The 72089-nt window shown below is 48.0% G+C and overlaps 1 protein-coding gene across 1 annotated transcript; it reads right to left on the reverse strand.

Annotated features, from left to right (window-relative positions):
- Positions 1 to 6463: 6463 nt before the first annotated feature.
- Positions 6464 to 44708, reverse strand: LOC144763870 (uncharacterized). Its single transcript, XM_078649862.1, has 3 exons — positions 44481 to 44708; positions 8469 to 8739; positions 6464 to 7455 (listed from the first exon to the last, which is right to left on the reverse strand). Exons 1-3 carry the CDS (start codon positions 44706 to 44708, stop codon positions 6464 to 6466), a joined length of 1491 nt encoding a protein of 496 aa, XP_078505988.1.
- Between the last annotated feature and the right edge of the window lie 27381 nt (positions 44709 to 72089).

Raw genomic sequence — 72089 nt, forward strand, 5'->3', positions numbered from 1 at the left:
TTCTGGCGCAAGACCTTACAACGTGACGCATCTCCTAGATGCGTCAAGTTGTAAATACCCCGCACCATGGCGCATCTTTTGCGCCGCCGCTGCGTCACAAAAGTGACTCAACGGCGGCGTAAAAGAGGTGCAAGGAGCTTGTAAATCTGCTCCCAAGTATTTTGTTCAAGCTGTCAAGGGTAGGGCAATGGGCACAAAATATGTGGAAGATTAAACTGACAAAATCCTACATTTTAACAAACTATTTCCTTCAAATTTTGTATTTATTCAACAAGTTGTTAGAGGCCCTGAAAAACTATTTTCACTTTTTGTACTTGTCTTTAAGAAGGTTGAGGATGATTCTTTCATTCTCATGGGGGATGTTTATTATCCGAAATCTTGGCACTATTTCTGGAATTATTTTTTAGGGGTTACAACATTAATTGTCCAGGTTTCCTCTGAGGGAGTACTGTGGTTGGATGCAATTCTCTCACCTGTGGTTTGGTTTGGTTTGCTTTCTTTACCAAGGCTCACTGGAAGACCTTCTAATAGAAGAGTCAGACTATGTGATATCTGAGATCACAGAATGCACTCCATTCCAGAATTCTGTGATGTGTTTTGAAGGGCTGCAGCCCTGTAAGAGCAATCAAGCCCCGTGGCTTAGGGTTGAGGTACTCAACGGCCTGGCCAGAAGATCTTAAATCAATTGAGTAGGTAGAATGCAAGCTTGTGCCACACAAAAGAACTACTTCTCATGAATGATCGGTTCCGCTTTTTATGGCCTTTCTTACGGGTGTCAGAACTAGTGCCTAATTTCTTTTAGGGTGTGTTCCATGGTAGTAATTCTTTGGCAACACATTGGTTAGGATAGGAGATCAAAAGACATGCGCTTGTGTTTTTCTTTTCAGTGTCCTCATTTTTGTACCAGAGGTGGCTTGAGAATTTCTATCTGGGAAACGGCTACATTGGCAGGTGGCCTTGCCGTAGATATCTCAGACATCTACTATGCATTGGTTGAGTTCATGCTAATGTGACCGCTTTAGTGTTTAGATCAATTTTGAGGAACTGATTTTAGAATCAAGGGTGTTTTGAAATGATCCCAGATCTCTTCTTACATTCTGGGCCACTGAGTGTTTTCTGTAACCTCTTTGGCCAGATTGTCTCTTCCTGGTGGGAACAGCCAAATTAGCAACATCATAGACATATTGATGCTGCCTTTATTTTAATTTTCCACTTAGCTTTTTATGAGACTTGTGAGTATCATTGTCAATAGTGACTTTACTGGAGTGGTTTGTTTTTTCACTGGAACGTCCTTCATTGTTTAATGCTGTAGTAAAAACAAGATGCAAGATTGGTGTTGATTTTGTTATCTATTATGAGCAGGTGGGTTGATCGCAACAAAGGCATACTGCTTGGGTATGTAATAGGACGAGGAAGGCGATGAAGAGGTAATATCTACATTACTTACCGGAAGTCTTCATTACCCCAAATCTTCCTTCCTCTTCTCAGTACTCACGAAATGTGAGCTTTTGTTTACGATCTTAGCATTTTGATTTGGTATTAGCAGAAAGTGCTTGCTTAGCCAGTCCCTTTTCAGGGACCACATAAGGCACTTTAAGGGAGAAAAGGTAAACTCCCTTGTTAAGGGATTATGTTACAAGAGAGGTTTTTTATGGGGTGCCAGTCAAGGAGAGACAGGCCTCTACTGATCAAGTAAATAAAGGGACAAGGAAGGAAGAATCAGAATAGTGAAGATTGTCGAAAAGTAATCAACACATTATTTTAACACTTCACTTCAATATGGAAAAAGTAACACTATCGTGTCGATTCCGATCCGGTAAAAAGCGCTCCGAATTGCAGTTCGGAGCGTTTTTCCCCGTACGAATAGCACCCGTAGGCGTCCCCGTACGATTCAGCAAGTACGATCACAAATAAATGCGTGGCTCCGTACGACTCGTACAAAACACCGTACAAATCGAAAATCCGTACGATTTGCAGTCGGCTGACGCACCACGCTGCGTCCGTACGTAAATAGACCGCGCCTTCCGACCCAGGAAGTACGATCCGTGTCGAACACACACCGTACGGCCCTTTTGCTACGAGAGCTCTAAACTACCGTAAACCCACACTCCGTCAAACCCGGCACCCGGTACACGACAAGCAAGACATGAACGCCATCGTCCGTGTCATCCCTATCCTGTACGCCCACCACCTCGTATATAGAAACCGACGACGGCGCAGAAGGTGAGTACAACGAACACCAACATACCTGTACGTGTTGCCATACGAGCACATCTCCATTGCACGACTGTCATGTCTGGGTACGTTGCACCACACAATCCCGCACAACACCAGTGTCATACGGAGACGTACCGCACCTACGTCATCGACTTCGGGGTACGGTACGTCACCGCACTCCACCAGTGTTATACGTGCCGCATGTACGTCATCCAGCTCGGGGTACGGTACGTCACCGCACAACACCAGTGTCATACGGAGACGTACCGCACCTACGTCATCGACTTCGGGGTACGGTACGTCACCGCACTCCACCAGTGTTATACGTGCCGCATGTACGTCATCCAGCTCGGGGTACGGTACGTCACCGCACAACACCAGTGTCATACGGAGACGTACCGCACCGTGCCGCATGTACGTCATCCAGCTCGGGGTACGGTACGTCACCGCACAACACCAGTGTCATACGGAGACGTACCGCACCTACGTCATCGACTTCGGGGTACGGTACGTCACCGCACTCCACCAGTGTTATACGTGCCGCATGTACGTCATCCAGCTCGGGGTACGGTACGTCACCGCACAACACCAGTGTCATACGGAGACATACCGCACCTACGTCATCGACTTCGGGGTACGGTACGTCACCGCACTCCACCAGTGTTATACGTGCCGCATGTACGTCATCCAGCTCGGGGTACGGTACGTCACCGCACAACACCAGTGTCATACGGAGACGTACCGCACCGTGCCGCATGTACGTCATCCAGCTCGGGGTACGGTACGTCACCGCACAACACCAGTGTCATACGGAGACGTACCGCACCTACGTCATCGACTTCGGGGTACGGTACGTCACCGCACTCCACCAGTGTTATAGGTGCCGCATGTACGTCATCCAGCTCGGGGTACGGTACGTCACCGCACAACACCAGTGTCATACGGAGACGTACCGCACCTACGTCATCGACTTCGGGGTACGGTACGTCACCGCACTCCACCAGTGTTATACGTGCTGCATGTACGTCATCCAGCTCGATGTACGTCATCCAGCTCACCGCACAACACCAGTGCAATAGACGTGTGGGACATACGTCTGCTAAGTAATTGTATGTGTAAGTATGAGAGTGTGTGTCTGAGACACCCCCCCCTGGCCACCTGTGCCCAGCATCAGAGTGCCCAGCATCAGAGTGCCCACCACTGCCCAGCATCAGAGTGCCCAGCATCAGAGTGCCCACCACTGCCCAGCATCAGAGTGCCCAGCATCAGAGTGCCCACCACTGCCCAGCATCAGAGTCCCCACCACTGCCCAGCATCAGAGTCCCCACCACTGCCCAGCATCAGAGTGCCCAGCATCAGAGTGCCCACCACTGCCCAGCATCAGAGTGCCCACCACTGCCCAGCATCAGAGTGCCCAGCATCAGAGTGCCCACCACTGCCCAGCATCAGAGTGCCCAGCATCAGAGTGCCCACCACTGCCCAGCATCAGAGTCCCCACCACTGCCCAGCATCAGAGTCCCCACCACTGCCCAGCATCAGAGTGCCCAGCATCAGAGTGCCCACCACTGCCCAGCATCAGAGTGCCCAGCATCAGAGTGCCCACCACTGCCCAGCATCAGAGTCCCCACCACTGCCCAGCATCAGAGTCCCCACCACTGCCCAGCATCAGAGTGCCCAGCATCAGAGTGCCCACCACTGCCCAGCATCAGAGTGCCCACCACTGCCCAGCATCAGAGTGCCCAGCATCAGAGTGCCCACCACTGCCCAGCATCAGAGTGCCCAGCATCAGAGTGCCCACCACTGCCCAGCATCAGAGTGCCCAGCATCAGAGTGCCCACCACTGCCCAGCATCAGAGTGCCCAGCATCAGAGTGCCCACCACTGCCCAGCATCAGAGTGCCCACCACTGCCCAGCATCAGAGTGCCCACCACTGCCCAGCATCAGAGTGCCCAGCATCAGAGTGCCCACCACTGCTCAGCATCAGAGTGCCCACCACTGCCCAGCATCAGAGTGCCCAGCATCAGAGTGCCCACCACTGCCCAGCATCAGAGTGCCCAGCATCAGAGTGCCCACCACTGCCCAGCATCAGAGTCCCAACCACTGCCCAGCATCAGAGTGCCCACCACTGCCCAGCATCAGAGTCCCCACCACTGCCCAGCATCAGAGTGCCCAGCATCAGAGTGCCCACCACTGCCCAGCATCAGAGTGCCCAGCATCAGAGTGCCCACCACTGCCCAGCATCAGAGTGCCCAGCATCAGAGTGCCCACCACTGCCCAGCATCAGAGTGCCCAGCATCAGAGTGCCCACCACTGCCCAGCATCAGAGTGCCCACCACTGCCCAGCATCAGAGTGCCCACCACTGCCCAGCATCAGAGTGCCCAGCATCAGAGTGCCCACCACTGCCCAGCATCAGAGTGCCCAGCATCAGAGTGCCCACCACTGCCCAGCATCAGAGTGCCCACCACTGCCCAGCATCAGAGTCCCCACCACTGCCCAGCATCAGAGTGCCCAGCATCAGAGTGCCCACCACTGCCCAGCATCAGAGTGCCCAGCATCAGAGTGCCCACCACTGCCCAGCATCAGAGTGCCCAGCATCAGAGTGCCCACCACTGCCCAGCATCAGAGTGCCCACCACTGCCCAGCATCAGAGTGCCCAGCATCAGAGTGCCCACCACTGCCCAGCATCAGAGTGCCCACCACTGCCCAGCATCAGAGTGCCCACCACTGCCCAGCATCAGAGTGCCCAGCATCAGAGTGCCCACCACTGCCCAGCATCAGAGTGCCCAGCATCAGAGTGCCCACCACTGCCCAGCATCAGAGTGCCCAGCATCAGAGTGCCCACCACTGCCCAGCATCAGAGTGCCCAGCATCAGAGTGCCCACCACTGCCCAGCATCAGAGTGCCCACCACTGCCCAGCATCAGAGTGCCCAGCATCAGAGTGCCCACCACTGCCCAGCATCAGAGTGCCCACCACTGCCCAGCATCAGAGTGCCCACCACTGCCCAGCATCAGAGTGCCCAGCATCAGAGTGCCCACCACTGCCCAGCATCAGAGTGCCCACCACTGCCCAGCATCAGAGTGCCCACCACTGCCCAGCATCAGAGTGCCCAGCATCAGAGTGCCCACCACTGCCCAGCATCAGAGTGCCCAGCATCAGAGTGCCCACCACTGCCCAGCATCAGAGTGCCCACCACTGCCCAGCATCAGAGTCCCCACCACTGCCCAGCATCAGAGTGCCCAGCATCAGAGTGCCCACCACTGCCCAGCATCAGAGTGCCCACCACTGCCCAGCATCAGAGTGCCCAGCATCAGAGTGCCCACCACTGCCCAGCATCAGAGTGCCCAGCATCAGAGTGCCCACCACTGCCCAGCATCAGAGTGCCCAGCATCAGAGTGCCCACCACTGCCCAGCATCAGAGTGCCCACCACTGCCCAGCATCAGAGTGCCCAGCATCAGAGTGCCCACCACTGCCCAGCATCAGAGTGCCCAGCATCAGAGTGCCCACCACTGCCCAGCATCAGAGTGCCCAGCATCAGAGTGCCCACCACTGCCCAGCATCAGAGTGCCCACCACTGCCCAGCATCAGAGTGCCCAGCATCAGAGTGCCCACCACTGCCCAGCATCAGAGTGCCCAGCATCAGAGTGCCCACCACTGCCCAGCATCAGAGTGCCCAGCATCAGAGTGCCCACCACTGCCCAGCATCAGAGTGCCCAGCATCAGAGTGCCCACCACTGCCCAGCATCAGAGTGCCCACCACTGCCCAGCATCAGAGTGCCCAGCATCAGAGTGCCCACCACTGCCCAGCATCAGAGTGCCCAGCATCAGAGTGCCCACCACTGCCCAGCATCAGAGTGCCCAGCATCAGAGTGCCCACCACTGCCCAGCATCAGAGTGCCCACCACTGCCCAGCATCAGAGTGCCCAGCATCAGAGTGCCCACCACTGCCCAGCTCGTACATCATAAACATACCATTGTCAACCTCATTACCCTCAGGAGATAGACACATTTTAGTAGACCTAAATGTGAACATCACACCAGCTCCCAGGCACCCAGCAGTCACAGACATCATCACACAAACTACAAATCTGAAAATAAAAAATCAGCTTTATTCAGCGGAATCACAAAAGAAAAGCAAATGAGAGTCCTCGCTCATTAAAGGGCAATGGCCAGTCCAATAGAGTCTCAGCAATAGCTTGTGCCTCCATGGGTGTCATCTCACCCAAACATGCCTGCACATGGCGTTTAATCAGCTGTGCTGACTATGGGGGCACCATCTGTGGAATCCTCCGGCACCGCATGGACAGGAGAGGGAAGGACAGGTGGAGTGGGTGCAGGTGTAGTGGATTCATCCACACTGGTTGGGGCATCGCCGAAAGTAGATTCAAAAACCTGGCTGCACACCTCAGCCAGGGCGGAAAAACTACCACCAGAACCCGGGGACACATTGGGGGTGGAGGTACAGGGCTGTGAGTCAGTCCTACTGGGTGTGTGGATGTGTGTGTGAGGTGTCTCCCCTCTCCCTGTGGGTGTGCCTACTTGCCCTTGAGACTGTGTGCGTGGAGCTTTGAGCTTCTTATGCTGTGTGTGTGCGCTGGGTGTGTCTGACCTGTGGCGTGTGCGTGTATGCTGTGTAGGTATGTGAGAGGCAGAGGTGGATGGCTCGGAAGGATGGGGGGGGGACAGATGCTGCTGGGTGTACATAGCTGCCGTCAGCGTTGATTCAATGGCAGCCACACTCCGACGCAGATCAGACATGGCTGATGACATGCCCTCCATGAACGACACCACCTGTGTAATCAGTTGTGTATGTCCATGGAGGACAGACAGCATGGATGCCTGACCTACTGCAATCTGCCGGAGTAGGTCCACTGTCTCAGCACTGAGGGCAGCAGGGGACACAGGGGCAGGGGCTGCGGTGCCGGGAACAAAGGAGACACGGGGGCTAGCACGGACCCTAGGCACACCAAGGAGTGGGAGGTTGGAGATGGGACTGGAGGAGGGGAGGGCAGCCAAAGATGTATGAGTGACCATTGCTGCATATTCCCCCCCCTCCTGAGAGTCTGTCTCGGATTCGTCGGCATGGTACGATGTGTCAGTCACATGTCGTGCGGCCTGTAGACTCTCCTCCCACTCTGTGCCACTGCCTCCCTCTGACACCTCCCAGCAGGTGGCACTGTCGGTGTGTCCCTCCGCCTGGTCCGCGCCTCTGTCTCCTCCAGATTCAGATGATGATGCTGTGAGCAAGGAGAAGAATTAAAACATATCAGTCACCTGTACACATCAGACATATCAGCTGCAAATCATATGGCCTCTTTCGTCAACATGGCATGCATCATGAGTCACATGACACATAACTCTTCATAATGACAATTCTACTTGTGGAGAAATGTCAGAGACACACAGCTCAATGTAAGGTAGGAGACAAGGTATAGGCAAGTAAAATACTTGTATGAGAGACACAATCATGATCCACTGCCTGACAACAGGATAGCTGATGATGCATAACAGTTCATTACCCAACCCTGCCACCCAAATCAAGACCTGGTCATGTTTGATTAGCTTTGACTCTGTGCCACATTAGAAAAGTCCTGGGCAAACTGCCATGTGATGCCATCCTGGGACCTGAAACAAGTCTTCCATCACCTCACACTGCCATCACCGCTTTGTACATCCAAAGTCACATTGTGTGGCAAACCATCAATACCATGTACAAAGAACATGCCACAGATGGAGAGAATATGCACACACGCACTGCCCAGTGTGAGTATGCAGAAGTCCAAAATATAGCACATGTACATTGTGCACCTGCAGCTAACACAAGATAATTAGAAAGTGTACCATGGACAAAGGCCACTGAGGCTGACTTGTGCACAAAACACTTGTTGAGACTCAAGAACAGTGCCACAATATGAAGAAGGGCAGACATAGTGCACATGTGGTGGTACATTTAAGGTACGAACAGGTGTGACATACCCCCCTACAACATGAAGATGTGCAAAGGAAGATGCAACTTGAGACACTGCACCATAGGAGTACATGTCAAAAACAAGCATTAGCCAAAGCAAACCTCTACTGTGGAGTAGGGCAAGGCATGTAAAGAAGCAGCTGCTGACAGAGGGACAATCGAATTCCAATGCATGAACTGCCTGTCTGACTACACCACTCAAACTATGGGAGTGTGACCATGCCGTAGAGCTCTTCAGGTACCATTTCTCACACACATGACTACAAACAGACATGTACCTACCCCCTTCGTGCTGCTGTCCCTCCTGCAACTGCCTATGGAGGTCTGGGAACACCACTTCCAGGACCCGGAGCATGTTGGGGGTGAGTTGCCGGCTGCCGCCATGCCGGCGTGGAGCTTCCAGCTTCAGCTGGACTCGGGCGATGCGGCGGCTCCAGCACCGGATGTCCTGCCACCTCTTCTTTATGTTTCGAAGCCTCCTGCGAGGCCCCCCCTCGCTCCGGACAGCCCTGGCGATGTCCACCCAGATTTCACCCTTCTCATAGGCAGATACCTGTCACAAATGTAAAGTTACAGAACATCAGTATACCTGGTGCATGTTCCCAAGACACCCATATGTCCACAAAATACATGATGACAATAGGGCAACGTATGGCACACACATTAGCATCATTGTCCAGGAGTATGTGGCCTGTGTGCTAACAAAACTGCTTAGCATTACATTGTAAATCTACAGATTACATGAGGGCTGTAAAACACTCTTTGAGCATGACACTCACTGAACAAGACATGCTATATCTGGGTGCAATGCAGCACGTGACATGCTGTCACACACCACACTACAACAAATAACTCTCTTCTAACAACACTGTGCACCCTGGCACTCACTCACAACAACATTGCATCTATCCAGTATTACTACACAGTGGCTATGATGTCACACACACAACAGGTGCACACTCCAAGGTATTGCACACATCACTCACCTGATCCCCTGGTCTCCCATACAGCTTGCTGAAGTTGGGCAGGAGGGCATCCAGAAGGGCCTTGTTCTCACCATCAGTGAATGCAGGTGCCCTCTCCATGTTCAGCTAATCAGGGCCAGAGGATTCAGAGACAGCAGCTGTGGTTAGCACACCAATGTTGTGCAGGCAAGTGCCCTCCCACAGCCACATGCTGCCTTATATCTGTGCTGCAGAGGGTCTGTGAGTCCAAGGAGTAGTGTGTGATAGGCCACCATAATTTGCATCCTATGTTCCATCCAATCACATCACACCTAAGCCCATTACACACATATGCATGGTTTGAAAATAGAGCCAGAGCTGAACAACAACTTTCGCAACATTGTATACTTTTTCCTAACTGAATCTTCCAGGACACCTGTAGGAGTGTAAAAAACTCCGTATCCATGACAACCTGGTTGCATTTGGAACAGTACACTGTTTCCTTAGTTGTTCCCTATGAAATTTAAAAAATCCACACACAAGTACGGTGACATTGCCATTGCTACACATTGAATGGTGTAACGATGCGTACACAGGCCCGTACCATTGGGGTACGCTCAGTAGAGCCTAAAGGCGATAGGGAAACGATGCGTACACAGGCCCGTACCATTGGGGTACGCTCAGTAGAGCCTAAAGGCGATAGGGAAACGATGCGTACACAGGCCCGTACCATTGGGGTACGCTCAGCTCGCGTAGAGCCTAAAGGCGATAGGGAAATGATGCGTACACAGGCCCGTACCATTGGGGTACGCTCAGCTCGCGTAGAGCCTAAAGGCGATAGGGAAACGATGCGTACACAGGCCCGTACCATTGGGGTACGCTCAGTAGAGCCTAAAGGCGATAGGGAAACGATGCGTACACAGGCCCGTACCATTGGGGTACGCTCAGCTCGCGTAGAGCCTAAAGGCGATAGGGAAACGATGCGTACACAGGCCCCTACCATTGGGGTACGCTCAGCTCGCGTAGAGCCTAAAGGCGATAGGGAAACGATGCGTACACAGGCCCGTACCATTGGGGTACGCTCAGCTCGCGTAGAGCCTAAAGGCGATAGGGAAACGATGCGTACACAGGCCCCTACCATTGGGGTACGCTCAGCTCGCGTAGAGCCTAAAGGCGATAGGGAAACGATGCGTACACAGGCCCGTACCATTGGGGTACGCTCAGCTCGCGTAGAGCCTAAAGGCGATAGGGAAACGATGCGTACACAGGCCCCTACCATTGGGGTACGCTCAGCTCGCGTAGAGCCTAAAGGCGATAGGGAAACGATGCGTACACAGGCCCCTACCATTGGGGTACGCTCAGTAGAGCCTAAAGGCGATAGGGAAACGATGCGTACACAGGCCCGTACCATTGGGGTACGCTCAGCTCGCGTAGAGCCTAAAGGCGATAGGGAAACGATGCGTACACAGGCCCCTACCATTGGGGTACGCTCAGCTCGCGTAGAGCCTAAAGGCGATAGGGAAACGATGCGTACACAGGCCCGTACCATTGGGGTACGCTCAGTAGAGCCTAAAGGCGATAGGGAAACGATGCGTACACAGGCCCGTACCATTGGGGTACGCTCAGTAGAGCCTAAAGGCGATAGGGAAACGATGCGTACACAGGCCCGTACCATTGGGGTACGCTCAGCTCGCGTAGAGCCTAAAGGCGATAGGGAAACGATGCGTACACAGGCCCCTACCATTGGGGTACGCTCAGCTCGCGTAGAGCCTAAAGGCGATAGGGAAACGATGCGTACACAGGCCCGTACCATTGGGGTACGCTCAGCTCGCGTAGAGCCTAAAGGCGATAGGGAAACGATGCGTACACAGGCCCCTACCATTGGGGTACGCTCAGCTCGCGTAGAGCCTAAAGGCGATAGGGAAACGATGCGTACACAGGCCCGTACCATTGGGGTACGCTCAGTAGAGCCTAAAGGCGATAGGGAAACGATGCGTACACAGGCCCGTACCATTGGGGTACGCTCAGTAGAGCCTAAAGGCGATAGGGAAACGATGCGTACACAGGCCCGTACCATTGGGGTACGCTCAGTAGAGCCTAAAGGCGATAGGGAAACGATGCGTACACAGGCCCGTACCATTGGGGTACGCTCAGTAGAGCCTAAAGGCGATAGGGAAACGATGCGTACACAGGCCCGTACCATTGGGGTACGCTCAGTAGAGCCTAAAGGCGATAGGGAAACGATGCGTACACAGGCCCCTACCATTGGGGTACATTGAGTCAGACATGGTCAAGTGAACGATTGTGTAGGCTGCGTCCCTGTCCACCTTCATGTCACCATTGGCAGAGTCACACTAGGAAATCACACAGCAGGGATGTAGTCTACACTCATGTCAACCATGTGGATGCATACATCAGCATGGCACACATACATCAGTATGTGCCAGGTTTGGCAGACATTGAAGAAGCACAGGGATTGTGACCGTGTGCCTCAGTTGATGTGTAAATAGCTTGCACAACATGTCATCATTCATGATGCACATGTGCATCACATGCATTCAACAATTTCAACACGATTGACGTCTGCAACATGTAGCGTGGCACATGAACACTCGAATGGGCCACAATTCAGTACAGGGAACTGCCACATGATGACAGGAACATGCCCACTGTCACAGAGGGGTCATAGCCGCACAGCATGACCCTGTGTGACCACGTCATGTGTGTGCCTTGTGCTACATTGTGCATGCTGTTAGCATATGCCATGAAGAGGTCAGTAAAGTATTACTCACCTCAGAATATCCACACATGTCATCCTGGACATGGCAATTTCCGTAATACCGTACACTTGTGTGTTGGTGTGTAATTCCTCTGGCTCTGCAAGTATCCTTGGCGTTGTGTCTGCCCTGATGACGTTATCTGAGTAGTCATATGTCACCTCTGCGTCCACACGTCAGGTCCTCTGTTTGTTTCTCAACACCAACGCAGCTCCGGTCTAAGTTAAAGCTTACACATTTTGTACCCTAAATCATTGTACTAACACTTCAGAACATTTACCTTTTATTGTCATACTCAAGACCGTGCCAATAGGGATGTCACTTACAAAGCCTGTGAGGAATGAAAAGGCCTCATGTTGGTGAGTGACCCTCACCGTCTGTGTCTCCACGGTTTTCACGTCAGGCACAACAACAAGAGCTGCTCCAATTGCGGGGAGCTGACATATGAATCCAGGTGTGATATGTCCCACAAGCCACTTAGACTCCAGCAGTTGGCACAGCAGCACAATAGCTCATGGTTGGGATGTAGGACCAGTGCATGTGTGTGGGTGTGGAGACATGTGAGCCCCTCATTAGTACATCATTCCCCAGGCGACACTTGTCAGGTAAACAACAAAAGTCAGAGATGTGTAATTGCATTGACAAATAACCATGATGCAAGTGCAATGCTGCATGGGATTAGGGTGACGGCGACCACACGGCTCCATCAGAACAGCAGCCATCGTAGCCAGCACCACGACCTACGGTCCCAGCCCTGCATGTGACACAGGAGGAGTAACTGCACTTCCTCATGTCCATGATGTCCTTCACCCCGGCCAGTGACTCTGCATCAGCTTCTGGCCCACCGTACCCATCAGGGGGCAGTTGCGCCTCAGTTGATATGCCCCTGACGCCATCATTCGCTAAGTGACGGACGCAGGCGGTGCATACGTCCCAGAACCGCTGTGACAGACATGATCGGAATGTTCATCCAGGTCCCCGCTGGTGCAACTCACAACCTCACTGCCAGATCTCCCCCAGGTGTCAGCCGTGGCGCCATTCTGGGGTGGTGCTGGCCCCGATAACACACACTGTACGGCTCCGCCGTGGTAACTGTGTGGCAGAACACCGCTCTTAATGCTGCATGGGAATGTAAACATCAATGAGCTGGCCACACCTCATTACAATTGGCGCTAATGAGTATTGGGAGGGTCAAGAAGACCCACTGGCACGTGAGTGTCAGTCCCAACACCACAGGACAGGTGGACTGGGGGATGCGAGTGTTGTGGACACCTAGCCAGACACAGGTGATGTCTCAACTCAAAAGATGTATTTGGATGATTTGGCAACGTTCAGTGTAGTGTTTATGTGGGCGGTTGTAACCATGGCCCTTCATCTCCCTGTTGTTGCGGTGAGGACCAACTTGTCACTCAGGTCCTTCAACTACACTAACGCTACGCTGAGCCTCTGCAGGCTCATCTTGATGAGAGTACTGTATGTATTTTTGCAAGCTTGTACAGCCACGCAGCATGTTTGTCTGTACATAGGCACGTTGTCAGACCCCCACTGCCCTACCCGGACTGACCATGTTCCCTGTCCTACCACCCCATCCCAGGAAGCATCTGCATGCAGCCCTCAAAACCACAGAACACAGTCACGTTACCTACGCTGTAGAGGGTATCCAAGAGGTACAGGCACTACGCAAAGATGTCATCATCCTCCCTGACTCTGGGAGTGATGTTTAGCTACTTGACATGCATCTTTGCCTGCTACCCACACTCTCTGTGGGATATGTTTGTGTAACAGCTGCCAGTGTATGCGTTGTAGGTACAGCCAAAACGTGGCCACGCCCTTGTCGGATGCCAATCAACAACACTACTTTTGTTCCGGTGTGGCCTGGATAGCCACCACTCACTGGTCAGATCAATGACACCCAGGGAGGCTAATTAGTCCTAAGCTATGTATGTATAGAAATGTGACACTTTGCTACTGCCTACTGTTCCTTACAGATATTGGTTCACAAAAGGTAAGTAACTAGTCCTTGAAAGTACTGTGCATCTGCTGTAGGAGCATATATGTTGTGTCCTTGCTGTGATGGCAGGGTGACTAATGTACACACACCATGCCACGTGTGTAAATGACCCGTTCACATGTGTGATGGCATTACAGACCGTCAGTGACAAATGTAATTATCATGATGTATGATGATGGTCATGTAATTCTCACTGAAAGTACACACCGCGACATGACTAAGGCTGAACAGTGCAAATGATTGCACATGTGGTGTGTGTGTGTATTGCAGTCTGCCCTCTGGGTGTGCAACCTCCTACTGACATTGACATGACGTGTCTCACTGACATGATACATTGTCATGGTCACTTAGACCTGTACATCTGAAGGCTTGTATGCATGTCACATCCATTCCACACACTACAGGTATTTACCTTCGCCACGGAGGAGTGTGTGGGAGCTGGCATCTGTGTGTATCCCACACCACACTCCAAATTGTCTACATCATTTGAAGAGGTGTTGCTTGTGCCATGTACATTGTTATAGTCTTAGTCAGACAGTTGTAGACATTTCCTTAAAATTGTGTCTTGCAGGGCACCCCCTCTGGAAAGGCCGTTGCCTGACTTGGAAGCCATGAGGGAGCGCAACTGCATCCGTCGATATCGCTTCGGCCGACAGTTGATCAAGGACCTGACGGGCAGGCTTGAGGCTCACCTACAACCACGCCACAGGTATCCAAGTGCACTGACACCCAAGGTGAAGGTGATGGCAGCCCTCCATTTCTTTGCCACAGGTACCTTCCAATTTACCATAGCTGATGTGGGAGGGATGTCTCAGACCATGTTTAGCCGGGTATTGAGTGATGTTTTGGGAGCAATGTTGCTCCACCTTGATGATTTCATTACATTCCCTACTCCAGAAGAGTTGACAGATGTCAAGGGGCAATTCTATGGCCTGGGCCGTATGCCACATGTAATTGGTGCAATTGATGGTACACATGTTACTCTTGTCCCACCACAGGCTCAGGAGCAAGCGTATCGCAACAGGAAACACTACCACTCGATAAATGCCCTGGTGGTGTGTCTTGCCAACATGATTATCTCACATGTTTGTGCACGTTATCCAGGATCGTGCCACGATGCTTTCATCATGAGGCGTAGCAGGGTACCACAGATGATGCTGCAGCTGCACAACCACCGGGCATGTCTAGTTGGTGAGTATACACTGTGAGCTCTGTATGTCAGTATGTCACAACTTCATGATCTGCATCATATGATTGACTCTTGTACATGTTGTCAAATTGCAGGAGACGCTGGATATCCAAACATGCCATGGCTAATGACTCCGCTACGCAACCCCAGGACAGCTGCAGACCAGCGTTACAACAATGCACATGTGAAGACCAGGCAGGTGATCGAACGGACCTTTGGACTCCTGAAGAGCCGCTTCAGGTGCCTGGACAAGATAGGCGGAGCCCTCCAATACAGCCCACGCAAGGTGTGTGACATCTTCACCGTGTGCTGCATGCTACACAACATGGCAGTGGAGAAGGCTGTGCCACTCTACCTGGATCCTGATGAGCTGGAACATCCGCCCGTTGAGGATGAAGGCCTTGGCCAGGATGCCAGTGATGAGGAGGGTGAAGATGATATCCGCGGTCACCTCATCCGCAACTTCTTTTCATGATGGTGAGTCCTTTCATCTTTTCAGTAAAAGATGGACTATAGAGTAGCATGGGTAGCATGCTATGTATGCAACAGACTGTAAGCAAGATCAATTGGATGTGTGTTGTGCTGTGTCACATGTTCAGTTGGAATGCTACACACATACGTGCTATGAGTGCACTCGGAATGTACAGGTGTCATACTACATCAGGCTATTCAACAGACATTGTCAAAATGACATTATACCGACCGTGACCCCTTGTGTGCCACTCTCATCCACAGCTCGCCCTGCCTGTTGTCCGTTGGGGTACATCGTGGTCATCCTGCTACTGCTCATTATGATTGCACCGTCAGCCACATCAACGGAGCATGCTTGAACATGTGGAGGAGTCAATTTGGGTAAGGACTCATATGAGGCTGTTTAGCATTGGTATGTGTAGAAATGTGTGGTACATGTTCATGTGCATGTGGTGTCATCTTGCATACATGCTACTCCATTATGTACCTCATGACATGTATGGCCACTCCCATGACAGGATAGTCACCCCTTCTGTCATCTGTTGTACTTTGATACTCTGGTGAATGCATCAATGTGTGGAGACATTGCCACAGCAACATTGCACATACCATGGCATGACATTGTGTCAGAGGTCACAACCACGGACTCTGTGGGGGATTGCAGCCTCACTGTGTGCATTAGAATGTGACTGGATCCTCACCTCCAGCTTGTGGGCCAGTCCAGTGTGAGTACCATGAAAGCATGTGGTGTTGGTGTTGCCCAGTGTATGTTCCACATCTTAAGACAACTGTCCCGTGAATCAGTTAACATGGATGCATTGCCCCTTGCAGCAGTATATCATGTCACTGTCATGTCGTTACCTCAGTGCAGGTTGAGAATACTGCAACGCCAGCCTTCACAGTGAGTAGCCGTGATGTTTAGATGCACATGATGCCATGTATGTTTAGCATGACAAAGTACAAAGTGTGAAAGATGCATATGTGAATTTCTGTGTAGCACCAGTGGAGTGCGGTCATTCACATGAATCTCTGGTCGCCGGCACCATGACTGTGCTATGGTAGGGTCTGATTATGTAGCTTGGATGGACATCACTTGCACTTAATATTTGTTGTACATGCATATCATGTTTAGCATTGTGATGCATACTTGCCACACCAAAAGACTGGCTACAGAGTGCCTTCATTGCATGTCGATCATTAACTTCCTCGTCATATGTGATACTAACAGCTGGAGTGGATTTGCTCAAGTTAGCTTACAGGGCCCTTATGGCTTACCAATATCACATACAGACTTTAGAGTTAGCGGTAGTTTGATTTCCATATGTTTCCATTTGTTACTGATGTCTACCTCATCTGTGCCTGGGAATGTGTTTATACTACATAGATCTTTTTGCATGGGTGCTCACTTGTGAGCGTTACACATGACTCTAATGGATGACAGACTGTCCCAGTTTTTATGTGTCTGTGTCACAGCATCGAATCTGATGTGATGGCATGATTAATCATCATTATTTGTCACCAGACAGTACACTTCACAGGTGTGACTGGTAGAGTGTAGCTAATGAGGTTTTTGAAGTGTCTGTGACATGAGAATGTTGTCCTAATGCTTAATTGCCTCTGTTTCAGGTCTCCCTCCCAGCAGTTCCCATCCTCTCCTTCCCTCGCCTGATCACCCTTTTGTGTCTGTTGTTTGTACTCAGACCAATGGGCTATTTGGAGGTGGAACCCTTAGAGCATCACACCAGTCTGATGAAGAAAGGTACGGCCAGTCGTTGACAGCCTTGTAGGTATTCGTAAAGCGGCATTACAGGTGACATCATGATTAGTGTAAATTGGACTTATTGACAATGCACATGTATGATTGTGATAGCTCCATGGGCTCACAATGTAGATTATCATGTTGTGCATGACGTCTGACTCCTACAGAATCTAGTGCCTGCTTGTGTCTCTACACACATGTCCGTCTAATGTGCACATATACTATTTTCAAATTAGTTACCTCATGCTTGTTAGGTGTGTAACTGTGTATTGTCCACACACATGGGGTGGGTGAAGGCTATAATACTATTTTGTGTGTGAGGTAGATGTCTTTGTTGGTGCAGTTTGGATTTGAACACACTAGCTCTTGTATACACCTGCAGACGCTGTGTGTCTTGTGCCCCACTTGACCGTAAGGGCCCTGATCCACTGACTGTGATGTGTGGTGTTTACTGTGCCATTTAGTAGTCAGTGATCCTGAGTGAGGCAGACACTCCTGCCTTCACATCCACATGTCACTTTGCGCATTGCGGCTGCCCTTGTGTTATGTGTTTGTTTAGCAATTAGTCACACCCCTCCTGCCGTCATTTATTCACTCATTGCTGCAGCTGCATACACAGCCAACATGCAGCGCACACTATCCAGGAACACAGACACCTACAGGATGACCCTCCTTCCATCCATTAATAGAGCATGCTCCGGCCACCCTACACACAGACAACACCAGACATTCACCCTCGTGCTATGAAAATGCTGTGTACTCAGTCATAGCTGCTGCTATGCGTGTGTGTGCAACACATACTGGCACAACTATGCAGATTCACATGACATTGGGTCTACGTACCACCAGGTCATGTGGCGTGTCCAACACACACACACCTTACATTGGCACACTATTGTAGAGTGTTAGCTTGTCAACACCACTAGATCCGAAAACTGTTAGCTTACAGTCACGTGCCAGAACACAACATGCTCACACCACTTCAACATTGCTGTCACAGTCAGTCAAGTTGGCACATGGGACACACACCATGACCCTGTCTCTTGGGTGTGGTGTGATTTGGCGGTTCCGGGGTTGGTATTTGTCTGGTGTGTGTTGTTTTTCTGTATGCGTTGTTCCCATTACAGTAGTATAGTACTTGTAGCTCCATAGGGGTAGGTCACCTAATCAGGTGTGCCTGTGTAGAGTGCTCCAGCCCATTGCCCACAGTCTGTCCTGCCACCGTCATCCTGTGCGGCATTAATCACATACACAGTAATGCATCATGCTGATGGTAGCTCACATACCTGAGGACACAGTTGTAGGTACTCCCTACATGGACTACTACTTTTGTGACACTGACATGTACTCCTCAAAGTGACTCTCCTGGGCCTGCCTGTGCTAGCTGTTTGGGATTCATTCCCCCCTCCAGCATTGACTGTCCCACACAGGTGTGTCTTACCATCCATGTATGTAGTTTGTGGAAATTTCTGACCAATGTGTGTCCTCACTCAGATTCTGATCCAAGTGTGTGGATGACTGCTGTTTGTTGTATACCTTGCATTTATGACATTTGCTGACACATATACATGTATGCTGTTTCAAAGATTACTCACCAAATGCGTATGATGTTTAAATTATTTATTGGGTGCTCTAGTGCATGAAACGTGAATAGGTGCTGTACAGAAAGGGGGGGGAATCCAAAATTCACTGCTGGAGATGAGATGGCTTACTGTTTCAGTCAACAGAGTCCAGCCCACAGTGCCTGACATCATTGGGCAGACTGTGACCAGCAAGTCCTTGTGGGAGAGTCTCGTAGGGGATGCTGTTGCACCCAGGGGCTATATGCCAGGTCCAGTGTCCTGGGAGAAGTCCATGGGCCACAGGCCCTCAACGCCTTCGGCGTGGACGACCCGCCTTCCTTGGGGGACCCTCATGTGCAGGCATGGACGGTGCATGGGACGCTACGTCAGAGGGTTCAACCTCCTCCCTCTCCTCCCTCCCTGTGGCTGGTGTTGCACTTTGCCGTGATGTTGCTGGCCTTGTGACACAGGGAGGGGGCTGCATGTTGGCAGCCATCTGACGTAGCACATGGACAATGTCCCTATGCACCATCAAGAGCTGAGCCTGGTGTGCCTCCACCCGTCCATAATGCAGGTCTTGCCTGGCTATTTGCTCTGCCTGCTGTTCTTTGAGCTGGTTGAGGGTCTCCGCAAGCTGGTTTACCTCACTGGTGTCCCGCCGGTATGCCTCAAGGATGTTATCGAGTTCAGCCATACCGGTCCCTGCAGCTGACTGGCCAGATTCTCGCCTCCGCCTTGCGCCACTCCCACCACCCTGACCCACATGAGCACGGCCTGCGCTTGTGGGCACATCCGATCGACGGGCCCCCCGAGTGCTGGGAGGGTGGAGGTTGTCACCAACCTCAGGGGCGCCCGACAAAGGGTGTCCCTCATTTTCAGACTGGCTCTCTTGTGAATCATGGGCAGGGCTCTGACCTGTCTGCTGGGATGTGGTGGGAATAGGTCCGGTGGTTGGCAGAGATGTAGCTGGTATAGTTGCTGCAGGGGTTTGGGATCCAGAGGAGCCAGGTTGGTTGGGGTCATCCACAGTGCGTTGAGGGACGGCGCTGGCGGTGGGGTCTGGGTCCTGCTGAGCCTGGGACTGGGATCCTTGGCCCCCCTGGCTGGGGGGGCGATCCGCACGTTGCCCTGTGTGTGGGAGAGAGAGAGACACTGTTAGGGCTATATCAAGTGACATGTGGTTTTGTTATCCATTATCAGCATCACTGTTCCACAAGCTATACATAGTTGACATTGTACAGTTGTGTATTTAGTGGTAGAAAAACACAATAGTACGATGGGGTATATACATTCTTCCAATCTCTTGACAATGACTGACACAGCCATTGCTGTGTCTTGTGTTGCCGGCACCACACGTGTAAAGAATTTGTAAGTTTCACGCAACATCCTGGATGTGGTGAAAAATCTTATGTGTGCGGCAAGCATGCACAGAGTTTAGATGCAGCATGTTGATGTAAGAGACAGAGCATCATTATTTAGCATGTCAGCTACTACTTTGGATGTCTTTTGCTGTTCCATACTGGCCAAACAATGGCAACACCGCTGGACCTGTACACCCACTTGGAGATCATGGCTTTAGAACTTGGCACTTCTCTGAGACGCATCACCTTGTCAATACCCATGTCCATGTTGGTGCTTATGTACATCCACAAAGGTAATGAGATGGGGCACTAGCTTTTTTAGAGGGCCACAATGGACTGGAGCTTCTGTTATGTGCATGTAAGAGTTGTATGCATATTCTTATGAGTACGTGTTTTGTTGTGGTACATGGCAATTGGAACAGTGTTGCAATACAACGCCTGTCTCCCGGGGATGAGTTTATGTAAGGGGTGTGTACAACACGCCATGCTATTACTTTGTTTGCAAATTGCAAGCGTCCATTGTTCATGTTTTGGCTGTCCCCTCATGTGGCATGCTGCCATTATGTTGGATTTGTGTTTATGCACAGCATGTGTGACCTTGTCCTGATGTTTGTGTTGGCAATGAGCACAGGAGGGACTTGTGCTGCCTACACCTGTGCCCATTGTGTACTATTGAGCTTTCTGAGATGTGTGTCCTGACACAGTACAGTGTTGACAGGAAATGGTGGCTGTCTTACAGGCACATGGCAGATGCTTGCTGGTACTTGTGAGACATCCCTTAACATTCAGCTCTATGGAGTTTGTGAGGCCTGTGCAGTGCTTGTGTGCAACTGTGTGTGTGCCTCAGGGATGTGCATTGAGGTGACCGAGGGACAAACACTGACTGATGGAGACAGAGGGAGAGGGCAACAGAGGGAGAGGGCCACAGAGGGAGACAGAGGGAGAGGGCGACAGAGGGAGAGGGCCACAGAGGGAGAGGGCCACAGAGGGAGACAGAGGGAGAGGGAGACAGAGGGAGAGGGCGACAGAGGGAGACAGAGGGAGAGGGCGACAGAGGGAGAGGGCGACAGAGGGAGAGGGAGGGAGAGGGCCACAGAGGGAGACAGAGGGAGACAGAGGGAGAGGGCGACAGAGGGAGAGGGAGGGAGAGGGAGACAGAGGGAGAGGGCGACAGAGGGAGACAGAGGGAGAGGGCGACAGAGGGAGAGGGCGACAGAGGGAGAGGGAGACAGAGGGAGAGGGCGACAGAGGGAGAGGGAGGGAGAGGGCCACAGAGGGAGAGGGCCACAGAGGGAGAGGGCCACAGAGGGAGACAGAGGGAGAGGGAGACAGAGGGAGAGGGCGACAGAGGGAGACAGAGGGAGAGGGCGACAGAGGGAGACAGAGGGAGAGGGCGACAGAGGGAGAGGGCCACAGAGGGAGACAGAGGGAGAGGGCGACAGAGGGAGAGGGAGGGAGAGGGCCACAGAGGGAGAGGGCCACAGAGGGAGAGGGCCACAGAGGGAGACAGAGGGAGAGGGAGACAGAGGGAGAGGGCGACAGAGGGAGACAGAGGGAGAGGGCGACAGAGGGAGACAGAGGGAGAGGGCGACAGAGGGAGAGGGCCACAGAGGGAGACAGAGGGAGAGGGCGACAGAGGGAGAGGGCCACAGAGGGAGAGGGCCACAGAGGGAGACAGAGGGAGAGGGAGACAGAGGGAGAGGGCGACAGAGGGAGACAGAGGGAGAGGGCGACAGAGGGAGAGGGCGACAGAGGGAGACAGAGGGAGACAGAGGGAGAGGGAGGGAGAGGGCCACAGAGGGAGACAGAGGGAGACAGAGGGAGAGGGAGGGAGAGGGCCACAGAGGGAGACAGAGGGCGACAGAGGGAGAGGGAGGGAGAGGGCCACAGAGGGAGACAGAGGGAGACAGAGGGCGACAGAGGGCGACAGAGGGAGAGGGAGGGAGAGGGCCACAGAGGGAGACAGAGGGAGACAGAGGGAGAGGGAGACAGAGGGAGAGGGCGACAGAGGGAGACAGAGGGAGAGGGAGACAGAGGGAGAGGGCCACAGAGGGAGAGGGCCACAGAGGGAGACAGAGGGAGAGGGAGACAGAGGGAGAGGGTGACAGAGGGAGACAGAGGGAGAGGGCGACAGAGGGAGAGGGCGACAGAGGGAGACAGAGGGAGACAGAGGGAGAGGGAGGGAGAGGGCCACAGAGGGAGACAGAGGGAGACAGAGGGAGAGGGAGGGAGAGGGCCACAGAGGGAGACAGAGGGCGACAGAGGGAGAGGGAGGGAGAGGGCCACAGAGGGAGACAGAGGGAGACAGAGGGAGACAGAGGGAGAGGGAGACAGAGGGAGAGGGCCACAGAGGGAGACAGAGGGAGAGGGAGACAGAGGGAGAGGGCCACAGAGGGAGAGGGCCACAGAGGGAGACAGAGGGAGAGGGAGACAGAGGGAGAGGGCGACAGAGGGAGACAGAGGGAGAGGGCGACAGAGGGAGAGGGCGACAGAGGGAGACAGAGGGAGACAGAGGGAGAGGGAGGGAGAGGGCCACAGAGGGAGACAGAGGGAGACAGAGGGAGAGGGAGGGAGAGGGCCACAGAGGGAGACAGAGGGCGACAGAGGGAGAGGGAGGGAGAGGGCCACAGAGGGAGACAGAGGGAGACAGAGGGCGACAGAGGGCGACAGAGGGAGAGGGAGGGAGAGGGCCACAGAGGGAGACAGAGGGAGACAGAGGGAGAGGGAGACAGAGGGAGAGGGCGACAGAGGGAGACAGAGGGAGAGGGAGACAGAGGGAGAGGGCCACAGAGGGAGAGGGCCACAGAGGGAGACAGAGGGAGAGGGAGACAGAGGGAGAGGGCGACAGAGGGAGACAGAGGGAGAGGGCGACAGAGGGAGAGGGCGACAGAGGGAGACAGAGGGAGACAGAGGGAGAGGGCGACAGAGGGAGACAGAGGGCGACAGAGGGAGAGGGAGGGAGAGGGCCACAGAGGGAGAGGGCCACAGAGGGAGAGGGCCACAGAGGGAGACAGAGGGCGACAGAGGGAGAGGGAGGGAGAGGGCCACAGAGGGAGACAGAGGGAGACAGAGGGAGAGGGAGGGAGAGGGCCACAGAGGGAGACAGAGGGCGACAGAGGGAGAGGGAGGGAGAGGGCCACAGAGGGAGACAGAGGGAGACAGAGGGCGACAGAGGGCGACAGAGGGAGAGGGAGGGAGAGGGCCACAGAGGGAGACAGAGGGAGACAGAGGGAGAGGGAGACAGAGGGAGAGGGCGACAGAGGGAGACAGAGGGAGAGGGAGACAGAGGGAGAGGGCGACAGAGACAGAGGGCGAGACAGGGATGGAGACAGGTAGATTGTGCTTGCTCTCTTGCTACACTGCCTTACTTTGTCACAAAATGATGCATCTCTGAAAGGTGTGTCAGCAAAATGTTAATATTTAGCAGCTGTGGTCTAGTATCTTGTGTGATCTTTACCTATCCCTGTGCATTGGGCATTATGCTTGTGTGTGTCCCTGGGACATATGGCATGAGAGCAGCCTCTTACCCTACACATTGCACCCTATGTGCCTCCCCCTTGCAACTCCCACCATTTGGTTGTGTACTGCTTGGAGTCATGGCCACCCACCCCATGCTGCTGGGCACTGTTGTTAGTCTACCCATGTAAGTTGTGTTTTTTGTACACTCACCAGACTCAATGGCTCCTTCTATTCCATGTACTCCCACCGCTGGCAGTAGGACCATGACCTTCTCCTCCCAGGGCTGGTATACAGGAGGTCTGCGGGGACCACCGCCTCCAGTGTGGTGTGCATTGGCGTAATCCTGTGCCATCTTCTTCTTCACCATCCTCCGCAGATCGTACCACCTGGCCTGGCATTCTTCCCTGGTGCGCCTGATGGGTGCAACAGCATTGACCCGGTCTACAATCCTCTCCCACAGGCGTGTTCTTTCTGCCATGCTGGTCTGTCTGACCAATGCGCCAAACAGCTGTGGGTCGACTCTGATGACTTCATCAGTAAGTATCTCCATCTCCGGGTTGGTGAATTTTGGATTCTTGGGTGTGCTCATGGTGTGAGGTGTATGTGATTGAGGGTGTGATGGTGTGTATGGATTAGGGTGTGTGTTTGTGATAGTGAAGGAGGTGGTGTTGGTGTAGATGTGATAGGGTGTATGTGTGAAGGTATGTGGCTGGAATTGTTGGTGTGCTCTCTGTTTCCTCGCAAGCATGGGTATGTTGCAAAGGATGATGGGTTGTATGTGTGGTCCCTTTTATTGGTCAAATCGTGGGTGTGGCTTAATTTGAATTTTTTGTGTGGGTGTTATATGGGGTGGGTGTTGGCTTTGTCCTCTGTTTGGCTGCTTGGCTGTGACCAGGACATTGATTGTCAAAGGTGTGTACACAGGAGACATGTTCAGTGTGGTAGTGCGACTTGTTAGCAAGGTCCTTGTGGTCGTTTTGGTGTTGGCGTTATGTGTGCTTGCAGTACTTGTGCGTGCGAGTGAGTAGTACGGGCCGTTGGCGGGTGGGGGTGTTCGCGTAGGCTTGTTGGGGGGGGTGCGTGTCGTACTTGTGCGTGCGAGTGAGTAGTACGGGCCGTTGGCGGGTGGGGGTGTTCGCGTAGGCTTGTTGGGGGGGTGTGCGTGTCGTACTTGTGCGTGCGAGTGAGTAGTACGGGCCGTTGGCGGGTGGGGGTGTTCGCGTAGGCTTGGCCGAGGGGTGTGCGTGTCGTACTTGTGCGTGCGAGTGAGTAGTACGGGCCGTTGGCGGGTGGGGGTGTTCGCGTAGGCTTGTTGGGGGGGTGTGCGTGTCGTACTTGTGCGTGCGAGTGAGTAGTACGGGCCGTTGGCGGGTGGGGGTGTTCGCGTAGGCTTGGCCGAGGGGTGTGCGTGTTGTACTTGTGCGTGCGAGTGAGTAGTACGGGCCGTTGGCGGGTGGGGGTGTTCGCGTAGGCTTGTTGGGGGGGTGTGCGTGTCGTACTTGTGCGTGCAAGTGAGTAGTACGGGCCGTTGGCGGGTGGGGGTGTTCGCGTAGGCTTGGCCGAGGGGTGTGCGTGTCGTACTTGTGCGTGCGAGTGAGTAGTACGGGCCGTTGGCGGGTGGGGGTGTTCGCGTAGGCTTGGCCGAGGGGTGTGCGTGTCGTACTTGTGCGTGCGAGTGAGTAGTACGGGCCGTTGGCGGGTGGGGGTGTTCGCGTAGGCTTGGCCGAGGGGTGTGCGTGTCGTACTTGTGCGTGCGAGTGAGTAGTACGGGCCGTTGGCGGGTGGGGGTGTTCGCGTAGGCTTGGCCGAGGGGTGTGCGTGTCGTACTTGTGCGTGCGAGTGAGTAGTACGGGCCGTTGGCGGGTGGGGGTGTTCGCGTAGGCTTGTTGGGGCGGTGTGCGTGTCGTACTTGTGCGTGCGAGTGAGTAGTACGGGCCGTTGGCGGGTGGGGGTGTTCGCGTAGGCTTGGCCGAGGGGTGTGCGTGTCGTACTTGTGCGTGCGAGTGAGTAGTACGGGCCGTTGGCGGGTGGGGGTGTTCGCGTAGGCTTGGCCGAGGGGTGTGCGTGTCGTACTTGTGCGTGCGAGTGAGTAGTACGGGCCGTTGGCGGGTGGGGGTGTTCGCGTAGGCTTGGCCGAGGGGTGTGCGTGTCGTACTTGTGCGTGCGAGTGAGTAGTACGGGCCGTTGGCGGGTGGGGGTGTTCGCGTAGGCTTGTTGGGGGGTGTGCGTGTCGTACTTGTGCGTGCGAGTGAGTAGTACGGGCCGTTGGCGGGTGGGGGTGTTCGCGTAGGCTTGGCCGAGGGGTGTGCGTGTCGTACTTGTGCGTGCGAGTGAGTAGTACGGGCCGTTGGCGGGTGGGGGTGTTCGCGTAGGCTTGGCCGAGGGGTGTGCGTGTCGTACTTGTGCGTGCGAGTGAGTAGTACGGGCCGTTGGCGGGTGGGGGTGTTCGCGTAGGCTTGGCCGAGGGGTGTGCGTGTCGTACTTGTGCGTGCGAGTGAGTAGTACGGGCCGTTGGCGGGTGGGGGTGTTCGCGTAGGCTTGGCCGAGGGGTGTGCGTGTCGTACTTGTGCGTGCGAGTGAGTAGTACGGGCCGTTGGCGGGTGGGGGTGTTCGCGTAGGCTTGTTGGGGGGGGTGCGTGTCGTACTTGTGCGTGCGAGTGAGTAGTACGGGCCGTTGGCGGGTGGGGGTGTTCGCGTAGGCTTGGCCGAGGGGTGTGCGTGTAGTATGTATTGGTGGAGCTTGCAGTGAGGCGAATGTCCCATACGACTGAATGTTGAAGCGTGAATACTTAGGCCCGTACGTATCTCGCTCAGGCATGTCGTTCCGAATCGGAATAGTGAGTTTGTACGGACTGATTACGATTCGTACGGTGGTCTGCCCGAGGCTTATTCGTACGGGTATACGAATGTCAATCGTACGGATCTTAGAAAATCGTACGGAAATCAACGGTAACGGATCGGAATTCGCTGGTCGGACGGTAGTTTCCCAATCGTACGGAATCGGCTACGAATACGAATCGTAAGCCGGTTTTTTTTACCGGATCGGAATCGAGCCCTATAAGTCTTGAAATGTCATTATCTTCGAATCATTGATCTGCATTGGATTAAGAAGTATGCTGTATGTGCATTTCAAGTATCTATTGCTATGTGGCAGAGGCCTTTTTCCTATTCATTCAGCCCAAATCCTCCATCGGAAGATTGCTTTCTGGTTTCACTTGACCTCATTAATTTGTACATTCTCTGGTAAGAGTGAATTATGTAAATCAGCAGGCAATCTCCTTTTGGAGCCTATTCTGACAACAAACTGAAGTACAAGTTATAAAAAACGATTTTCTTGTTAGAAAAAAACCTATTTTAGCTTTAAAATGGTTAGAAGTTATTCACCACCTTGAAATACAATATGGGGTCTTATCTATGATCCTTAAAACCTTTATTATGCTGCTCCTAAAATAGGAGTTAATATAGGACATAATACGATAACACTTTATATGAGTTTAAAAAAAATAGTTTTAATAAAGTAAGATTTAATAAATCAAAATATTAATTGAATATTTCTGATTATTGGTCCATCACCAATAGGACACAATTAACTATATGGAAACCATAATTTTGAATACTGGATATTGAGATACTATTGAGAATACTTCTGAATTACTGATTTTATACAGTATTTATCAACAAGCCTTGTCAGCAGCAACACACTCAGAAGTCGAAGATGGTTATGATTCGGACCAGCAACGCCCAGGGGACTCACCAAGCACAGGGGAGTTGGGGCAAGCCTGGAGCAACCAGAGAAGCCCAAGAAAAGTAACATTGACCCTTAAATGGACCCGCAGGCCTTAGGCATAGGAGTCGTGAGAGGACCTTGAGCGATTTCACCAAACACCGGCCCACAGTACCCTTGTTGTGAGGAGGCTGGAGTTGTTGGTAGGAAAGAGTGCCAGAGGTTGGGGCTACTCGGAGCCCAATGCCAACAAGCATATGCTCGTGCATAAGTATGCGATGCACAGGGGTTTGGGTTATACACCCCCCACGAGGGATTCTGAACTCAGACTTGGTGAGAGGGCAGCTCGGAACTCAGGAGACATAGGAACCCACCTCCTGTGTTGCTGGAGCGTTCAGAGTCTGCAGGAGCTCAGGATCAGCAGACCAGACAGTTGCATTGAGGTGCCTGCAAATGCAGGGGAATTACTCCTTCACTCCAAGGGAGATGTCTTTGTTTGTCCTTAATGCACCATAGGTCCTACACAGATACCTGTACGGGGCACGGGCGCAGATGATGCTTCAGACCAAGGATAGAGATGAAGTCGGGCCCAGTGAAGACAAGAGTGTCCAGACGGTCGAAGTTCAGTGGTTTCCTTAGCAGAATCTTGTCCATGTCGAATCTAGGGTCCTACAACCAGGTAAGCCCTTATGTACCCAAAGAAGGGGGTTGGCAAGATTCAGAGGGTTTGGACAGTTGGGAGGTCACTCCCATGTCCTTTGTCAAGTTTCGTGCTAGAACAGGAGCCACTGGCTCCCAGGACCCGTTTGAACTGGACTATGCCCGAGCACACCAAATATGCCCCTCATGCAGACTTTCAGTCCCTTTGCAAATGCACCCACACAGCCCTAATACACTAACTCCTGTCTGGGAGGTGGTCACACCTCTCTCTCTCAAAGGATGCCTATTGTGGTGCCTTCCCCTGCTCGAACTTGGCTATGCAGCACGAGGGCAGATATATGTCTGTGGTCGGTAGCAATCATTTTGTGCTGTCCGTTTCTGTAAGGTTGGTACCGGGAATACCATGTACCCTGCAAACGTTGCTTCTGATTTGATTTGATTGATTTGATTTGTCAATTTCTAAAGTGCACGAATGCCCGAAGGCGTCTTGGCGCTATGACTTGTCCGTATTCCTAGGCAGGCCTGGAGTTAGTGCAGTTCTTGAAGTTTATGCCATGAAAAGCCAAGTTTTGATTTTCTTTCTAAATAACTCCAACGTTGGGCTGTTTTTTATATCTGGTGGCAGTTGATTCCATGTTCGCGCTGCGTAAACGAGGAAACTTCTTCCTCCCCAGTTTGATCGTTTAAACTTGGGTACTGCTATCAGTTTTTGTTGTCCAGATCTAAGTAGTCTAGATGGTTCGTATTGTTTCAAGTGTGTTTTCAGGAAGAGGGGTCCTTTGCCCTGCAGGGCCTTGTAAGTCAGGCATAGTGATTTGAATTTGACTCTTTTGGCTACTGGTAGCCAATGGAGTGACTCTAATTTATGGCTGATGGGCTGAAACTTTGGAATTTCCAGTATTAGTCGTGCTGCTGCGTTCTGAAGTCGCTGCATTTTTTCAATAATTTTTATTCTGGCTCCTGCATACACTGCATTTCCGTAATCCAGTCGAGACAGTGCGAGAGCTGTCACTACCGTTTTACGTGTATCTTGGGGCAGATATGGGAGTATCTTTCTTATCATTTTTAGTATCAGCCAAAAAGACGAGGCTAGCTTGTTTACTTGTGCTTCATATGCTAATTTGGTGTCTATCATGAATCCTACATTTTTTACCTTCTCTGAGGGTTCTGGTCTTGTTCCCAGTTCATGAGACCACCAGTCTGGGGACCAGATGTCAGCATTACCTCCCAGAATCATTACCTCACTCTTTTCTCCATTGAGTTTGAGGCAATTTTGTTGCATCCAATGACTAACTCTTAGCATGCATTGTTGGAATTTTTCTGCTGTTACTTCTTTGTCTTTGCCTATGGAGATGACGATTTGTGTATCGTCTGCGTAGGAGATTGGCGTAAAGCCATTCTCCCTTATGACTTCAGCAAGGGGGGCCACATATAAGTTAAAAAGCGTTGGGCTCAGCGAAGAGCCCTGTGGGACACCGCATGGTACCTCGAAGGAATCTGATTTTGCTTCTCCTAATTCCACTGTGAATTTTCTGTCCTTTAGATATGATGCGATGAGATTGCATGCATGATCGCTTGCTCTGGCTTCTCTAATGCGTTTTATTAGTATCTCGTGGCTGACCGTATCAAAGGCCGCCGAGAGATCTAATAGCACCAAGGCGGCCTTCTCCCCGTTGTCTAGTATTTTTCTAAGTTCTTCAGCTGCTGTAAGGAGGGCTGTCTCCGTTCCGTGCCCTTCACGGAATCCGAATTGGGAATGGTCAAGCCAATTATTGTCCAGTAGGTACCGTGAAAATTGTTTGTTCAGCAGTTTCTCCAGTACTTTTGCAGCGAAAGGGATCCTAGCTATGGGTCTATAGTTGCTAGGGACCTCACAGTCCAAATTAGGTTTTTTCAGGAGTGGTTGGATAGAAATAGTTTTCCAATCGTTTGGAAATATGTTGGTATTCAGAATTACTTCAAACAGTTTTTGTAATACTGGTCCTATTTGTTCTGAACAGGTTTGCATCACCTTCGGTGGACAAGGGTCTAAGGGACTGCCCGAGTTTGTTGTCGTTATTTCTTTGCTAATTTGTTCCACTGTAGGTAGAGACCAGTGAAAAGAAGGGGTACAAATGGGTTGATTATTTGGTTTTGTATTTTTGGAGGGGTTTTGAATTATGTGGTCTATCTGATTATTTTTAAATAATTCATATACTGATGACACTTTGCTTACGAAGAAATGACCTAATGTGTTGCAGAAGTCAGATGATATATCCTCGGGGTTATTATTTTCGATTTTAGCAAGTTTTTTGACTACTGCAAACAGGTCTTTACTCGAGTTCTTGGATGCATTTATTTTGTGTACAAAGAATTAGCTTTTTTCTGTGATTGTCATATTTTTGTAAGTGGCCAGTTCATTTTTGTAATCTTTCTTTAATTTGGGGTCATATTGCATTCTCCACTTTTTCTCTGCTCTTCTGCAGGTCTGTTTTTGTGTTTTTAGAGCGTCAGAGTACCAGGGTTGCGAAGGTGACTTCCTTTTGAAGGTCACTCTTTTCTGTGGTACAGAGCTCTGAATTGCTGTTTTTAGCCAGTCGTTGAATTGCGTACAGGCTATATTGCAGTCACTACCTAGAGTTGGGGATGAGGAATTTAGTGCCTCTGCTAACATTTGGGGGTCGACTTTTGACCAATCAGGGTAAGTAGCTTTCTTTTGACTTTCGATTGGTTTTCCCAGGTCTTCTATAATTTCTAGTTGGAAAGATACCAATTTATGATCTGTCCAGGCAATTGAGTGGACTTCTACCTTTGTTAATTTTTGGCATGATGTAAAAATACCATCAAGTGTATGTCCTGCTACATGTGTGTCTAGATGGACTTTTTGATCTAGATCGAAATTAGCCATTGCATCTATAAAGGTGTTAACCTTGGGGTCTATGGTTTTCTCCAGATGTAGGTTGAAATCTCCCAAAATTGTGTAGTCTGGGTTCATTATGCATGATTCTAAGAATGGGCTTAGTGATTCGATGAGCGTTTTTTTGCATTTGGTGGTCTATATATTAGTAGTCCATTGAAAGTGTAGTTGTTGGTAATTATGATTTGAAATGTCATGGTTTCACAATCAGGGTGACTACCTTTTTCAGAGCTCTTGATCCTGAGACTTTCTTTGGCTATAATCGCTAGCTTCTGAGGGGGGAATCCTACCTACCACACCGATTAACGGTGTGGAGGTATGATTCCAAGGTATTTAATATCAAACACAATGGGTTTTGGTGCAGCCGTTGCCAAGATAGCATTTTACGCAAGCTAATAATGTACCTCTAGCTATATGTATGGCTGCCTCACCGACAACCCGGGAGTATTGGTCTCTGTAAGCTACAGGGATGTCCTGCTCTTGCAGGGGCACCCTCTCACTTGGAACCTAGTATGCTGCCTTTAGGATTGTTAAGGCCTGCTAGAGGGGTGACATGGGTTTTAAGTGTGGTGACCCGTAGATATAGCAAGCCTATAGCTTTTGTAAGTGGTGAAAGCACCAGCTTACACAGGCTGTAATGGCAAGCCTGTCGCTCCATTTTGAATGGTCTCTCAGGGGTGGCATAATACATGCTGCAGCCCCTGGGAGGCCTCTGGGGTACCTATGCCCTGGGTACATGGGTACCATATACTAGGGACTGACAAGGGTACCTCAGTATCCAATCTGGGGTGTACCTAGTACATACTATAACTAATGTAGGGAGAAAGCATACAGACTGGGGTCCCCATTAGCAGGATCCCAGTCAGACTAGTCCAAACGGTTGAACATCAAAAGCAAAAAGGGGGATAACCATAAGAAGCAGATCATACTTTCCTACAGGCTTCACTGCAGATGAGTTGGAGGACAGAGAGAGAAGCAGGGTGCATGAGTTGAAACTTACCAAGCTCAGGCTGGGGAAGGAGAGTGACATGGAGAGTAAGAAATTGGAGTTAGAGAAGCAGAAACTGTCCATGGAGGAAAAGAGGATGCTTTTAGAGCATGAGAGAGGTTTGAAGGAACTGGACCTAAAGGCCAAGAGTATGGAACCCAGTTTCAATGGTGGAAGCTTGATGCCAGTGCCTGGAGAAGGGAGGTTATACCTCCCCAAGGAAGGGATTCAGGATTTTGTAAAGAGGGAGGACATTATTCAGTAGTTTAAGGCATATGAGGTAGCAATGAGGTCCCACAGAATCCCTCAGAGAGACTGGGGAGCGGGGTTGTGGAGCTGCTTTGAGACAAAAAGGGGGGGATTGTTAGGCTTACCAGGTGAGGACCAGATGTCTTATGCCTCTATGAAGGAGGTCTTGACCAGGAGTTATGGTTTGATCCCAGAACTGTACAGGCAGAAGTTGAGGGCCAGTAAGAAGCTTGAGTTAAGCGCTTGGGTGGAGTATATGTCCTATTTTTGCAGAGCACTGGATGGTTGGGTGAAGGGTAGCCAGGTAAATGATTTTCAGGGGCTCTATGATTTGGTTGGATTGGAGCACTTGTCTGGTAGTTGTTTTCCAGAGCAATGCCAGCCTCTGGTTGACAGTAGGCTAACTGACCCCAGAAAGCTTGTTGTGGAGGCAGACTGCTGGGTTCAGTACCAGGGTCCACAAAGGTGATGTGGGAGACTCTACCATGGATGGGCAGGGTCCCCAGCAGACGTGTGGGGGGACAAGGATAAACAGAAGGAATTCCAAAAAGGGGCCCAAAGTAATTCCCAAGAGAACCAAGGGAAGGGTTCCCAGCCCGCCAGTGAGAAGAAGCCCTGGGTCCCTGCAGTAAGCCTGTCCAGAAGGGCGCCCACACATAATATATTTGTGGTCAGGTGGGAACTTTATAGGGGATCCTTGGTGTCCCAAGAAAGCCACCACTGCACCCACAGGTGCACCGCCCTGTGCGCTAACTAGTGTGGCTTTGGGAGAGGAGCTGTGTTCCCAGAAGGGTTGGGAGCCAGCAGAGTTGACCTTGATCTCACTAGGAGACAGTGATATGGTCTCAACGACCCACCTGCCTACTAAAAAATACGGACAGTTGGTGACCATACATGGCCATAGGGTGCAGGCTCTGGGAGACACGGGGCCAGTGTGAGAGCTGTCAGTTGTCGGCTAGTGTCTGAAGAGCAGGTAGTTCCCAACGTACTTTACCCAGTAGTTCCAGCAGACAATTCAGAGTGCCTCTGCAAAGTGTTGAGACCACTGGAGCGGTGCACTACTAGGTGAGTATAATGTCAATAAAGAAGCTTGATCAGTGTCTTTGTTGCAAAAATATATCTTTATTTGAAACAGTCCATGCAAAGCATCAGCCAACGCATTTCGTTCAATTTGCGAACTTCGTCAGGGCAAGCACGAAGATATGCAAGAATTGGCAAGCAGTGCTTCTTTTCAAAATAGTTCTTTGTAGCCCAATCCGTTCCGGGCCCCAATAATAAAGGTGAAGGCCAAAATGGTTGTTGTCTGGACTGTGCCAATTGGCGGGGGCCTCCTTGATAAGAACCCGTGTAGTGTTCCTGAAGTCAGGCGCAGCTTCAACTCGACTCACGGAGATGGTCCCAAAGACCCACCTGCCTACTAACACTAAAAAATACAGACACTGGGTGACCATAAATGGCTATACAGTGCAGGCTCTGGGAGACACTGGGACCAGTGTGAGAGCTGTCAGTTGTCGGCTAGTGTCTGAAGAGCAGGTGGTCCCCAACGTACTTTACCCAGTAGTTGCAGCTGACAATTCAGAGTGCCTCAGCAAAGTGGCACAGGATCCCTTTGAGTGGGGGTGGGGACACAGGTACCCTTTGAGTGGGGACAGGGTCACAGGTACCTTGAAAGTTGTTGTGAGGCCAGCCATGCCTGTTGACTTTATGCTAGGCAACGATCTGGAGAGATCACCTTGGGAGAAGATGGAGCGTATGTCGATTTGGTCTGCCTGAGTGGGCGTGTGTGACCACTCGGTCTATGGCAGCCGGTAAGGACAATCAAGAGGACCTGGAGCCTGAAACAGTGGCCCAAGTGCCTGCCAGAAAGAGAAGAGGCAGGGGGCATGGGAAACCAGCCTGAAGTTCCCATGGTGCAGGAGGAAGCAAACCTTGAGTGGGATGCCCTGGATCCTACAGTGGAGCAAGTGTCGAAACTGGGGACCTGCCTCAGCCGACCCATTAGCAGCAGGAAGGGGGCCCCTCCAGGGAGGAATTCTGAAGGAGCTGCAGGAATGCCCTTCTCTTGAATATTTGCGGCAGCAGGTGATCAGTCTGGATCACATTGGATTTTCTGGGAGGATGGTCTCCTGTATAGTGAGCCTAAGGTTGCTGAGCCTGGATCAGCCCATGTGCTGGTGGTACCCTAGACCTTCAGAACCTTCCTACCGGGTCTGGCTCATGATGTGCCTTTGGCAGGGCATTTGGGGCAAGACTAGACTTTTGAAAGGCTTTTCACCCACTTTTACTGGCCCCAAATGCGCAAGACCTCTGAAATATATTTTAGGTCTTGGAAGACTTGCCAGGCAAGCAATAAGAGTGGGAGGATGTGCAAGGCTCCTCTCCAACCTTTCCCTGTATTTAGCTCCCCCTTTGAGAGGGTGGGTCTTGGCATTGTGGGGCCTCTGGTTCCCAAGACAGCCATGGGCAACAGATTCATCCTGGTCTTGGTGGGCCATGCCACCCGGTACCTCCAGGCTATCCCTCTCCGGACTGTGATTAACCCTGGGCGTAGTTCGCGAAGTAGCGCTACGCGAAGCTACGCGAAGTGCACTTCGCACTACGCGAACTTCACGTAGTACTACGCGAGCTGCTTAGTAGCATGTTCGCACTATGCAAGATGCATTTTCAATGATTGCACAGTGCGAACAGGCATCCGGCACTGTGCAATCATTGAAAACGGCATCTTGCACAGTGCGAGCTGTAGTTTTCTGCCGCTCGAGTAGATTTTTACTCGAGCTGCAGCTTTCTCAACGCAAACTGGTAGTTTCTCATCGCGAGCGGTCGTGAGCATGCACGACCACTCGCAATGAGAAACCTAACCTCCCCGCGTTGAGAGTCTCGACGGGATGTCATTTTGCTTGCTCGCGGTCGCGAACATGATTTTGAGGACCGCGAACAACCAAAAAATGACCGCTGCACTACGCTACGCTGCGCTACGCGTGTTCGCACTGTGCTACGTGCAGCTCGCGTAGTGCGAAGTTGTGCAAACTTCGCAAACTACGCGAGCGTAGTGTAGTGCTTCCCCCAGGGTTAACTGTGATGGCCTTTGTGGTGGGTCGAGCATTGATGGGGATCTTGTCCCATGTGGGGGTCCCAGATAGGTGGTATCCAACCGGGTTACCAACTTCATATCCGAGTATATGAAGTCCCTGTGGCAGGAGTGCAGTGTTACCTATAAGTTCACCACACCTTACCACCGCCATGGTGATGGGCTGGTTGAAAGATTCAACTGGACCCTGGCGGGCATGGCGTCCCCTTACCGTGCCTTCTGTGTGCTTACAAGGAGGTACAACAGAAGTCTTTAGGGTTCAGTCCCTTTGAAATCCTGTATGGGCATCATGTAAGAGGACCTCTGAGTCTGGTCAAAGATGGCTGTGAGAAATCTCCCAGTAAACCTCCCCAGGATGTACATAGCTACATGCGGGCTTTTAGGAACCAGACTAAGCGCTTCAGACAACTTGCTCAGGCGAATCTGGAAGCCAGCCAGGAAGGGATGAAACGGTGGTATGATCAGAATGCCACTCTGATCGAGTTTCAGCCTGCCAGAAAGTGTGGGTCATGGCCCCTGTGGAGCTTTGTGCCCTCCAGGACAAGTGGACTGAGCCATATGAGGTGGTGGAGCGCAAGAGTAAAGTTACCTATCTGGTGGATTTGCAGATTCCAAGGCACCCTTTGCGGTTCCTACATGTGAAACGCCTTAAGCCCTACTTGGAGTGGTCCGAAGTGGGCATGCTCCTAGCGACAGATGCTGGAATGGAGGAGGAGACTGAGAGTCTTCCTGACCTCGTGTCTGCTAGGGAACATGATAGTTCTGTGGACGGTGTAACCCTCGCCTCCGCCCTGACTCCTGAACAGCAGAGTGACTGCGTCCAACTGTTTGTACAGTTCGCTACTCTGTTCTCTATGACGCCAGGTGTCACTCAGTGGTGTGTCCATGATAAGGACACTAGGGACAGTTCTCCTATGAAGCACAAAAGTACAGGGTGACTGACAGGGTTAAAGCTTGCATCAAGAAGGAGGTCTCCAAGCTGTTAGCGCTAGGGGTGATTGAGCCCTCCAACACCTCTTGAGCCAGCCCAGTGGTCTTGGTCCCGAAGGCTGCCGTACCCGGTGCCACGCCAGAACTCTGGTTCTGTCTGGACTACCGAGGACTCAGTTCCATCACCAGGACTTACGCACACCCCATCCCCAGAGCTGATGAGCTCATGGATAAGTTGAGAGCTGCCACGTACCTCAGTATGTTTGACTTAACGTTTGGGTACTGGCAAATTGCCTTAACTGATGGGGACAGGGAGAGATCCACATTTTCAACTCCAGAGGGGCACCACCAATTCTGGGTGATGCCCTTTGGGTTGACGAGTGCCCCTGCCATCTTTCAGAGGTTGGTCAATCATGTGTTGGCTGGACTGGAGGATTACAGTGCCACCTACCTGGATGACATCGCAGTGTTCATCGGGAGTAACATCTGCACCACCTCTTTGAAGTGTTGAAGGCCCTGCAGAGGGCAGGCCTCACAATCAAGGCCAGCAAGTGCCAGATCGGGCAGGGCTCAGTGGTGTACTTAGGACACCAGGTAGGAAGCAGCCAGGTGGCGCCCCTACAGCCTAAGATTGACACCATTCTGGCTTGGGAACCCCCCGAGACCCAAACAGAGGTCAGAGCCTTTTTTAGGCCTCACCAGATATTACAGAAGATTTGTCAAGGGGTATGGCACCATTGTTACCCCCTTGATGGAGCTGACTTCCAGGAAGCAGCCCCGGAAGATGCACAGGACCGATGCCTGCGGGAAGCTTTAGATGCCCTGAAATCTGTAATGTACACGGCACTCGCACTCAACCCACCCAACTTCTTACAGGAATTTGTGGTGCAGACAGATGTTTCAGACCATGGTGTGGGGGCTGTGCTCTCACAACTAAATGAGGAGGGCATAGACCAACCTGTAGCCTTCATTAGTAGGAGGTTACTTCCACAGGAACAGAGGGGGAGTGTGATTGAGCGTGAGGCTTTTGCTGTGGTCTGGGCAGTGAAGAAGCTGAGACCCTACTTGTTTGGGACTCACTTCCGGGTTCAGACCGACCACAGGCCCCTCAGTTGGTTGATGCAGATGAGGGGTGAGAACCCAAAGTTGCTAAGGTTGTCCATTTCCCTACAGAAGATAGACTTTACGGTGGAACACCAACCTGGCTCAGAACAAGCCAATGTTGATGGTCTGTCCAGAATTTTCCATCTTAGTGAAAAGAAATACCAAGAGGGTGGGTAGTTCACCCCACATTTCAGCTGAAGGGGACACGTGCTAGACCTGGCATCCTTGGTGTGGGTTTCCCCTGTATGTTTGCCTTTGTCTCCTGTGTTTTATACTGTCTGTTTGACTTTGTTTTTGCTGGTCTAGATGCTTTGGGCATTTTGCCACTGCTGTTCAGTACCAAAGTGCAAGTGCTCCCTCTGTAAATTGCTGTCAAGGATTAGAGTTTCCATAATTGGCTTATTTAGTTTACTATTAAGTCCCTAGTACAGTGCACTGTGTGTGCCCAGGGCCTGTAAACCAAATGCTGCTAGTGGGCATGTAGCACTGATTGTGCTACCCACATGAGCATTCTGTAAATGCAACTCTGACCTGCCACTGCAGTGTCTGTGCACAGTTTGGTACTGCCATGTTGACCTGGCAAGTGCACCCACTTGCCAGGCCCTAACCTTACCTTTTCTTACATGTGAGTCACCCCTCAGGTAGGCCCAAGGTACCCCTGTGGGCAGGGTGCAGTGTATGGAAATGGTAGGACATGTCCTGGTATGTGTGGAGTGTCCTGATAGTGAAATACTGCCAATTTAGTTTTTCACTATTGAAAGGCTATCTGTCCCATAGGATAGAATGGGAGTTCATTTATAACATCTTATAAATATATACCTTCCCAGTGGGACAAAATAGGAAAATAAAGTTTAGTATGCCTGAACTCAGAATCTAAAGATGCAAATTTTAATGAGGATGATTTTTACATACTGTGTTTGAAAATAACACTTTAAAAAAAAAGGTATTTTCTTCCTTATCCATCGTGTGTGCCTCTGCTAGGTTTGTGTATTGACTGTCTGGCTTTCGAGTGACAGGGGCTGGGGATGTGCATTCTGTTCGGACAGCCATTTGGGGGTGGGGGGTGAGGTGTGTCCTGCCTTTGAAGGGTGAATCAGGGTTCGGCTGAATAGACCTGGGCTGCATTCAGTAGGAGGAGGAGATTTCTTTCACACCTGGATGAACCTCGTCTGCCCTGGACAATGCTGTCTCCAACTCCCACGAGGAAGCTGCACCAGAGAGGACAGAACTGGTTTTGGCTGGGCAAAGAGCTTCTAAGACACCAGAAAACAAATGAATTTGTGCTATAAAAAGTGCGCCTTTCTTGTTTGCTGTTTGGGGTTGGCCTGCTGTGGCTGTTTCTGCCAAGGAAAGGACAAGGACTTTGCTCTGTGCTGTGTCCCCTGCTTGAGGAAGATCTCCAAGGGCTTGAAATAGAGCTTGACACCTGTTTAGAAATCTCAGGGATACAAAAACTTCACTCCCAGCTCTCCCGAACTTACTTGCTGGGAATTCTGACCTGCCAAGAGGTGCCAGCAGCTGTTCTAGACCTCTGGAGGTTGTTCCTGCGTTTGGGAGCTGGAAACATAATGCAACGATGAGAAGCGTGACGCATCTGCAACTGTTTCTGACGCATTGCCAAAGAAACCGACACAGCGCCTGCCCGTGGCTTGATGAATTGCCGCATGATGCATCGAGTGCACCGATCTACGAAGGCCGAGATCACTGCACCGATTCTGACGCAGGCCCTACTGTGTGGCTGCAAGAACCAACGCATCGTGGGACAGCGGCTGAAGAAATAAACACAGCGCTGTTGCCGCCACCGCACTGAGAACCGACACATCCCCGATCCTCATGTATCGCCCCGGGGCGCCAAGTCTACAAGGACACCGGGCCGCAGTAAGAAACCGACGCGTCACCTTCCCTCGCAGTAAGAAACCGACGCATCACCTCCTCTTCATTAAAGAACCGATGCATCACCTCCCCTGTGTGGCAGTAAGGAACCGACGCATCACCTCCCCTGGAATAAGGAACCAACGCATCACTTTCCCTGCGACTGTTCTTGCTTTTGAGTTTGACACATCCAAGGTACTTTGTGTTGAAAGTGTCGAACCTATAGTTTACTATGGACAGAACTGTTTTTACCTTTAACAATGAATATTTGTATTACTGTATTGTGGATTTTTTTGTTTTGGTCTTGTTTTGTTTAGATAAAGATTACTTATTATTCTAAACTGGTGTGGTGTCCATTTCTAGTGTTTTCACTGTATTACTGTATGTGTGCACAAATGCTTAGCACACTGCCTCTGAGATAAGCCTGTCTGGTCATGCCAAGCTACCAAGGGGGTGAGATGGAACTATTTTCGAAGTGTATTCCCATTACCCTAACTAGGAAGAAGGGTCCCTTCTTGGACAACAGTACAAACCACTGCCAACTAGAGACCCCCATTTCCAACAATGCACAACTATTTTAAAATGGAACAGCCAATCCTTTTTTATTTTTAAATTTTTTATTAGTTCAGTTCAAAGCCACACAAAAGCAAACAGATTACTAGATACACAATCAAAAATATTCAAAGAATAAAAAAAACAACAGTATCTAAGCATGTTATATAAACAGCAATATCGTCATAGTAACCAAAAGATTGAAAGAAAACAATCATGTTTTATGAATCCAAATGATCTATCATTGCCTGCCAAATTTTACACCCTTTTTGCATTTTCCTAACTGATTTGATCCGATACAGATTAAATTCTAAATAAAAAACATTGTAAAACTTTGCTCGCCACATTTCATATATAGGTGCTTCTGGCTTCAACCACATTGAAGATATACATAGGCGAGCTACCGCCATAGCCATAAATACTATATATCTGTTATTTTGATACCCTGGAAACAAATTATTATCATTAGATAAGCCAAAAATAATCATCTCTCTTGAAATTATAACATCACACTGTGTAATAAAAGCCAGAAATTTTTCTATAGATATAAAGAAAGGTTTCAACACAGGGCAGTCTGAAAATATGTGTACAATATCTGCCTGATCAGATTGGCACCTATAGCATTTCCCATTATTAGCGTTACCCCATTTCATCATTTTAAATGGCGTATGATAAAGATTAAATAAAGTTTTATAATGCTGTGAGTATAAATTGGCAGACAAAATAATTTTAGCAGCTATATTAATGGACTCTTGAAAGGGCACAGACAATGTACCCAATCTATTACACCATTTGAATTCCTGCATTCCCATATCATCCTGTTGTAAATTCACCAGATGATTGTATAGAGTCCCAATACGTGATGGTTTTTTAAGTATTTCAATAAGGTCGTTTTGACACAGTGGTAGAGCATTTGGGTGTTTGAGAACAAAATCACGTATTTGCAAATACTTAAAAAAGTCATGTTGGGAGAGACTATATATATCTTTTAACTCATGAAAAGAAGCGATTGTACCATCTTTAACAATATTGCCTATAGCTAATATGCCTTTCCCCCCCCCATGTAGACATAGTGTGATCCCAAAATATTGGCGGAAACAATTCTATAGAGTTACATGGAGTATAGAAATTAATACGACCAAGAGAGATAAGTTTCCATATAGACCGCCATCCTTTAAATGCAGACAATACCAATTTGAATCTGGTTCTTTTATAATAGCTGGGTTCTAAAAAACGAAGCAGCATTTGACAAGATTGTGGGCCAAGTAAAAGAGAAAATATATCAGGGCTCTCATATATAGGCGGAGTTCCACCAATCGCAAAATGCTTAATATTCTGCATAAGACATGCCAGATAATATAGTGCAGTTTGGAACTCCCCAACCCCCACGTAATATTGGTAATGTCATAAATTTAGATGCCCTACGCGCAGATTTCCAACCCCATAAAAATCTATCAGCTATAGATTGTAATTTCCACTGTTGTAATACGGGTATCTCCAATGGTACAGCACGGAAATATTATAAAACTTTTGGCAAAATGGACATTTTTAAAACATTACTTCTCCCAACCAATGATAAATGTAGACACTAAATTTTCTCTAGTTGATTTCTAACCGATTGTAATATATCTGACCAGTTCACGGTAACTAGCTCTTGAAGCGATAATCTGATTTTAATGCCCAGGTATTTAGCCTCTGGGGTAACCCGATTATCATTAGGGCAAAGTCCAGGTGAGCATATAACCTGTGTTTTCTGGATGTTGAGTTTGTACCCTGACACATTACCAAATTCACGAGTCAGGTTTTCGATTTCACATAATGCAGATTCTGGATCCGATGTTATAATCGCAACATCGTCAGCATAGGCTAACACTCGTACATTACCCCCGGGTAAAACCATAGATTGTATGTGTGTAGATGACATCAGCATTTTTAAAAGTGGTTCTATGTACATGGCAAATAATAATGGTGAGCATGGGCACCCCTGCCTTGTCCCCCGAGTGATGTTAACTGCTTTTGATTCTTGGCCTGGCAAGCATATCTTGTCCCTGGGATGTCTATATATGACTTGTAGAGCAGATATAAATCGTGGTTCAAACCCCATTTTCCCCAGGATCGCCCATAGGAATGCCCATGCAACGCGATCAAACGCTTTTTCGGCGTCTAAAAACACCAAACCAACATTTCTATGATTTGCCGTAGCATAATCTAGGGTTGCAATAACACGATGTATGTGATTGATCGTGCCACGACCGGGAAGAAAGCCATGCTGTTGTTCAGAAACAAGTGTCGGCACGACTTGAATCAGCCGATTCGCAAGAATTTTGGAGTATAGTTTTGCATCTACATTAATAAGTGAAATAGGTCGATATGACCCAGGAAGCTGCGAAGGCTTATCTTTCTTTTTAAACACAATTATACTGGCGTCGTCCCATGATGGAGGGGGGTTTCCATTTTGGGCATCTAAGACGTTGCCAACATATCATCTTTAATAATAGGGCAGGGTATGGTATATCTCTAGAGGAAGTTTATCGGGACCAGTAGCCTTTCCCAGAGCTAATTCTTTAAGGGCACTTTCAAGTTCTTGCATTGTAATTGGCTGCTCTAAGTCTTCTTTAAGCACGAGATCTAGTTGAGTTAAATCAAGTCTATCTATATATTGATCAATTAGATCAATAGAAAAATTTTCTTGAGTATAAAGATCTGTATAGTAGTCATGGAATACCTGAAGAACACCCTCTGATGACTCTACTAGAGTGCCTTGGCGATTTTCTATAGATGTTATACGCTGTGCTGTCTGACGCCCCCGCATTCTTTGAGCTAGACATCTTCCCACATTCTCCCCATATTCATATCTCTCGGCACATTGGCATTTATATTGACGTGCTATGTCCTGGCTCCATACCCCATTAATCTTAGCCTTGCATTTGGCAACTTCGTCTTGTGCGACACTACTATCTCGGTGTAAACTAATATCATGTGTTAAATCGCGTTCTGCATTTGTTAACTCCTGCAAAAGTTGAGCGATTTTGTTTTTACCTTCCTGTTGAAGGCTCCAGCCATAACTGCAAGTTTCACCACGTAAACCTGCCTTAAAACAGTCCCATACTATTGCATAGGAGGTGGAGCCCCTATTAAAATCAAAAAACTGCTGAGCCCATTTTAAAACTTGTTGCAAATAGATTTCGTCTGAGAGAAGTTTCTTATTAAATGTAAAGGACCTTTTTATACGTTGGATTTTAAGCAGGGGCATATCTATAACAATCGGAGCATGATCAGATGTAATACGTGGCATTACGGACATTCAGGACCCTTCAGCCATAAATCGAGGTAAAGAAATACAATCAAGACGCACAAATTTCTTCTGGGGTGAAGAAAAAAAAGTAAAGCCAGGATCATGCGGATTTGCTAAAGGCCACCCATCAATCAAACCATGTTGATGAAGTAGTTGCCGTAATTCTTTAAATACTTTAGGCTTCCTACCTGAATATCGACTGAACCCCCAATCCCACGTATTCAAATCCCCATGAATATTAAAATCCCCAAGTAGGAATAATGGAGTACCCCATAAAGCCAACTCTACATTCAAAAATTCTATCATTGCAGTGTCATCAATATTAGATCCATATACTGTACATATAGTAGCAACAACATTCCCTATGACACATTCAGCAATTGCCCAGCGTCCAAAATTATCCACTTTGATTTTCTCTGTTGCTACTATGGATTGTCGCCCCAATATTGCCACTCCTCGATTCATGGTAGATTGTTGTGAAGCTGCCAGTACTATATACCCAAGATCGTTCAGAACTTTTCTATTGGGCCACGGTACATGCGTCTCCTGGAGACAAATTATATCCGGTTGAATCAAATGAATCTCATGCATCACACGTTTTCGCGTGTGTATATTATTGAGGCCACATACATTAAATGAACACATACGCAGATTGCAGCTAGCCATGGCTACTAAATAAATTCCTTACACAATTACACCCAAAGAAAAAGAGCACTACGTTTAAACTAAGCATTCTAATTATTCTATGGCTTTGACTGAGTTTTCCCAATTTTTCAATTTTTCCCATTTTTCTCCCCAGCACACCCCCCGTGCCCCCCCAAACCCACCCCCCAGAACACCCCTCCCCCCACCCTCTGTGACCCTCCCCCAAAACTAAGGCAAAGGGGCCTATCGCCCCGTTGATGTGTGTGAGAACACCTCTCAAGTTTGGGCGTATCCGTTAACCTATAAGAAAAAAGCATGGGGTATAAACCATATAGACAAATGTATATTCAAAGTTTATAACTTTTTCCTCATGCTAAAGAGTTTAGATATTCCTTCACTGGAGCCTCAGTTGTAAAGAACCGGTTCTGACCCTTATATATAGTCTTTAATGTAGATGGTTGGAGAAGAAAAACTTGTGCGCCCTTCTCTTGAAATGGAGCAATCAACCGGCGCAATCGCCAGTGATGTTCTACGGTGGTATGGCAATAATCGGGGCGTACAAAAAATTCAATACCCTTCCCAGAGTGCTTTTTATCGGGTCTTGCAAGATCATAAACTTTTTGTCTGGCCAGAAAGTTATTTAGAGATATCAAAATTGCGCTGGGGTATTGATGGCTTTGATTACCCCGTATTGTTTGCTTACGAAATGGAAAGCGGTGTGACCTTTGAATCTCATGAGACCACTGCCAATCTTTAACCTCCGGAAAAGCTTCTTCAAAAAGTTCAACCACAAACTGTCGCAAGTCCTGTCCCTCACATCCTTCCGGCACACCCAAAACTCGCAAATTGTTGCGACGTAAACGGTTCTCCAAATCAACCAATTTTATATTCACATCTTCTTTTTGAGTCTTTATGCCGTCAATATCGGTTTTAATATGTGTTACTTGGTCTTCCAATGAAGAGATACGCCCTTCCGCTACGACCATCCTGGCCGTAAAATCGTTACACAATTTCGCCAACCGCCGCACAGTATTTTGGAGTTTTTTGCAAGCATTGTGTGTTTTCAAATGTTCGGCTTTAGCCTCCATGCGTTGCTCAGCAATGGCTTTCAAAATAATGTCTATCGGAGCTTGACTTGAAATCCCAGGGCTAAAGCAAAATTGTTCAGCAGAGCTTGCTTGATTTTCTTGACAATTTAGTTGGCGACCTTGGTCCAATATAACCTCTTGATCTATTATGGTGTTGTCTCCATTGGATATTTCCACACTCCAATTTCTATCCATTTGTAGATTAGCTGAGCAATAGAAGATGCTTCCTTACTAATATTTTCCAAAGAGGAAGTCTCAGCTTCATCCTCTAAGTCGCCCTCCAGATCAGAGCCCTCAGAGTGTTCTGAAAGTGAATAAAATTCACTGTCCTTACTACTGATTGGATCGCCTTCTGCACCTTCCACTCCTCCAATCGTTGCGGGATCTACCTCAGCGTTAATATCAACATCCGCAGTATCAGCGACAGCGTCGATAATAGGATCCTGAGCAATAGTTAATTGTGATGTAGACAAACCGGGTGGAACTATTGAAGAAACTACTGGAGAGACCACTAGCTGTTCGAGTGCCTCCACCAGAGTTTTATCTTGATCATTCTCAACATCTAGAACCTCGAGGTCGTCAATGATTCTATTTTTTTCTCCCCCACCGCTGGTTGACACGGTCTTTAACACTGGGTTTTTCGTTTTAGTATCAAACATTTGCGGTATTTTCGGAGTACCAGTTTGACTGACATCAGGGTCATCATTACCCCCATTTTGCTTTGACTTTGCTGCAAGGGCAGCCCGTGTCCCAATCTGGCTCTCACTGCTAGGTCTTGTTTTTCCACCACGAGCTGCTTTAGGGCCCATAATAGACTAATTACTAAGCACAGAGCGGCGCTTAAAAAAAGGAAAGTAGAAAGTTTCTATTTTCTAATCTTCCAATCTTCCGGTCATCCAGTCTTTTCGATTTCGAGTTAAAGTTAGTAGCCAAAGTTCTATGAGCAGCGATATAGCACTATTCACAATACAACAAATATTTTGCCCTTAAGTAATATCAGTAAAGCCACTATCAATGTCAGTATTAACAGCATTAACACCAGTTTGTTTTTTTCCAGCTATTACACTGATCCTTTTTTTAGTTTTCAGCTCACCTTCAGTTGCCGACTTTTACCCTCGCTAATCGCTGATGGCTGGTAATCGGTATCCACCGCTTTTGTAAGAATTTTTATATTGGTGTTTGTTTAGTTTTGAGTCTCTCCCGCTAGTTCTAGCGTTTCACCGAGAGACTCCAAAACAGCATTTGTGAGAACCGCTCGACTCGGCTCTCCCACCTCGCTTCTCTCAGCTCACTCGGCTCGCTCGCTCGCTCGTCTCCTCCAGCTCCGGGCGGCGCCCTCAGCTGTATCTCATCAGCGGCAGCTCTCAGAATCGGCAGCCAGCGGAACACACCTCCCGGTCCACCGCAGCCGCGGCTTACACGAACGCCGCACACCGGCTCCTTCCAACCGCAGTAATCCTGAAGGAGTAATCCAACAGCCCGGAATGTCGACAGCGGGGCGAACTACCAGCTGGGGCTCCAATGTGGTATTCGCTCAGATCGCCTAAACGGAGCAGCTCACACGCACGCCTGTAGTGCAGGCGCCATCTTGCCTCTAGCCGGGAATTCTGACCTGCCAAGAGGTGCCAGCAGCTGTTCTAGACCTCTGGAGGTTATTCCTGCGGTTGGGAGCTGGAAGCATAATGCAACGATGAGAAGCGCGACGCATCTGCAACTGTTTCTGACGCATTGCCAAAGAAACCGACACAGCGCCTGCCCGTGGCTTGATGAATTGCCGCATGATGCATCGAGTGCACCGATCTACGAAGGCCGAGATCACTACACCGATTCTGACGCAGGCCCTACTGTGTGGCTGCAAGAACCAACGCATCGTTGGACAGCGGCTGAAGAAATAAACACAGCGCTGTTGCCACCACCGCACTGAGAACCGACACATCCCGATCCTCATGAATCGCCCCGGGGCGCCAAGTCTACAAGGACACCGGGCCGCAGTAAGAAACCAACGCGTCACCTTCCCTCGCAGTAAGAAACCGACGCATCACCTCCTCTTCATTAAGGAACCGATGCATCACCTCCCCTGTTTGGCAGTAAGGAACCGACGCATCACCTCCCCTGGAATAAGGAACCAACGCATCACTTTCCCTGCGACTGTTCTTGCTTTTGAGTTTGACACATCCAAGGTACTTTGTATTGAAAGTGTCGAACCTATAGTTTACTATGGACAGAACTGTTTTTACCTTTAACAATGAATATTTGTATTACTGTATTGTGGATTTTTTTGTTTTGGTCTTGTTTTGTTTAGATAAAGATTACTTATTTTTCTAAACTGGTGTGGTGTCCATTTCTAGTGTTTTCACTGTATTACTGTATGTGTGCACAAATGCTTAGCACACTGCCTCTGAGATAAGCCTGTCTGGTCATGCCAAGCTACCAAAGGGGTGAGATGGAATTATTTTCGAAGTGTATTCCCATTACCCTAACTAGGAAGAAGGGTCCCTTCTTGGACAACAGTACAAACCACTGCCAACTAGAGACCCCTATTTCCAACAATGCACAACTATTTTAAAATGGAACAGCCAATCCTTGTGCTGGTGAGATGCTTCTGTATACCTACCTCTCTTCTTTCTCCCCTCCCATGAACAGTGGGGCAACACACCTCATGCCTGTATACAGCAGCCATGACTGTGCATGGCCTGAGCCAGGGGTTGCAATTGAAAAGTCAAGAGTCACAGTTTTGATCCCTGATGACCCCCAATTGACATCCATGATTATAACAAGGGTGCATACTTGCCTATTTAATTAGTACTAGCAGCCCGTCCCAACGTTGTCCGGGTATGAAATAGAATGTGTGTAATGTGTGTATTCAGATACGGTCATTCGCGTGTTCCCCCTGCTTGAGGCCCAGCTGCAGCCCTGGTTGATGTTAGCAGGCACGTGTCCCCCCGCTTGAGGCCCAGCTGCAGCCCTGGTTCATGTTAGCAGGCGCATGTAATTAGTGTAGTGATCCGCCGCCTGAGCCCAGCTACAGCCCTGGCTGAAGTTAGCAGGCGCGTGTAATTTGGTTTAATGTGATACATCAGTAACAGCGCGCATGAGAGGCTGCAGTAATTGTCCACACAGACACGCTCAGTCGCTTGTGCCCCCGCTTGAGGGCCAGCGGCTACCGTCTAACAATTAGAATTGTGTGAGTCTTGAATGATTGTTTCCCGCTGTTCTTATTCTTTTATGACCCACACCGACGCTCTTCGCAGATTTTGGGATTACCTATTTTGCAAGGACCTTTTGGGATGACACATCCCAAAAATGCTTTTTCCCGGTCGCAAACAGTCCGATTCTGAGAATCGGCCCGTTTTGGAACATGAAAAAGGCTTCATACATCTGGCCCTTATTCTCAAATCTAAGTTTTCATAACATCTTATAAAGCATTGTCAACAGATCAAATTTGTGTAAATGGTAGATATACGCTGTTCTCTGGCTTCATGTAACTTTGGTTAATGCGCTGAGTTGTGCGAGTTTTTTATTTTGGAAGAGTTCAGTTAACTGCAGGGCACTGGCTTGCACAAAGTGGGCATGACAAGTTCATAAAACCGTTAAAGCAAACTACCAGCCTGTGAGTGGCCAGTATATTACTATTAGCACATTGAGCAGAAGTGCTTGTGTCCTAGATAATCAACTGGAAAAGGGAGGTATGCAAGTGCTGTGCTGAACAGCACAACAGGACATACAGGAAACCAACAATAATCTTAAAACTGGGCACTTCTTCCCTGCTATTAATTACGTGCACCAAATGTCCAAAAGAGTGATTGCTCAAGGGATGAAATGATAGAGGGGAGTAGAGGGAAGTTGGCAGGGGATGGTCTTCTCTCTGCTATTACCCCTTAAAGAGACGTGTACGCCATAAACAATGAGAAGTAATGAATAACAGAGGCATATACGCTCTATTCCAAGAAGCCCGCCAGCCCCAGTGAAGTGCATTGGCAAAACTCACTTTAGCATCCTTTTTCTACAACTGTGACAGGAGCACACCGACCTGACAGACTCTATTGTAAGCCCTTGGTTCGTGCTATTGTAGTTTGCCAAAGCCATCATGATTCTTTTTGAGACATTCTGAAGTGGCAAGCTTTGCTGAACTTAGGTAAGTCATATATAGGGGTGTATTGATAAGTGATCAATAAGTGATCATTGGGGTGGATGTGTAGATTTAAACATGTTGCTGGCGACAGGCTCAGTTTCTCAGCAGAATATTTGTGTGAAGGGACCTGAGTGAGGTGATATTCTGTTGGATGTCCCTCTACAGTCTTCCCTTAGTTAGAGGTAGTCAATTCCCGAAACTGATTCCACAGCCATGAACCTGCAGAAAACGAAGTGGCAGCATTCCAAGAAAGATCATTTACAGTACAAAACTGGTCATGAATTTCAGAAGTAGAACGGATTTCAATATATGGGAAGTATTCAATATGCATCATAAGAGAAACTTTCTTGTAATGTTACGTGGGCTGAAGACACAGAAGACATGCTACATCTGGAATGGAACCTGTAAAAGATCAGGATGAAGGAAATTTGGTGTGCAGCATAATAAGCAAATATGTGTTGTAGTAAGTAGAGACAATACTAAAGAGAAAACAACAGAGCATTAAAATCATATGCAAGGGAGAAGATGCAACTTGATCATTGTCGATAAGAGATGTGGGCCATCCATGGCAAGTTCTGAGGAGGTAACATCCCTGACAGCCATGGAAAAGGTCCTGGGCAAGACTAAGGATAAGAGAAGAGTAGATTCTGACCCAACAGGAGAGACCTTGAATAGTGACAGATCAACTGCTGTATACCCTTTGACAGTGGTTCAAAGGTCAGACTTGGCATCAGATAGGTCTATAGGGGTTAGTGGGCCTATGCAAAAGCCTTTGATCTCATCTGAACATTGGACAAATATTGTTGTTGTTGTAAAAGCTTTATTTCGATACGTAAATATCTTAAAAACTATACATTACAAAATACAATTTCAGGGCTTATGATAACATGCAGTTGTAATTCATAAAACATCCAGATAAAAATGCAATAAATAATTAAAATAAGATTAAATTGAAATAGAAAGCCTTTTAGCTCGGATCATCCAAGCCCATTTTAAAAATTTGGAGACAGCACAGACAATGAAAGGGGATCGGTCAATAAAATGCGGAGGGCCACCAGATGCTGTGTTGTGCCAAGGAGCCTGCACAGTGGTATTAGCCAGCGTCTCCTTAGGGCACGGTAGTCAGGACATTAAAAAAAGAAATGTGCTACCGTCTCCACCCGTGTCAAACACACCACACAGAATGCTGAGGGCTGGGAGGTTGAAGGTCTCCACCTGGACACCAAGTCGGTCAAAGGTAAGGTACCCACTCTGAGTTTAAAATAAAGAGCCCTGTCCAGGGGAATGGAGATTAAGTCCAAATAGGGCTCATAGGCAACTACGTCTTTGATTCTCAAGAATGCTGCGGTCGAATTGCAGTGACGAGGATTGCGAATGAGTTTGGTGGCTACCCAGTCCCAATATATCTTCTTCAGGGTGGCTTTCGGAGGGGCAGAGCGAGTAGCCCAGCAATCTTCCAAACCCAGCTCCACCAGTAGGCTCTTAATGTCCCTTAGCCATTTGATTCGATGCCATCCCTCCATTGCAATTACCTCAGACAGACCAGCTGCGTAGGAGGCTAGCTCCGGGACCCTCCACAGGCGGGCCCACAAAAGCAGAGGCCGCAATCGCGCCTGGTCCATGATCGATTTGCAGCCCAAGTCAAGAAGCACTGGGACTGTGGGTGTGCTTGATGGAAGTGCAAAGAGTTCTTTCAGGAATTTACTTTCTGCCTTGGCTAATACCTCCAGGTTTGTGGAACCCCACAACTCTGCCCCATACAAAGCTGCTGCAACCCCTCTAGCTTTGAAAATATCTATGACTGGGGAGATACAATGTTTGGGGGAAGAACGATGTTCCCTGAGTAGGGCACCAGTCACCCTTTTATGATTAAGCAACATCTTATGGATGTGTGGGGTCCAACTCATAGAGTTACTGAGGCGAATCCCCAAGTAATCAAACTCACGGACCCTCACCAGGGGATCGGTGTTTAAAATCGGAGGTGGCCCTAACTTTTTGGGCGGGTTCATAGTCAGGAATTTGGTCTTATCTACGTTAATTATTAGGCCCCTAAGGGAGCAGAACTCCTGGAAGCGGGTGAGTAGCTTTTGGAGACCTTGCGGTGTTTTTGCAATGAGCAAGGTATCGTCGGCAAAGAGCAGGGTGGGGATCCGGGTGCCCGACAGGGACGGAGCATCTGCAGGTTCCTTGAGCAGATGCTCAACCACACCATTCACATATAATGAAAATAGTGTGGGAGCCAGCACACAACCCTGGCGGACACCCCTTTGCACTGGGATTCTGTTGGTCTTCTCCCCATTCTTGCCCCACCGCACCTGTGCATAGTTATCTGAGTGAAGTTTAATCATTTGCGACAGGATGTAGGCGGGTAGTCCCAGCCCCTGCAAAACCCTCCATAGTTCCTCCCTCGGTACTAGGTCAAAGGCAGTCTTCAGGTCAATGAAGGCCAAATAAAGACTGCCCTTGCAAAGCACCACCACCTTCCAGTACAGGAGGGTCAACCTGAATGCTTGTTCTATCGTCCCCGTACCTGAACGAAAACCCGCCTGGAAATCAGACAGTATCTTGTGCTCCTCAGCCCATTGGAGGACCCTCCCCAAAATCACCTTCCCTGCCACCTTTTGGGAAGAGTCAATTAGGCTGATAGGCCTGTAGTTGGTGGGGTTGTCCCGACACCCCTTTTTAAAAATTGGAACAACCTCCGCCCCCTTCCAGGAATCAGGTACTAGTGCGCCCTTCATGATTGCATTTAGTAACGTAGCGACCAATTTACCCCCATTCCTTGGGATTTGCACAAAGCAAATCACCGGGTATCCTGTCCGGCCCCGCAGCCTTTAGTGGGACCAGGGACTTAATTACCCCCTCCACCTCCCTCTCGGTGAAGTCACCCGTGTCGGTGACCATTGGAAAAGGAATCGCTAAGAGTCCCTTCAGGATGTGAATACAGGGCCTCAAAGTGAGTGTACCAGAGCTGGGCGGGGATGTTGCAAGTGACCAGCGACCCATCTGGCCTATTCTTATTCCTGATCAAGCTCCAGAAACCCCTTGCATCCTTTCCCTTACTTGCAGCCAAAAGATCTTCCCAGAACTTCTCCTCCCACTCCCTTTTCGCTGCCTTTATGGTCAGAGAATAGTCCTTCCTGGCTGTTCTGACAGCTATTGGGGACTTGGATTTGACAGCCTCTATCAAGGCCTTTTTCTGGGACCTACATTTGGTTGTATGCCAACCCTGTTTTGTCCAGGGGTCTTTCCAGTTGGACATACCCAGGGCGCCGCTGGGCGAAACAAAGAGATTGCCCAGTGCCCCAATTAGGGCACAAAAAACCTGCGTGGCCTCCTTAGGTGCACTAGGCAATAGACTCAAATTACTCTGAGCCTCAGCCAGCAGGGCCCCTATGGCAGAAAATTTCTCACTGGACAGGGCGATCTTGGGCCATTTTAACCGCCTCCCGCAGTTAGATACATTGATCCTCTGGGTGTTAAGTGCCAACAAGGGTTGTTGAGACCCGACCTTGTCCCTTAACCACACTGGAGACAGACCGAGAGACAGGAGATTATGATCACTTTCAGTACTCTCAATAATCTCCATGTCGCTCAGGGTGCTCCATAAGCATACATCGAGAAGAATATAATCTATTTGCGATGTATGATTGGGCCTGTTGTATGTATGTGCACCCTTCAGGTCGGATTTGGACCTCCCATTTACCGCCCTCAGATCGAATTCCAAATTTAATGCGTTGATCTGTAACGCCACTTGCGTCCACTTCTTGATGGGGGGCAGAGCCAGGGCCGGAATCCCCCTTCTCGCATCCTCCTCCTCCATGCCTAACATGCCGTCGAGGCCCAGGGGCTCGAACGTACAGTTTAAATCACCCGCCACCATAGTGCACAAATTCCTTGGCCGTTGCCTTAGAAGATCTTCCAGAAGTGCAATGGTGGCCGATTGTGCTCCCCCCCTAGTACCTCTAGCATAGACATTGAAAATGTCTAAGAGAAGGCGACCCCGGGAATCCTTCAACATAATGTTGAGGATGTCAGGAGAATTTGTGGGATGTTCCTCCACCCTGCAGTCCAAGGAGACTGCCACCCAGATGAGGAGGCCCCCCGAGGGGCGTCCCCTCCCTACCTGAGACATAATAGCGGGAACAAAGTGTGACAAATAGCCCACCTTGTGGCAGGGCTCCATAGCCCATGTCTCCTGGGATATGCAAATGGAGTATCCCTCCACAAGGGCACTCCACTCAGGCAACTCCAGCTTCCTATCAATTCCCGCGATGTTCCAGCTGAAAATCCTAAGAACTGGATCCGTCACAGCTGTAACAACGCCGGAGACGAGGTCATTCTCTCCCGCCAAAGATTCCTGGAGCACTAGAGTACTAACCCCTTCTTGCTCATCTCGAGCCTGGCCTCTCTCATGCATGGGAGTGGAGATTTCACTGCACGTGGGGGGTATGACTAAAACAACAGAGAGCCCACTCAGATCAGAGTCGCCAACAATTTTGCCAACTCCGGGGGCCTCCCCAGGATTAGGTACGTTTCAGTATCCCGGAGGTCTCCACCCAGTTGATGGCCAGACTGCCTGAGGATAAAATAGTGGTCTGGCAGGGAAATCCAGACGGTTTGTGCTGTTGCTCTGCCCTGAGCCGAAATCTCGGCCAATCGGAGTTGGGGCTAATCTTGGATAGAAGAATGTTAGGTCCACTAGACCAATTCCCTGCCCCCCAGAATTAAGTTTGTAGTCACAAATAGATTGTGCTACTCTACTGTCCCTAAAATTAACCACCACGCAGTCTCCTTCCACTTGCTTGTGTCCATAATTCACCCTTCTGGCTCCTATAATGTGGCCGTCAAGGCCCCTCGCAAGGGGTCTATTGGACTCGAGCCAGTGCATAGTTTTATTTAATAAGGCCTGGGGGTAGTATTCGTTGTGGCCAGCCTTCAGTGTAGGTACGTTTATAAGAACAGCAACGTACGGGTGGCAGACAGGGGGAAAGTTTACTGGGGGAGATTTAGGAGCAGTTTTAGAGAATGTGGCTTTGTGGGCAACGTTAGGTGATTGCATTTGCAGTTGCGTAGGGGGATTGTTAGCAAGCAAGGTTCCAGCAGGGCGCGCCTGCGGAGTGGCTTTGCCTTTGCCCGGCCCTTTAGGCGTTCCCTTTGTTTTTGCTTGGCCGCTCCCCCCAGGCAGCTCGACCCGACCCAGCACTTTAGGGTGCTTGGGGATACTTGTAACATCTTGCGCTCTTTGACCAGTACTACACGAAGAAGCCCCCAGCGACACTGCAGGTGCAGTGTCAACCGGCTGAGGTGTGGTTACATTGGCCACAGGAGATACATCTGGCAAGGCGAGCTGAGACACCATGGTAGAACTATTAGGGGAAGTCCCTCCCTGCCCCTCCTCCCTTATCTTAAAATGGAGTTTAATAAGTGCTTTCAGCGAGAAGAAGCTATCCAGGGTTGATTGTTCAAGCCATCCTAGCCTTACTCCCAACCCTGCTACTCTGTCGGCAATCGGAGACAACAGAGATTTCAGCAACCCCTCCAATTGAGCATAGGTAGCCGGGGCACAGAAAGACAGAGACTGGGGGGTTGGGAAGGGAAGGGCACTTATATTTTCAGCAGTGGAACCCGTCCCCTTAAATACAAAAGGGGAATTAGTTTGACGCTTGGAGCCTAAGCCCTTGGGTCCCTGTTTCTGCGATTTCTTGTACAGTTTCAGGGAGCTCCTTTTGAACGGGCTGGCAATCCTTTTCCTTTTCATTTTTCCTAGAGCCGAAATCCTGGGGACTGGCATGGGATTGCCCAGAGACCCAGGATTTCCCGCTGAAGGAACGGTGGCCACAGGGCTAGTTAATGTAGCAAGGGAAACCATGGGAAAGGGAGCCTCAGTACCAGCAACCTCAAGAGCGTGAGTGGATGATGCAGCCAGGTTTTCCAATCTGTCAATGCTAGCCCTCAATGAGACAAGCCGAGGTTCATCATGAATATGGGGAGGGGTTGGAGGTGGGGCAGGAATATTTGTAGGTGATTCTACTTGAGCTATAGAGCCCAAGGATGATCTCTTAGACGACGGATTAAACTCCAGCGAAAGCCGCTGCTCCGTCATGACTATCTCCTTCTCTATAACAGCTGCTACCCGTGTGATAAATTTGTCCATGGTGCCTATGATGCCGCTTGGACACCCTCCGCCTCCTCCCCTTAAGCTCTTCCCTGAGCGGGTGGTCATTAGTTCAGGCTGCTAGGGAAGAGCAAGTGCTCACGCTGGAGTTAGTAGGTCCGGCAGCGCTATAAGGGACGCTGGTGTCAGAGGGGTGGCCCAGCCCAGCCGCTGACAGCCCCGGACTGCCACAGACTGCCCGCCCTTTGCCCGGGCTTCGCTCGGCGTCCAGCTCGCATCCCGCTACGCGCCCAACGTGATGTTATATAGGTAGCGTAGAGGGCGGGGCGTGTCTTCCAGGGGGCGCGGCCAAGATTGCAGTGGCTGTGCAGGGACTCCTGGTCTAGCGAGTCCCTGCCTGTCACCACCCCGAACAGCACGCCAAAGAGCTGCTCCGCTCGTCCCTCCTCCTGGCAAGCGGCAGCGCCCACAACACGACCAGCCCCTTGCCTTTCACCGCGCTGCGGCACCCGCGAAGCGGGTGCGGCGAGTGGTAGCGGTTTTCAAGGCGGTACCCCTCTAACGTGAGGGATAAAGGGCAGCAGGTCAACAGGCAACAGGTCAGCTCTCATTGGACAAATATGTGATCCTACCGATCATTTCAAGGTCAACTCGAGAGTGTGGACTGGAGTTGGGAAACCAGTCTGATCACATCCCAGTATAGAGGAAAAAAGGGTGGAGTTCGCATTGAATTTCTTACAAACCCCAGCGTTTCCCAAGGTGAGAACTGCGGGTGAAGGGAACCATTTATATTTTGATGAGAGAAGAGTACTAACAAACCTCTATATTTTAGTTTATTTCTCTTGAGGGGAGCCCAGACTTTTATTTCCTGGAGGTAATGGGTCCAGACACAACTTGGTGATGGAAGAAGGCAAGGAGAAGATTGAGATGACCTTTATGAAAGAAATTAACCTATCTGCTAAGTTTTGCTTTACAATAAAAGCCAGTTTTATGGATTCAGAGAGTGAGGTGTTCAACAAGCTCATTTATGAAAACAGGGTTATTTCAAGGGGTGTTAGAGAACAGCTGTCTCAGAATTTCCATGTTGGATAGGGAGAGATAGGCTTGAAGTTGTTTGAAGGGTGAGAAAGGTAGTGCTGGACAGAGCAAGGAGTACGTACCCATTTGTGGATGATTGTTGTGCCACTCTATTTTTCCCTGATGATAATAACTGAAATGGAGTACTTAAGAGGGAGTGAGAAGAGTTACTATCCCAAGTTACAGATATAAAGAGGATCTCATGATATTAGTCGAGGATGGTGGCCTCGATGTTGGCGCAGTTGGGTCCTGCAGAAATACTGAGACCAGCGTTTAGAATGGGGGAGAGGTTAGGATCAGTGGGAGTGCAGTGTGAGATATCAATGTTAATAACGTGTGAGGTAGGACAAGGTCTTCATGGTGGATCATGGAGACTGATTTGGAATGCAAAAGGAATTTATTCCTGTTTCAAGGGATACTGAGTAGACAGGTGCCATTTCTAAGGGTGGATTACTTGTTCAATGCTTCAATTTCTCATGTTGGAGAAAATCACATATCCAATTTAAAAGAGAAAGTGCATGCATCCATCAGTCAGAATACCAGGTTATGTGTTCCCATCTCACTGGATGGAGCAGTTTTAAGTATCCCTTTTCCAGGCTAAGGAGACATATGAGTTGTTTATTTTTCCAAAATGATATACAGATATTGGTTGTAACATCAGTATTACTCGCACCAGGTGTACAGTCATACAGCTAGAGCAGCTCAGTTATTCCTGTTGTCGACTGTTGCGTGCAAAGTTCCAAGTGTGAGTCCCTGGTACAGTCAGCATTTTGTCTTTACATTCTGTGACTTGTAGTTTTGTTGTTATAATGAGATATGCTGGGCCACAAGTTCCCGAATGCATAGCGAAATAAGCTGAAGTGCTTGATCTGCTCACATTACTCACACTTCACCGGTGGTGCACACTGGCCTCAGTTGTGCACATGGCTATGAACATGTGAACTATGTAGAGTGGTTAGGAGGAAGCATTGCATAGTATTCCCTCCTATCTAAGGTTGTTGTGTGTTTTCAGTCCCCGTTACCAATGCCCATATTTCAAAGTTGTAGACAACAGTTACTAAACACTTGAAACACAGAGCCAGGATTCTTTGTTGTTTAGCAACACTTTCATTGTTTTATTGCAAAAATCATAACAGAAACAGTCAGAAGGCATGAATTTGTTCCATTTTATATACAGTACATCCAGTCTCCATACATTAGAGCAGATCTAACAGTTCTGGACTAGTAACCACTTGTGAAGGATAGCGCCCTTGAAATTTCATTGCGGTACCCATAACAGGTAGAACATATGGTTTGTTACAGTTATCAGGAAGGGGTTTCATGTGCAGCCCCTGTAGTTTTTTCATGCTCACCATACTTTTTCATATTAACGGGGACAACCTCTTTCTACATATATGAACTGTTCGGCCCATACACCAATACATGTCATTTCCCCACTGTTCCAATAATGGTAGCAGACTCGCAGCAGTGGCCCATCCATTAGGGTGGAGGAGCGCAGCTCACCTGCCACTAACCGCAAGTAAAACAATATTAATACGGAATTCCAACCCGTTTGATTATCGTTTTATTTGAATCCCCCCGGACCCGGCCCCAGGACTCTGACAAGTCTTGGGGGTGGGTCCAGGGGATGACACTGTGGTGGAGGAGTGGTAGTGCACTCCCTTGTCGCTTCCCTGTGCATGAGGTGTTCAGCTGGCCGTATCCAGCAGGCCAAACATTCCATGCGCAGTGAGGCTTTCTCCAGCCCCAGCTGCGTTGCTGCAGAAAGCAGGCACAGGCTCCCAGTCTGACTGGGCGTGCAAGGTCATAGCACTCAGGTCAATCCTGATGCTTCTTTCCGGCAGCGCCATGATTGGACTCAGTGCAGTATGGGAGCCTGCCCCAGAAGCCGGATCGGCACGATGGGGCAGATGGAATAGGCGGTGGCAATCAGGTAAGTTTATTGTATTTTGGTATTTTTATTTTCTCTCCCGACCCCGCCCCCCCTGCTCCCTCCTCTGGCCCGCCCCTTTGGCAGGAGGGACGGGCTGCGACTTCAGACTTAACCCACAATGTTATATAAATTCGGGCCACCGCCAAGCCCACATTGCAGAACAGATACTGGAATCTAATAACTGATTCCTCTCTCCAATTACCCAGAAAATACAGTTTGCCATGAGTTGTAGGGAAGTAACTTCTCCTACACTTTTCACTCCTGTCTCCCATTTGTTCCAAATTCCAGGGCAATCCCAAACGGTATGTATGAATGTGCCCAACTGGCCACACCCTCTAAGACAGTCACTGCAGTCAGCCCGTCCAATCATCACCATTAACTATCTAGTCTAGTAACTCTCTGGGATTTCTTTCATTGTATCAGGGGGAATCCAGACCTCATGGTAACCACTCTGGGCCACAGGAGTCCGACACTCCATTCCCCGCCCGACAATCTATCCAAATCCTGTTTTGTTTCTGCCATAGTCCCCTTAGCATCTCCGGTAAGTTATTAATTATCTTCCTGTAAATAAGTGAGGTTGCTTTTTTCACCATCGGTTTCGTCAATAATCTGTCCTCTAGAGGGGTCAATATCTTACACTCTTGTTTCATTTGTATCTCGCCATCAGGCATTGATGCCTTAAGGGGGCTATTACGAGTAAAGCACAAGATAATAGGTCAGGGCACTCAAGACCTACACCAGTAACTTTTGTATAAAGAAGTATTGGCAAGAATGGTATGCAAAGAGCTGGGAACTTGGCCTTCCTAGTTCCCACAATTTTGGTAAGCCAAAAACACAAGGTACAGGATGGCTCAGCACATACCTAAAAGTCCAAAAATAATAACAGAAAATACAGTACAATATCCTGATTAGTGATTAACAACAAGAGATAATCTCCCAAAACAATAGAACGAGTCTTCAGATTAGTTGAAAAAAATAGCCTTCTTTTATTCCTGTACATGTTATTTCTTCATCAGACTTCATTTATTCTAAAAACACAATATAAAATTCCTGGCAGACGTGGCGCGTTTCGTCCCAACAGGACTTCTTCAAGGCTGCTTGTGGTTTTTTCGTTCACAACAGTAGTGCACAACATCAATTCATGGCATATCAGGTTGCATTGCAGCAAGTAAAATGCTTGGTCAAATTTAATAGTACGTCACTGTTTGTAAATCTGAATATTCGTGTGTTGGCAGGTATTGGCCACCCAATGTTCTTATGATAAAAAGCACCACTGTCGTAAATTGTGTGAGCTGTTACTTCTAAGGGGTATAGTCGCCCCCGATTTGTTGAGATATAGATAAGCGTATGATCCAAAGTACGGGTCTGAGAAAAAGCGTCTGATGAAGAAATACCATATAAAGGAATAAAAGAAAGATATTTTTTTCAAATAATCTGAAGCCTCATTCTATTCTTTTGAGAGCTTATCTCTTGCTTGTTAATCACTAACCAATAAATTGTACTGTATTTCCTGTTATTATATGTTGACTTTTAGGTGTGTGCAGAGCCATCCTGTACCTTGGGCTTATAAAGAGTGTAGCAGTGCTGGAGTGGGACCGCCCCACTCCCACAATGCCAAATCCATGTTTGACCCACCCGCCAGATTAGGAGTTTTCTCCTGTCTGGCGGGCTGTTCTTTAGCGTTCCTGTGGCGGTGCTTATGAAATAGGCACCGCAATGGGAACGTCAAAGGTAGTACCTGCACAGATTGAACAGATGCAGTCCATGCCATGCAGGTACTGGTTTGCATACACACAGGGAGGCACATGATGTGCCCCCTGTGCACATTCACATGCCGTGAGGCAGCAGGGGGACCTGTAGGGCCCCCTTTGTTTCCTCCCCACCACAATTTTCATGGTGGTCGCACTTCCATGAAAGTGTGGTGGTGGGAAAATCGTAATATGCTTAGTGGGGCCACTGGGGCCGCGGCAAACAAATTGCAACATTAATACTGCCGCACCACCGTCAGGGTCTCTAATCCCATACATCTACGAATGTGATGATACCTATCAATTCCCATCCTCTAAAGTCTTACAGTTTACTCGCTTTGTGGTGACTCTGTGAATCCCAATGTGGGGTTTCTCTTGTTAACACTGTCTGACATCCTAATTGAGCCAGCACTTTTTCCTATGTCTTCAGAAAAATTCCAATGCACATCAAGAGACTCATTATGCGTCATTTCCCAATGTCGCTCATGACTAAGTGATGGTTTAACCTGCTGGGCATATGCCCAGTTATTCATAATCACTAATTGGGCTGTCCAGTAATGTTTCCCTATGTTTGTGAGAGCAATCCCTCCACCATAGACCATCTGCACTAATTTAAGTAGACGTATTCTCAGGGTATTCCAAAGGAGTTGTTGTAACTCTCTATCAATATTCTGAAAGAGGCCCTCTGCTATGAAATCGCTCATGTTTTGCAGAACATGAAGAAATTTGTGGAGCACTGAACTTTTAAACATTTCTGCTCTGCCAAACATAGACAACGTCTAAGTCTTCCAGAAACTTAGATCAATTCTTAAGGAAGAATATACACACTACACTCAATACATTTTAAAGAGGATTCGAGTCTCGAGTCACGTATATGCCTAGATATTTGAATCCCTGCCGATTCACCAGCAACTGTTCTCTAATCGGTGCACTAGTGGTCTACTTCGATAAGTTATATGGCAGTCAATTTTGCCAATTTGGACAAAATGCGCTGTATCTCACAAAGATTGGCACCATCTACATTAATCTATCATTGGACACCTCAGGTTCCAATACATAGAGCAGCATGTCCTCAGTGTAGAGTAAAATTCTATCTGCCCAGCCTGTATCCCATCTTAATCTCCTCATTAATGCATCTTACCTCACCCAAAATGCCAAAGATTCCATTGCCAGCACGAAACTCATGGCGAGAGAGAGCATCCCTATCTGGTCCTCCGAAAGAGACAGAACAGTTGCAAATACACGCCATTCACTCTGACATGGACCATAAGAATCCTACATAGCAGTTTGACCAATCTCATGAATTCTAGCCCAAAGCTCATATGTTGAAAACCTGAAATATAAAAGATCACTCTAGGCAGTCAAAAGTATTTGAGGGATCGAGCGATACCACCACTGCGGGCTGCCTGCTTTATGAATAACCATAATCATAGCCATGCAGAGCTCCCTCGCCATAAGGCCCACATCTTTCTCTGCATTATATATGAGTAGGAGATGGGGTGACAGCCTACCAGCAAGGCATTTGTGCACTTCTACTGGCAAGCCAGTTGATTCTAGTGCCTTCCCAGACTGTTGGCATTGGATTGCCTCCTCACTGTCTGCCTCCGTTGCCTCTTCCTCCAGATTTTCTCCATTGGTGTGAGTTATGTGCGGCATGACGAGTATGCCTATCAGAAGCTCCCGTACTTCCCTTTCTATGTTTCCCGTGACAGAAATATAGAGCTATCGGTAGTAGTCCACAAATGCATCTGCTATCCATTTGTTCAAAGTAATCTGTTCCCCTGGGTTGCCCGTCTATTGCTCCCATATTCATCACATTCATATTCTGTTCTGCCCATTGCTACTAGCCTAATCTGTGTTAAAAGCACATTTTCAAAACAATCCTTGGACAAGCCTGCATCCTCTATGCAAAGTCTTGCCTTAAACATGCTCTCTAGTTCTCACCACTATGAATGGTATGTTTGCTTTAATAGTGTATGTGCAGGTTACTTGAAATGTATGCGCTCGACATTACCTCTGTAGCTTGGAGCACGTGAATGCCACCTCCCCACACAAGGGGCAGAAAATTCCTCAGATGAGGGCAAAAAGATGGATTCGTTTATTATAACCTAGGCTAGAATTGCTGGGGAAATGCTTTCCAACAACCTGTATTTTTTCCTGAATAATGAACAGTGAGCAGAGCTGCTGCATCATTTCTATAGAAAGTGAAAGTAAAAGGACCCATTCGTCTTCTAGGGAGCACAACTCAGTCCCCCTGCAGCAATCACAATGGGAGTGGTATCATAGGTATCTCCCCATTCCAGAGATACTTCTCCCTATGGCATGGCTGCTTGGTAATTGTCACTGGAGGGCACCCCCTGAGCAGGGACTGACCAACTAGCCACCAATGAAGGCTTCAAGGGAGGGGGAACACCCCTAGGCAAGGCCAATTGCAGCAAGTCCAAAAAGGGACACTGCAGTCTTTCTACCTCTCCCCCCATGAGTGAGGGTGATTGGGGGGTTTACCCAAAAGACTTCTGGGTGACATCCTTCAATAAAGTGAATGGGGATTTAGGCTGGCTAAACCTGAAATCTGGCTACAATCCCCACCTCTAGGTACAATTGTAAGATTTACCTCAAACTGCCATCCCATGAGGCTGGAGGGGGGTAGAAACCCACTAGACACCAGGGATTCACTTTTATGTGTAAGAAAATTAGTGGTGGGGGAGCCAATCCTCACCCTGGTGTCCAAACATACCTTCAGCTCTCTGGAGGACAGATTTTATTATCTCCCCCAATCTTCTATCCCCTGGACGGGGCGAGTAGTGGAGGAAAAAGATACACTAGACAGCATGAATGTATTTTGTTTTAGAAAAAAGAATGACTTGATGGCGGGTCTGTCCTCGGTTCGGTTTGCACCACAAATTCTGAAAGGATTAACAGTCTTCTGCCTAAAATGCACTCAAGATCAGGGATACATTTTAATTAAAAAAATGGGTGGGTGCCATCTCATCCAGGCATCAGGTAGCACCCCATGCCCCTCATGCCCAGACAGACTTTCTGTCCCCACTGTGTGATAGCTCCGGTGGTTAGCACGAATCTGCCCACCTGCGGGTACTTTGGGATTGTAGAAAGCACACTTGATAACAGGGATTCCTTCTTATATAAAAAAAGAATGGGGTGAGGGATGGCCCATCCTGACATTGGACTTCATGCCCCATCACTAAAGCCCCAATAGTGTTTCAGCCTCACCCCCAAGGGGGAGATTGTGGGATTCATTTCTATTATGCCCTTGCCAGCAGGGGAGGCAGAAATCCCACTGAATAACAAGGATTGATCTATTTTCTGAAAAAATAATGGGATAAAGGCTGGCCTGTTCTGGCCACACCCAGACCCTTAAAGCCCCGACAGTCATTCTGCCTCACGCGGAGGGGCAGAATGCACACTAGACACCAGGGGTTAAAATAATGGGGTGGGGATGTCAGGCTGTATTCCTAGTGCTCCGACAGAATTTCAGCTATCTGCTGGGCAGACTGTGAGATTTACAACCAATCTGCCCTTCAGGTGAGGCAAGGTAGAAAGCCCACTATACACCTGGGGTTGATGTATTGTTAGAAAAAAATGGGGTGGGAGTTGACCGGGTCTAGTATTGGGTGGCAACTCCGTCCCTAAAATCCCAACAGTCTTTTTGCCCTTCCTTAGGGGGCAGATTGGGGTTTTACCGAATCACTGACAGAATATCGACGATCAAAACATCGAGCTGCCAGAATATCGCGGACAAAATATAGAACACCAGAATATCAAATTCCTATCTACAAACAGATAAGAACAAAAATATCGAATCCAAATATATGGTAAATAATATAGTTTGTTAAAATATCAAATTTTTTAAATGTCTTAAAAGTAATGTAAAATAATGAAATAATGAATATAATTAAGTAAAACATACTTAAAAATACTTAAATAACCTTACAATTAATAAATAATTAATGTAAATAAAAATAAAAATAAACATGCATTTTTATTTTTTAATACATATATATGTTAACTTAATAATATTAAAAAATATTCAATATTTTTAGTGCTGGATAGCGGGAGGGTAACATTTACTATTCCCACTCCAGTGAGTGCAACAGTAGGGAAAGCGTTGGATAGCGGGAGGGTAAAAATTACTATTCCCACTCCAGTGAGTGCAACAGTAGTGAAAGTGTTGGATAGCGTAGGGGTAAAAATTACTATTCCCACTCCAGTGATTGCAACAGTAGGGAAAGTGTTGGATAGCCTAGGGGTAAAAATTACTAATCCCACTATAGAGAGTGCAACAGTAGGGAAAGTGTTGGATAGCGTAGGGGTAAAAATCACTATTCCCACTCCAGTGAGTGGAACCGTAGGGAAAGTAATGATGTAATATTTAAATAACACTAAAGTAATTATCAATACCAATAAAAAAATTATAATTAATTACCAATTACATAATATTTAATAATTAACTATTTATAAATACCAATACATATTATTTATTAAAAAGTATTTACCTAATAATAATTAATTAGCAATAAATTAATTTTCAGTACCAAAAATTAATAAGTAATTAAAAAAATACTACTTAATTAATTAACAGTAAATTAATTATCAGTACACAAAAAGAATTTCAATAATTACTTAATTACAATTAAATTACATCCCACCCTATTCCCCTATAAACCAACAGCCCGCTCTGAATAATAAATTAATACAATTGTCAATTAATTCATTTTTAAAATTAATTACCAATTGATGAAAATGAATTACCAATTAATAAATAATTAACAATAAATTATCAATACCAATAAATAAAAATAAATAATTACCTAATTACAATTAAATTACTTCCCACCCTATTCCCCTATAAACCCACAACCCGCTACAGAGCTAGAACGCAAAATAAAATTAAAAATAATTAATAATTCTGAAAAATGTATATTTAATTTACTATAATTTAATTACTACCCACAATATTTCCCTATAAACCCACAAACCGCTACGTAATTAAATTACACAAAAATTAAATAACATAAAATTCATTACTTCAAAAAAATTCAAATATACATTACAAAAATAATACATACTACTAACACTTAAAACACTGTAAAAATCGATATTTTTAACAACTATATTATGACTGTCGATATTACTAATTTCGATATTATGAAAATCGATATTTATTACCTGAATTTCGATATTCTGCACCACTATATTTTTGCAATTCGATATTCTGTCCATTCTATATCAAAAACTCGATATTCTGCCCAGTCGATATTTTTTTTCTCGATATTGTGACTAATCATGGGTTTTACCACCAATTGGTCCTCTTGCAGGGACAGGAAATACAATAAAGACCAGGAATGCAGGTTTTTGTAATATTAAAAACAAAATGAAAGCCCCAAAAGTCTTTCTGCACCCACCATCCCCTCCTTCTCCCCTCCACGGTCTAGAACTCAAATACTGCAGCTATTCCCATGACAAGTGAGAGGAAATTTGGATTCCTTTTGGCATGATTTTGACATATATACCAGCAGAGAGGAATACACTCTACCATCTTGGCTCTCTCCGGTGGCATATTGAATGACTGTTGCTCAGAACAAGCAAGGACCCAATGCCAAGACAGACCAACTCATCACACCCTTCCTTTTTTCCCAAATCCCTGGAGTCTAGTTGGTTTTGTACCAATGGGACAGGATGATAGGAGATAAACCCTCAAATCTTCCCTTAAGAGGGAAGAATCATTGTTTGTGCCTGGGGGCAGTAGTCAAGTGCCAGGATGGATTTTGTAATGACACAAACCTCGGAGACTGCATTTAGTATGTTTATTGTAACATACAACGGCCCTCAGTGGTCTGCCAGCTGCTCCTGGTTCAACTGTTTTTAATCCCGTTCCAGACCCCGCTCAAATCACATGGAGCCAGTTACCAGGGAGCAGCAAGAATTCCATGAGGAATGTACACACTGAAGAAGTATGAAATATAACATTGAGGAGATACAACATATCTCCCTTCTTAACAAAAAAAAAGCCAATGAAAATGAGCACAATAAAAAAAAATCATGGAACTTCCTGATAAACAAGAAACAAAAGAAAACTTAAGAACATGTATAATCATCAAGATATGTAGGTCTAACTCTGACACGAGAGGAACGATCACTAATAGACACTCCCCCGTCTTGATGTTGGAATCCACATTGGTAAGATTGTGTTGACATAGCACAGTAGAATCAATTACAATTTCATCTTGTGGAATTTCTTGACCAAGACAGGAATGAGAACCTCCAGCATTTTGGAGCTTCAACCATTCCTTTTGCTCCGTGACATTACAAATTAAAAGTTTTCTGGTATTCCACCAATTGCCATCCGCCAATTTCACACAATTACCTATACAACTTTTTTAGGACAGGACCATTTAGAAGCACCTTGTTTATCTTTTTCACCAACAAAAACTCTCACAAACATGCCAGACTTGCAAGGGAGACTAGGTTTAACACCTTGAACGCTATGGGGATTTTTCCCCTGTGCTGGAAAAGCAGCAGATGCACTTTACATGACGAGCTGGGCTCGTCATGAGCGTAGCAGGAGGCTACTGCATGACGAGCCCAGCTCGTCATGAGCGTCGAAGGGGTTAAGAATCCTCATATTGTGTCTTTGACCATACGTATCTTGGTATTTATTAACTCTGTTTTGCATACTCTGATGACCCACACTGCGCTTACCAACTTTGTTCATCCAAGCAGGCACAGCTGCCATACAAGGCACCCTTCCCTTAAGTAAATTGAAAGGAGTTTCTTTTATGACCGAATGTGGAGTGGTTCTGTAACACCATAACATATCATTGACTTGTTGTTTACAATGTGATCCACTTTTACATGCAAGTTGTATACACTCCACTAGCACTCTATTAAACCTTTCAACTAAGCCATTTCCCCAGGGATGATAAACAAGGGTCTTGGTATGCTTAATACCCCAAGTAGATAGAAACTTTTTGAAATCTCCAGAAATGAATTGAGGACCATTTTCAGAGACAATTTCAGTGGGACACCCCTCTATTCTAAAAAAATGTACTCACAAAAACATATTATGACATTGGATTTAACCTCCTTAACAAATGCCACCTCGGGCCATTTAGAAAAATAATCAACCATGACAATTGCAAATCTGTCATTGGTACCAAGAATTTCAAAAGGCCCACAATGTCAATGGCAAGTTTTCCCAGGGTAACTTGGGCAAAGGTAAGGGATCAATGGTTGTCTCTTGGGTAGAATGAGATTTATCACTAACAGCACAAGCAATGCTTTTACGTGCAAATCATTCGATCCGCATATCCATTGCTGGCCACCAGACGTGTTCTCTGATACGCCTTTTCGTAGCTGGCATACCACAATGCCCTCCATGCATAAGTCTCAAAAGTCTTTCTCTTAAACCTTGAGGTACAACCAATAGACACCCTCTCCTTACAATGTCATTCACAATGGCGAGCTCTGACAAAAAAGGCTTGAAAGACTAATGACTCAGTATGTAATTTCCACTCTTGAACATTACCAAGAGCCTCAACAAGATTTTTAATAGTGAGATCCTCTTCGATGGCAGATTTCCATTGTTCTTCGGAAATTGCACCACATTCCAATGGCAATCTGGACAAGCAGTCAGCATTTACGTTTTTTACACCCGGAACATATTTCACATCAAAAGAGAACTCTTGTAAACTGTAAAGCCATTTGGCTAGCCTGGGTGTAGCTCTACCTGCACCCCTTGTGGAAAACAAATCCACTAATGGTCTGTGATCCTTACATAGTATGAATCTGATGCCCCACACAAAAATCCAAAAATGTTGAACACCCCACCAACAAGCTAAAGCTTCTTTCCCAACTGTGGAATAAGAATGCTCAGCACCTTTCAACATGCGCAAGGCAAATGCTACAACTCTTTCCTTGCCATCATGTATTTGTATTAATACAGCACCAAGACTGTGATTACTGGCATCAGTAGAGATTATGGTTTCATCATCTGGATTGAAAGGGTTTAAAAAAACAGCACTTGCTATTGATCTCTTTATGGCATCAAAAGTTAACTGACACTCATTACACCATACAAATTTCACACCTTTCTTCATGAGATTTCTTAAATCTTGAACTTTATCTGGGAAATGATTGTCAAATTTGGATTAATACTCCACAAGACCACGAAATGACCTGAGCTGGTCGCTGTCAGAGGAGGAGGCACTTTTTCAATGGCCTCTATTAAACTGGTCTTAGGTCTAACACCATCCTTAGTGAGAGTGTGGGGCAAATATTCTACTTCAGACACACCAACATTAAAATTTTCAAGCCTAATTGTGAGCCCAGCATCCAACAAGCTCCTCAAAAAGTTTCCCGAAAGTATGTCATTTTGTACATCACGCCCCCACACTAACACATCGTCCTGAAAAACTAAAGTGCTCTCCACACCAGATAAAACCTTCTGCATTACTCTTTGGAAGACGGCAGATTCAGAAGCAAGTCCAAATGGCTTGCAATTGAATGGAAACTCCCCCTCTGGAGTAATACAAGAAGTAAGGTGCCTGCATTCCTTGTGTAAAAGAACCTGATGGTAGGCACTGGACCGGTCCAGAATGGTGAAGCATGCACCTCCTTATACACTGGCTAGCATTTTATTGATTCAAGGTAGAGGATGGCGATCAATCCATATACAATCATTCAAATCTCTCATTTCAATGCACATCCTAATATTTCCATTGGGTTTCTTTGCCAAAACGACCAGACTTAACCACTCAGATGCCTCAATATGCTCAATCACACCTTCAGTACATAGCCTCTGCAGTTCTTCTCTCAATTTTTGTCTCAAGACTAGAGGAACATTTCTTACTTTGTGTACTTCAGGTACAACATTGTCTTTTAAAATAATACAATGTTTAAATCTTTTCAGACAACCAATGGAACTTTTAAAAAGATCAGGAAATTTGGTGACCCACTTATTTTTGCCAGAAGATACAATAGTTAAAACCTGCTCTGGATGGTTAGGGTCCAAAATAATGTCAAAGGCTCATTGCTCCTTCCATCCATGAAGAGGTTTCCCTTTTTCAACAATGTAAAGTTTGGCCATAGTCTTCCTGTCATGAAAACAGACCTCAGTTATCACATAACCTAAAAGAGGAAGTCTGTTTCCACAGTAACCTTCCGGAGTGACATTAGTAGCTTGTAAATCCTCTATCCCAAAACCCAAACTTTCCCAAGTGACTTTATCAATTATGGAAAAAGGAGAAAAGGAATCGGCCCACACATTAATTTCCTTTCCTGTGATCCCAATGATGCATTTGGGAGGGCGATAACTATCTTTAGTCCCGTCACAATTGCAAACTTGGGAAGAATCAATCATTAATAATTCTACTTCCTCATTTTTACTCTCGCAAGAAATATCATCCTCTTTTACCATATTTACGGATTTCTTATCAACTGAATAAGTACTGGTGCCTTTGCACAATCTTGCGAAATGTCCCATTTTTTGCACCTATAACACCTACTTTTAATTGCAGGACAATGACTGGCATCCGCAGTGCGCTTGGGACTTCCACACCTAAAACAATATTTGGATTTGATCCTTGACTGATCCATTTTTTTCTCACTAGATTTGGTCTGATCCTCCTTCTTAATCTGTTTGTCAGAATTATTTATGCTATGAACCGACTTATCTTGGGCACCTTTTTTAGAAGAATTGCTACCCAATTCTTTAACATATCTAGACATATTTTCCTTTCTTCTTGCTACTTCAATAGTTCTTTCTAATGCGGGCTCTTTACTTCCTAACAATTTCTCTTGAACTTTGACATATAATCTATTAATCATTTGATCTCGGATCAACTTATCTCTCAGATCCTTAAACTTACAGTTGACAGCTAACTTTCTTAAATTGGCTACAAACTGCTCATTTGATTCACCTAATTGAGCACGTGAAAAGAATGTGTTTTTCCACTAATATACTAATTATCTTGCCGAACATTTCTTCTAATGCCTTTAACGCAATTTTGTAAACATCAACTTCGTTACCTCCACTTTCACCCCCTTCTTCAGTAGCATTTTCTTCCATCAAGACTGTCACGTTTAAGCCAGGATAAGGGGGAAAATAGACAGGTAGTATGAATGAAAGGGACAGGGAACTACATCTCCCATGAAACCTAAAGGATAGTCCTGTCTTCTCTGCCTACTATCCTTTCATTCAACTTCCTTTAACTGCACCTCTTTCCTGTTGCCTGGTGCTTGTCACCTGTATTTTGAGGTGAAGGCGACCTGGTGGAAGAACATTGCCTTTGTTTTACCTTCTTGCGGATTCATCCAGGTTCAAGGAACGTCTCATTGTGTTTGTCCCCTGCCTTCGCAATGGAAAGCGAAGCTTCCTGACTCCCGCCGGCAGCGTCTGCCTTTCACGAGCTAATTCAGCTTGTGTTCAATTTCGACGCATTTGCGCACTGGAGCGCGACTGCGTCCTTTCCTTTGCCGGCAGCGTCTGCCATTGCTTCCTGACTACCGCCGGCAGCGTCTGCCTGTCATGAGCGAATTCAGCTCGTGTTCAGTTTCAACGCATTCCCGCACTGGAGCGCGACTGCGTCTTTTCCTTTGCCGGCAGCGTCTGGCATGAATAGAACTTTGTGGCAGAATTATTCAATTCCTGCATAACGCGTCAGAGCGGCGCCTGAACGAGAATATTGCCGGTTCTCCTTAGCGATTCCCCCCACCAGAAAAGGTGCGATTCTCTTGCACCTTGAGGATTCATTTTACTTTAGTTATTTTTGCATACTAGAGCCATTGAGAGGCTCGGATGGGTTAAGCTAATCTTGGATATTAATCGTGTGACTACAACATGGTGATACTGGAACCAAATGACAATCTCAGCATTGAAGGAGATATTTGAGGCTCAAGACTGCTTGATTCAGATAAGTACTTTACTTCAGTGCCTCTTTTATATCCTGAAGCTTTCCTGCTGAGTCTTGCTACCCTGGATTACTAGGAAGAAAGAACAATTTGTTTTCTTTTATTTCTTTTGACATTTTTGTGCTATCTTTTTTTGTCTCAAGATGATTGTGGCATATGTTATGTAAGTTTAGTCAAGATAGGACATAAATATATGTACTAAGTGGGTTAGGGGGGAAAAATCATGCCTGTTGTATTTTGTCTCTCATACAGGGAACATGGGGCTTTCATAGGAGTGAAGCCTACAACTCCTTCCTTCCACGCCATTGAGTGTTCTGTCTACCACAACTTTATTGTTTTGTTTATCCCTTTTTCCCCCTTCCCCTGCTGTGGTAATATCTGTAGAGTGTAGAGTGTTTATGTGACCGCTCGCATGCAGTACCGCTTACAGGGAAGGGGTTATCTAGCATCCACATCGCTCCTGCTGTATCCGGCTTTTCAAGGTTACTCAACCAGTCTCTGTTGTGACAAAGACTCTGTTAACCCCCGGTAAGGTTTTTAACACATTTCTTCCTTCTAAACCCAAAGAATGTTTGAGAATGACTAATTTCCTTTTTGCTAAATAGACATCACCCCCCATAGCTTCAACATAAGTCTTGAATGTCTCTTTCCAATCTTCCCATAGCATGCATGGTTGTCCAGGACTTTGTAAAAATAGCGGAGGTGCAGGTATCGATTGTGATGTCATAGTGCCAGGAATATGTTGAATAGTTCACCAAACACTGAATGATATATTAAAAAATAAAATAGTAGTTAGTGTAAAATGTACTTTGTAAAAGATATTATGAGAAACACCAAAACAGGGGTAAAGAATTATCCTTTAAACAGTTGACAATAAGTAACAGTGGTGGGGGTGTCACCGATGAAATGACACACAAAAACACTGTATATATCGTGCTGTAAAAATAATCACAAAACCCAAAATCACCAGCTGGCCTTAATGCTGAAGAAGAAGTAGATAAGCGTTGCAGTGGTGAAGTATGCTCATGTGAAGTAAACGTTGCAGGTGTACGTCAACCTGATCAAGAATTAGTGAAATGCCAATAACTTGAAACTGACCATGTTATCCGTTGTTTGCCTTGTACTTGACGAAAACTGCCCAAAGAAAGATGGAGGCAAGCACACGTGGTGCGCGATTACATCTACGTTGGCAGATTCCAAATGGAAGCACGCTGCAGATGATTGACGCGTGACCTCACATCGCAGCAAACATCAGAATATGTCAGGCCATGCGCGGTTGGAGATTCCGGATGAAGAGCTCGAGCAGATCAGTGTAAGCGAAATCTAGTGCAGGCGTTACAGT

Source organism: Lissotriton helveticus, chromosome 1_1 (assembly GCF_964261635.1).
Source record: "Lissotriton helveticus chromosome 1_1, aLisHel1.1, whole genome shotgun sequence".
NCBI classification, from domain to species: domain Eukaryota; kingdom Metazoa; phylum Chordata; class Amphibia; order Caudata; family Salamandridae; genus Lissotriton; species Lissotriton helveticus.

Coding starts and splice junctions, on each gene's coding strand:
- LOC144763870 (XM_078649862.1), bottom strand. CDS start 44,708: ATGGTCGTAGCGGAAGGGCGTATCTCTTCATTGGAAGACCAAGTAACA. Junction 8,740..44,480: donor TTGAAGAAGCTTTTCCGGAG/GTTAAAGATTGG, acceptor CATTTGTGACAG/GTATCTGCCTATGAGAAGGG. Junction 7,456..8,468: donor GGGACAGCAGCACGAAGGGG/GTAGGTACATGT, acceptor CCTTGCTCACAG/CATCATCATCTGAATCTGGA.